We start from the raw sequence: 72,089 nt of genomic DNA, 5'->3' as shown, positions 1-72,089 counted from the left end.
GGGCCAACCAACTTTCTGGTATAGAATACAGTGATGAGTACTAAACCTGTCACCCGTAATAAAGCGCAGTGCGCTATGATAAACTGCATCTAACAGCTTTAATGAAGTGGCATCAGTGCTCATATAGATAATGTCGCTATAGTCTAGGACCGGTAAGAACATCGACTGAATATTCTGCTTTCTACTATGTAGCGAGAATAATTAACTATTTCTATAGAAAAAGCACATTATTATTCTCAGCTTCTTAACTAACTCATCAATATGCTTTTGAAAAGACAACTTTTCATCTATCCAGATGCCCAAATATTTGTAAGCAGGGACACGATCACTATGGACACCATCCAAAGTACATTATGCTTAAATCAGAGTTATTTTTATGTGCTCTAGAGAACAACATATACTTAGTTTTACCTGCATTCAATACTAATTTCAGGTCAATACAGTTTTTCTGTAAAACAATGAAGGCAGACTGTAGTTCAGATAGAGCCTGGTCAACCATGGGGGCAATAGCATACAAGTGCAGGTTACAATGTTTTAAAGACAAGTCAATTAATGTAAACAGTAAACAATACAGGACCCAGAATCGACCCCTGTGGGACACCTTTCGTTATCACCAGAAAACCTGATTTAACACCATTAGTACTGTAGATACACATTGAGTTCTATCTGTCAAGTAATTTTTAAACAAGTTAGATGCAGCCTGGTTTAGGCCAATTGAGGAAAGCCTCTGAATTAGCAGTGAGTGATCAACAGTATCAAAGGCCTTTGACAGGTCAATGAAGAGGTCAGCACAATGTTGCCTTTTATCCATACAGTTAACCACATCCTTCATAACTAGGGATGCAGCAGAGATAGTGCTATGATCTAGTCTAAAACCCGACTGATGTACATTTAGAATACGTTTCATAGATAAGAAAGATCTTAGCTGAGAATAAATCAAGGATTCTAATATTTTAGCTAGGCAAAAAAGTTTTAAAATAGGGCAAAAGTTATTTAGGTCACTAGGGTCACCATCTTTGTGAAGGGGGAGTACATGAGCCGCCTTCCAAACCTTGGGGGTAGTACCAGATATAATCGAGAAACCCTTAGACTGTTAAGATGTCAAAGGATGATAACAAAGGACTAAACCAGCAGAAATCTGGATCAGAATAAAAGCTCTGAAGGGCTAAGAATCTAAAAACCTTAATCTGAACATATTATTCATCCCCTCAAATCAATGAATCCTGTCCTTGATATAATTACAATCCATGTTGAAAATTAAATATGACATAGGTTGCTCAAGTGAGCATCGGCTTATACAACCTCACCCCATGCCACACACACGCACGCACGCACACACACACACACACACACACACACTTTAGTAGATTTTGGATGAGCACTAAACCTAAACACTGTTAAGCACAAATCATACAATCAAAACCGATGTTGACGCTTTGTATACGCTTTGCAAATCTACAAGTTTAGCAATCACAAAAAAAATCTGAACTCATCATGAGGGGCTGCAGTTGCTCGCGGGTCTGCGTACCCACATCCAAACTTCTTTTTTTTTTTTTAAGATTGATGAAAAATAAAACACAAATATTCCTTGATTAGATAAGTATTCACCCCCCTGAGTTAATGAATGTTAGAAACCTTTGGCAATGATTACAGCTGTGAGTCTTCTTGGGTAAATCTCTAAGAGCTTTCCACTCCTGGATTGTGCAATTTTTGCCCATTATTATTTTCTAAATTCTTCAAGCTCTGGCAAATTGGTTGTTGATCATTGCTAGACAACCATTTTCAGGTCTTGCCATAGATTTTCCCTGATCTTTGTTGTTTAATCTGTGCTTGAAATTCAATACTTGACTAAGCAACCTTGCAAATGTTGTACGTATGGGGGACAGAGGAAGGGGTAGTCATAAAATAATTATGTCAAGCCCTATTATTTCACAGAGTGAGTCCATTTACTTATGTGATTTGTTAAGCCAAATTTTAGTTCTGAATTAATTTAGGCTTGCCTAAACAAAGAGGGTGAATACGTATTCTACGACTATATTGTAGTTTTCTATATTGTAGTAGATTTCTATTCATTTGTAAAAATGTGTATAATTTTATTTTCATGTTAACATTATGGAGTATTTTGTGAATAACAATGACAAAAAATTACAACTAAATTTATTTCATTCCCACTTTGTAATACAACAAAATGTGCATTTTTTTCAAGGGTGTGTAGACTTTCTATAGGCACTGTAATTCCATTGGATGACTTGATATTAGATTGAAAAGGGGTCCGTGCGTGCATCTGTTAAAACCAGCTCCTTTCTGAAATCATCACCAATAAGGGGAGGTCATCCTCAAAAGGTCACAGTGTGTGATTAGGCCACATTACATTGTTTCTGTTGTCTTCTTGCTCTCACGGTGACATATAAAATCATGTATATCTACAGTAAAGGCTACAGTGAGGAAAAAAAAATATTTGATCCCCTGCTGATTTTGTACGTTTGCCCACTGACAAAGAAATGATCAGTCTATAATTTTAATGGTAGGTTTATTTGAACAGTGAGAGACAGAATAACAACAAAAAAATGCAGAAAAACACATGTCAACATTTTTATAAATGGATTTGCATTTTATTGAGGGAAATATGTATTTGACCCCTCTGCAAAACATGACTTAGTACTTGGTGGCAAAACCCTTGTTGGCAATCACAGAGGTCAGGCGTTTCTTGTAGTTGGTCACCAGGTTTGCACACATTTCACGAGGGATTTTGTCCCACTCCTCTTTGCAGATCTTCTCCAAGTCATTAAGGTTTCGAGGCTGACGTATGGCAACTCGAACCTTCAGCTCCCTCCACAGATTTTCTATGGGATTAAGGTCTGGAGACTGGCTAGGCCACTCCAGGACCTTAATGTGCCTCTTCTTGAGCCACTCCTTTGTTGCCTTGGCCGTGTGTTTTGGGTCATTGTCATGCTGGAATACCCATCCACGACCCATTTTCAATGCCCTGGCTGAGGGAAGGAGGTTCTCACCCAAGATTTGACGGTACATGGCCCCGGCCATCGTCCCTTTGATGCTGTGAAGTTGTCTTGTCCCCTTAGCAGAAAAACACCCCCAAAGCATAATGTTTCCACCTCCATGTTTGACGGTGGGGATGGTGTTCTTAGGGTCATAGGCAGCATTCCTCCTCCTCCAAACACGGCGAGTTGAGTTGATGCCAAAGAGCTCGATTTTGGTCTCATCTGACCACAACACTTTCACCCAGTTCTCCTCTGAATCATTCAGATGTTCATTGGCAAACTTCAGACAGGCCTGTATATGTGCTTTCTTGAGCAGGGGGACCTTGCGGGCGCTGCAGGATTTCAGTCCTTCACGGCGTAGTGTGTTACCAATTGTTTTCTTGGTGACTATGGTCCCAGCTGCCTTGAGATCATTGACAAGATCCTCCCGTGTAGTTCTGGGCTGATTCCTCACCGTTCTCATGATCATCGCAACTCCACGATGTGAGATCTTGCATGGAGACCCAGGCCGAGGGAGACTGACAGTTCTTTTGTGTTTCTTCCATTTGCGAATAATCGCACCAACTGTTGTCACCTTCTCACCAAGCTGCTTGGCGATGGTCTTGTAGCCCATTCCAGCCTTGTGTAGGTCTACAGTCTTGTCCCTGACATCCTTGGAGAGCTCTTTGGTCTTGGCCATGGTGGAGAGTTTGGAATCTGATTGATTGATTGCTTCTGTGGACAGGTGTCTTTTATACAGGTAACAAGCTGAGATTAGGAGCACTCACTTTAAGAGTGTGCTCCTAATCTCAGCTCGTTACCTGTATAAAAGACACCTGGGAGCCAGAAATCTTTCTGATTGAGAGGGGGTCAAATACTTATTTCCCTCATTAAAATGGAAATCAATTTATAACATTTGTTACATGCGTTTTTCTGGATTTTTTGTTGTTATTCTGTCTCTCATTGTTCAAATAAACCTACCAATAAGATTATAGACTGATCATTTCTTTGTCAGTGGGCAAACATACAAAATCAGCAGGGGATCAAATACTTTTTTCCCTCACTGTATATATTCTTATTAATGCTAAGAAAGTAGACAAATGACAACAACAGTACAGAAAAGTTTGTGGTCATACGCACATCCTTAAAAACATAGGTCCTGGGCTAATAAAGAATACTAGTAAAAAAACAGAAAGGCCTGCACACTCTTTAGGCTCCCAATTCAACGCTTTATTGACTACGTTTCAATCCGAAATGACGAAGATCTGTTTTGGATCTAAACGTAGTCAATAAAGAGGTGAATTGGGAGCTTAAAGAGTGTGCAGGGCCTTTCTGTTTTTTTTTTACTAACAATAACAGTACAACCAAAGTTTATAGTCTTTCAGCTGGGGGCTGCAAATCGTTACATAGGAAGGGGTGTCACGGAAAAGCGTTGGGAAATGAGAATGGAGACATTGTCCTTTAAGTACCCACCTGGGAACAAGAGAATGAGGCTGATTGATAACATAGTTTACACACTTCAGAACATCAATAGAGGAAAAAGCAATTAGTTCAGTGCATCTTTTAAAAAAAATAAAAAAATTGTTTGATGGTAAATTTGTATTAGAGCATAAGCAAGTGTGATTGGAAATATCATACCCTTGGTAGGCCTGCATTTTGCATTATGTTAATGAAATATGTTTTGTGCAGTATATATTCAGACTAGCTCCTGTCATCTTATTGTGTGGTGTGGTTCAAATAGTTGGAGATAGTGGCTGAGGTGGAAGAAGCCAGAAAATATCTACAGTATGACAAATGACATAAGATTATCTCCAACCTTGCTAATTGTATTCGTACAGTTAATAAATAAAACACCCATACTGTACAGTGCATACATGGTTAAGAGAATGATTGAAAAACAGTAATCCACAATGTTAATTGAAAACAATGACAAGCACTAACGGATTTGAAGAAATAACAACAAAGCAGTACAACAATGTTTACAGCACAATATTTCCACACATTATCATAAAACCCTTACAATTTAATTAAATCAATGAAACAATTAACATAGTTATTTCCTCACATTAATTATACTTTGCTACCCTGTGGCTGTATATGACTGAAATAATTGAATCCAAAGGGCATTGTAAGTGATAGCAGTAATTGCAGCCCTATAATTCTCCTCCCAGATGGTGATAATGCCTGAGGTCACCAACACAAAGGATGCTGAACAACAGGCCTTATTGGTTGTGTTGTTAATTGTTTTGCTGGTCCATTGTTTATGTGAGACAACGGCACAGGAGACAACAGTCTGGCCACGTGTCATCCACCCGCAAATCAACGCACCACAGTCCGACTTTGGCCCAGTAATTATAAAAAAATGCACATTTATGCAAATAGCCCAGGATAGATTAACCTAATTCTGGGATGTAAACAACTCCTCGACTGGGATTAAAGTTTTGTCGATCAGACAGGGGTATATAATGACCCCTAGTAGTCTGGAAGTCTGGGTGCAGTCTTCCAATGGGCGTTCCCCCTCATTATATATTCCTAATCTCACCCTTAAAGTGAGGCCAAGCCAGACATGACATACTCAGGAAATTTGCCACAAACACAATACAATACAATCACACTGTCTGCTGGCATTAGCAGTAACAGTTAATGATTAAAGGTTAACAGTGTACTGACACCATGTCTGGGCCATTTCTTAAACACCAGCCAGCAACCCCACGTGTCCAGTCAAGCTTTTGGGGAGCCATGTGGGCTCACAAATCATAATTGGTACACGTGCCAATCTGGCAAAAAAAAAAGGCTACACAGCACACACATACACTAATTTGCAATCTCTTAACCTCCACTTTCCTCAAAAAGTGTCTGAATAACATTTACAGTGCCTTGCAAAAGTATTCATCCCCCTTGGCGTTTTTCCTATTTTGTTGCATTACAACCTGTAATTTAAATAGATTTTTATCTGGCCAGCATTCGCCATAGTCAAGGCAGCTGTGAGGTTTTTTAGACATGGGGCTGGGTTTAGTGCTGGTTTCCTCAATGGTGGGTTGGGATCCAATGGTCGGTCAAGATCAAGTGGTGGGTTGATGTCAAGTCCTATTTGGTCGCTGTTTACGGCTGAGCTGTGACTGGAGGCATTGTTTTGATTATCAGGAAAGTCACAGGCAATATTCCCTCTAAACTGCGCGAGTGCGCGGGCGCGCAGAATAAATATCAACCCGCGCACAGAAGCACGAGATTGAACTTCAATCTACTTTCTAGAGTTTTACCCGTTCGTTAACACTATCAACGTTTCCCTTTACTATGGGGATTGTGATCGAATCAACCATATCGAAACAAAACAAACTATGCAAGACTTAGTTTGTAAAACGAACTATGCAAGAGATTTTGTTGTAGGCAGAACGCATCGGAGTAGGACTCTATTGCATTGACAGGAACGACTCACACAGACCAGTGCGCAATAACCAATCTGCGCTGCAGTAGGCCTATATGCAAATAGAGCATTGCCATATATGGATCTGTGCCATTCACTTTGAAGTGGACTGTAATTACAGCATGAGCATTTGTGAGATGTTTTGAGATCAAAGCGAGAGCTACATGTAGCGACGTGTGTATATTTGTTCATATCCTTTGCTAGTTAGTGAGTTATTAGCCCAGTTATAGATAATTTGTAGTCAGCAGAGGGGGAGTGATTGCTTCCTACAAGAGCACAAAACGTGTGCATTTCTAGACATATTTGAAAAGCGAGTCAGGTAAAGAGCTTTTTTTTGTCTTAACGGGGCAGTGTTGTAATTTGAGACAGGCTTGAATAAGCTAAGTAGCCAATAGGCAGAGGGTAGCATAATTTGTCTGATTTTCTGTAATAATGGCATGGGAATAATGATGCATTTTATTTTGTAAAGTGGTTTCTTGCATCAAACAACACAACAACATTTTCAGTCACCTCCTTGTCTGAAGAACAAGTGGATAAACAGGTTAATGTCAAGCCCTGCATGTTTTTTCAAAAGTCGGATGGAATTTAGGCCTACATTGAACACCACACATCGGCTGCTACTGTAGAATGAACAATAGAACAGCTATTTTCATGTTTAAATGTTATGGGATGCATTTTCTGCATTATTTTTGATGGTAGGCCACACTGGTAGGCCTAAATCATGATCAGCCACAGTAGCCTACTTGACCACTGTTAAAACTAACTTAAAGCGGGTACAACCTCAGTGTTCACAGTAAACGCGCACCGGAAGTTGCACAGAATTTTCACAACGTTCAAGTTTGCGCTCAGCAGACCTGAAATTTGCTCATTGACGAAAATAATTAGAGGGAACATTGGTCACAGGAAATGTCGAGACCCTTTAGGTGGGTCACAGTGCCAAAAGGTTTGAGAATGAAATGGTGTAGAGTCACTCGAAAACCCTCTCTGTTCTCCACAGTCTGGGTTTGGGAAAGTGTCAAGGACTGAAGTGGGTCCTCCTGATCACATTCACTTTTCACAAAGGGAGTAGTGAATATGGAGTCTTTGATGTTAAAGAGCCCTTTAAGCTGTTCTTCCTCCTGACTGATAATGAGTTCCTCCTGATCTTCCTTGACCTGTGTGGGTTCTGGGTCCTCCTGCACCAGATTGGGGCTCCAGACCTGATCACAGTGCTGCTGCTCAGAGGTAACCTCCTCCCCAGAGGCAGCGAGAGAGAACTAGAGGGAGTCTTTTCTACATAGCTTTATCTCCGATGTGATCCGCAGCAGTCTCCGTAGCCAGTTATTCTCCTCTTTGGATTGGGAAATCTCCTCCTGGTACTCCACCACCGCTTTCTCTACTACCTAAAAAATCTCCATGCCAGCCGCCATTAAATGCTCATTAAAAAACACACTCAAAGACTGGAGGTTAGCCATTTTTAGTGGATCTTTGAGTTGGGTATTCAGTTGAATGGTGAAGAGATCCAATGGTGGGCTACAGGGTCGCTGCTTACGACTGAGCTGTGACTGGAGGTATTATTTTGATTATCTGGATGGTCACAGGAAATGTCAAGACCTTTTAGGTAATCAAAATATCAGCCGCCATTTAAAGCTAATTAAAAAACCAACTCAATCATTGGAGTTCAGCCATTTTGAGTGGACCCTTGAGTTGGGTATTCAGTTGAATGGATCTTTAGTCCACAAAAGCAATGTTCAAAATCAAAACAGGATGTCTTGATTCTTCTGTGTTGTCCTCTCCTTTTATGCTTTTCAGCGGGTGGCAAGCTTAGAGACGCCAGCTGGATGGGGTTCCGTGCTGGAATAGATAAGAACAGAAATGTGCACCCCTTGGAAAGTATTGAGAAACGCTGCTCTAGACGAAGCTGGATGGGTGATATGGTGTGAGTGATCCGACAGCTCCCAGTCTCAATGTGAATGAACTATTCAAAATCCTCATTCTAAATGGACACTGTCCCTTTCAACTATTGTTTTTTTTAAGGAAATTACATTTATAATTTTATTTTCTTATTCATGATCTATGAACTTTATGAAATGAATCCCCTCTACCTTTTTCTTATACAGTAGCCATACATGTTCCTTAAAACAGTATCTATATAGAGCAGTGGCCCCACCAATGTTCCATCACAGAGAAGGGGCTAGGCAGGGGGACATGGTAGAGAACCCCTATTTTCTGGATAGTCGCGTCATTGGGCCTGTCTGTATGGGTCGCAATAGGCTGCCTGAAGCCAACGGACTGTAAGGAAGCCCCCCCACCCTTCACACCCCAAAAAGAAAGTCTGTTTCAGTTAGCCAGTCTCACAATGCTGCCATTCTCTTCTCAGCCAAAAGCCTGTCTGTTTGACTCAGTCCATCCCAGGGTGATCGCTCTCCATCTCTCCTTCGTCCCCTCTTCCCTCTCTCCCCACCTTCTCAAAGTGTGCTAATTAGACACAGAGATCATCAAGTCAATTATGGAGAGACTCATTAATGGGCCTCAGCTAGGGAATGTTGGGCCAGACTGACAGTCAACCGTTGCCAACAATGCTTTCTGGACACAAAAAAGGAACCAGTCATTGAGTGGCAGTCTAGAGTGTGCTGTGGTGTGCCGTGCTGGCGCATCCAAAAATATTTTACAGGCAGCAGATTGTGGAGTCCAAGGTTCTGCTCCTATGACCAACTTTCCTCACTGTTCCTGTCATTAGTTTAAATACAGCACAATACGTATGTAGCAATATCTCTGTATCTCTTAATTAGATTTAAAAAATAATGGCGTAACCTTTTTTGTAAATTGTCAGAATTTAGCGTAGTAAACAATGTAATTGTAAACAAACCAACACTGTAGGGCCTATAGCCTTAACACATGGTTAAAACTATCATTTTCATCTTATGGATGGATATTCCTTGCATCATTAGCCCTGTGAATGAATTTGAGAGTGGTTACATTTCTACAGCCCCATTCTTCACCAGTGGCGGGGTGGTCGCTTTGTTGTTGTTTAAACTGCAGATTGCACCTTTTTAAGAGTAATCTTTCAAACCAAGATTGATTATAGTAATTGTCTCTTTCTACAAACTATTGAAACGTCAGGTGGTCATAAGGTTAGAGATATGTCCGCCTGCTTTAAAAATCCTCTCTAAACTCAATGGACGAGAGTCCAGCTTTAACTGGGTGAAGACTGGTTGAAAGTGATAGGGAGGAACCTTAAGAGTAATACAAAGAAAATTAAAACAAAATCTGCCCTTGATTTAAACAATAACTGTGGTTTAAAAATCTACAGATTAATAAAAAAAATTGCTATTGCCCCTTTTCTGTCTGGTAGAAAATATCACATATGGTACAGTATCAGGCATATGGTCCATGTTGCGAGGGAAGAAGAATAGAAAAGTGCAATTTTTCTGATGGATTACCTAGTTATTAGTATCTAATATTCCATTCTCTGGCAATGACAAAAATCTGGGTTTTGTTCCGCATCTATCAGGTTGCATGCAAAGACTAAGCCATGTGTCTTTATTCTTAACGCCATGATACAAATATTTTATACCTCTCTTTTATCCAAAACTGAACAAATTCATTCTGTGAGGTTGGGGGATTTATTTTCTCAACAGATTGGACCAGTCATACATTTTTTGGATAATACCTGTATCTACAGCAGTATTTACACAATATTATTCAAGAGTGTGTATGGAGGGGGGAGGGGAGTTATGTATTGGGATTAAGGAATAGAGGAATAAAGCAATTCCTTGGTGCGAATTAGGGGAGCCTGGCATACTCATCGACGTGACGCCAGGCCAGTGCCGCTTTGGGCCTGGCAGCAGATGTCTTGTGTTATCATTTGATGATTAAAAACATTGACCCCACTCAGCCATTCCTCCTCCTCCTCCTCCTCCTCCTCAGTAAATGAAGACCTGTGCCCCTCATACCTCCTATCTGTCTTGTATCTGTTGCCACATTGGGAATGTCTATGTGGGGACAGTGGGGAGGCAGTAGTCCCCTATCTCCCCAAGGCCAGGGGACCTGGGTTAGTCTCCAGGGAACCGTGAAGCATTGTAACCTCCAGGGGAGTTCTGAAAAGTAGCAGGCCTGAATTTGTTTTACTCTTTTGCAATAATGAAGCGTCTACTAAATGGCATATATTATATTCTTATTATTGACTATTTAACTATAATGACTATAAAAACAACAAAATTAAGCTGTGTCTGATGTAGTAAAAGTATGCCAAATACATTAGGCTTGAATATAGCTCATTTTCACCTTTAAATACACTGAAGATAATCCTTGGTGGGTACTATCGGCAGTTCATGAGCCATTCATCATGCTCTGGCTTGGTACAGACCAGAGGGAGGGAAGGAATGGGGGATAAGGGAAGCAGGGGCAGGGGGGGTTACTGGGTGATGTGTGGAAAGTGTCCAGGGCAGTAATGCCTCCCATTAACGTTTGCCTCTTTCTTACAGACATGTGGCTGCTTCGTCCTTCCCCACCAACTGTGTGGCAGGATTAGAGCAAATGAGGCTAAGAACAGATTGGAAAAAAGGGGAAAAGTAAAATAAGAAGAAAATCGGTATAAAATGCAAACATTAATTCACAATTAATGACAACGAATTTAACCTCCGTGTGGTTTGTTCAGGTCAGTATTTCCTGAAAGTCAGTGAAATTTGTAACAAAACTATGTGATGATTGGTAGATGCCTGGTGGCCAATGAGTGGACATGGCATTTTTTTATATTTGTCTTTTTTGTAAACTACTGTATGTTAAAATAAATTGGTCCAAAAATGAATGCTGCACAGAATAGAGACAGCAGAGGACATGTTATGGACATTTAGGCCAAACACTACTGTCAATGCAGTTGACATTCTCATTTCATTTTCTCCAGACTACATTTGACTATACACTATCATCATGTTGATTTTACACATCTTTCTTTTGTATTACCCATAGAAATAGAAATAATGTATTATCCTTCTTATTGTTTTTTCTTAAATGTTTTCTCCATATACACATTACACGGTCTGTGGCTGAACTGGATTGTCTAACAGAGATGTCAGAGTGCATGGCCATCTTCAAGCATCCATGCTCAGAGTAGCATTGGCCTGTGTTCCAGATTGTCTCTGTTGTCAGGCTCCACAGAGGGTAGCCTATGTGGCTGTGCAGTGGGGCGTGCAGTCCTCTGACAGGGGGAACAGAAGTAGCCTGGTTGGATCTACGACCCCCAGTCCCTCCCCGAGGTGAAACAGTTGCTCCCTAATGTAACGCATATGCTCCTTGACATCCTCCCGGTGCCCCGCCAGATGCCTGGTCAGAATTGGTTGTATCCTTGATAGGATAATTTATTCTTTATTAGGGTCATTCCCTAGTGACTTTGTGGTGTTTTAGTAATGAATATATTATCAATGAAGCTACAACAGTGAAAAGACCACACAAACACCACATTGTGAACATCTGCACACAAAACAATTCATTGTGATTTTTTTCCACACCCTTTTACACTGTGAAAGCTGAATAGGTCATGTCCATGCATTTCCCCGTGGTTTATGGTAAATTCAGCATGCACGCATACACAAAAGACACAGCCTACACATTAGTACACTCTTAGAAAAAAAGGTGCTATCTAGAACCAAAAAGGGTTCTTCAGCTGTCCCCATAGGAGAACCCTTTGAAGAACCCCTTTTGGTTACAGGTAGAACCATTTTAGTTCCAGGATGGACATGGAACTCAAAAGAGTTCTACCTGGAACCAAAAAAGGTTCTACCTGGAATCATAAAGGGTTCTCCTATGGGGACAGCTGCAGAACCATTTTGGAACCCTTTTTTCTAAGAGTGTATGTCACATAAATGGGTACCTCAAAAATCATTGTTTATTCTAAATACAGTGTCACCTCAGAGCTCTGAGCTAAAATGACTGACAATAACACACATGACAAATTAAGCAAATTGAATGCCTCCAGTGGAATTACCATAAACTACTAAAACAATCATCCTCTGTGAGATCAGACAACAAAAGCCAGGACCCACACCACAGGTTGCATCAGGAGGCATCTTATTTAGTTGGCCATCACTTAATATTTGCTGCTTATCTCATTGTAGGCCCCAAATCCAAGTTAACTCGGATTATCCTTCATGAAAAAGGCATTAAGGGAAGGATAACCTCTGCTTCGAATTAGTTCATCTACTGGCACGTTAATGAGTCTTGTACTGGATTGGAATTGCTTAAATTAAAAGTAAATATCAACAGTAATTTGACTAAAGGAGGGTGAGTGCCTGGCCTGGCCTCAATAAATCATCCTGTATAATGCATTAAGTGATTTGATTCCCTGGGTCGTTGCTGTAATCATGTAATGTAAGTGAAAAACAATAAAATTAACAGGTTATCAGTCAAATTAAACAACTCCAATTTAAGTGGGGGGCAGTCCTGACTGGCATTTAAAGGGGCTAGACTTTAAGTTGAGTCAAGGCACTTGCTTATTGGGGTGTCCTATGCTGATCGGCACTTGGGGTGCCAATTTATTTATCTGTAATTTGACCCATGACCTTTAGGCAACAAATCATTTAGGACTTTTCCTGGGGAAAGTTATGTTTTACAGTTCCTTAAATCAGCTTTTCAACCACTTCTCACAAATCTGATTGAAACAGATTTACCAGTGAAATTTATTTTCTGGTATTGTTCTGATATTCAAGGTCACAAAGCTGTTACTGGCTTTATAAAAACTGTCATCTAAGTTGTTGCAATTGTTTGCATAGGATATATGCTATGTGGAAGTATGTATTTTTGCAATATCTACTTTATGATTAAACTGGGGGAGTTTTGATTGCTGCTTTATTGCTGCAGCTTATTTTACCAATTGTATTTGCTGAATTTCATATAAGCCTAAAAGAGCATGTGAAAAGGATTTGGGTCTACAGAGTCTCAGAGCCCCATGTTTTATTTTTATTTTTATGAATGCTCATAATGTCCCTGCTTAGACACTGATTATACAAAACATTAAGAACAACTGCTCTTTCCATGACAGACTGACCAGGTAAATCCAGGTGAAAGCTATGATCCCTTATTGATGTCACCTGTTAAATCCACTTCAAATCAGTGTAGATGAAGGGAAGGAGACAGGTTAAAGAATGATTTTTAAGTCTTGAGACAATTGAGACATGGATTGTGTTTGCCTGCCATTCAGAGGGTGAATGGGCAAGACAAAATATTTAAATGTCTTTGAACGGGGTATGGTAGTAGGTGCCAGGTGCAACGATTTGTGTCAAGAACTGCAACAGTGCTGGATTTTTCACGCTCAACATTTTCCTGTGTGTATCAAGAATGGCCACCGCCCAAAGGACATCCAGCCAACTTGAAACAATTATGGGAAGCATTGGAGTCAACGTTGGCCAGCATCCCCGTGGAACGCTTTTGACACCTTGTAGAGTCCATGCCCTGGTGTTCCTAATGTTTGGTATACTCAGTGTATACCATGTATGCAGGGTTGGGGAGTAACGGATTACATGTAACTTGATTACCAAAAAAATATTGTAATCAGATTACAGATATTTTTGCAAAAACTAGATGATTACTAAATTCAGGATTTTTCTGTTTGTTCAATGACATTAAAATCAGCAATGAAAAAAGGCACACATTTAAGTTTGTTCAGACTAAATGAGTCTGACCACAAGCCAGAGACAACTATGATGACACACCAAATGCGCCTGATGGATCGTGGGAAAAGAGCAGGAATAAGCTTTTGTAGGCTACACTGTAACGGAAAACTGTAATTTATACGGTAATTTGAGGACAGTAAACCACTCTGAAACATTTTCCTGCAGCACACTGTAAATGATGATGCATTGTGGGAAAATGTTGTGGACAGGGAAATAATTGCTGCATTTCGAATGGCACTGTAATTTATCCCCACAGAATACAGTACCGTACCGTATCTTTGGAACACTAAAAACCTTATGACCATTAGTGGGTGCATGGTATTGTAGTTTCTGGCTCATTAACCTATTTTGAGGCTTGCCTTGTAAGAGGCTACATTTGTTGCACCCGTGAGGGAGAATGCTGTGCCAAATTAACTCTTATGTGGTTAAAGTGCCCCATCAATTTAAAATGTATAGAGGACAGATTAGAGTGGCTGAAAATCTTCAACCTTAAATGGTTGAGCATTTTGCCTTGTCCTTTTGGTCTGTTTTGTCCTGTAGTTGCTGCCAGTTTGGAAGCCTTTGTTAAGGTCTCTAGAAGTGCCACCAAATATTCATTAATAATATGCTGTAATGTGTAAACACTTTATCTAGCAGCCAACCTGCTTGCACAAATCCCTTGTAATTACATTAGAATACTGTGAAATACAACCCCCTCCTCTCATTGAATTTCATTCATTCATTCATCCATCCATTAATTCATTATGATTATGGGAGCGTTTACTTAACTTTTTTTACAGTATAATACTGTCAATTTTAAAGGTAGCATAATGTACTGTGTGTCATTACACAGTACTTGCTTTGATACCGTATTTACAGTGCTAATTTTCTCTACTTTTGCATATTTGTGATACTGAATGTTATCAGATCTTCAACCAAAACCTAATATTAGATAAAGGGAACATAAGTGAACAAATAACACAACAATTACATATTTATTTCATAAACAAAGTTATGCAACACCCAATTCCCCTGTGTGAAAAAATAATTGCCCCCTTACACTCAATAACTGGTTATGCCACCTTTAGCTGCAGTATTTGGTTTTCGCCAGGCATAATGGGACCCATCTCGTCCAAAAAGTTGACTCAAGTTTGCTAAAAAGCACCTGGATGATCATCAAGAGTCTTGGAAGAACGTTCTATGGACAGATGATTCAAAAGTATAACTTTTTGGACGACATGGTTCCAGTAATGCCTGGCGAAAACCAAACTCTGCATTCCACAGTAAGAACATCATACCAAAGGTCAAGCATGGTGGTGGTGGTGTGATGGTTTGGGGATGCTTTGCTGCCTCAGGACCTGGATGACTTGCCTTAATAGAAGGAACCATGAATTCTGCTCTGTATCAGAGAATTCTACAGGAGAATGTCAGACCATCCATCTGTGAGCTGAAGCTGAAGTGCAGCTGGATCATGCAGCAAGACAATGATCCAAAACACACAATCAAGTCTACATGAAAATTGCTAAAAAGCAACAAATTGGAAGTTTTGGAATGGCCTAATCAAAGTCCAGACCTAATCCCAATTGAGATGTTGTGGCAGGACTTGAAACGAGCAGTTCATGCTTGAAAACCCACACGTCACTGAGTTAAAGCAGTTCTGCATGGAAGAGTGGGCCAAAATTCCTCCACAGCGACATGAGAGACTGATCAACAACTACAGGAAGCATTTGGTCGGAGTCATTGCAGCTAAAGGTGGCACAACCAGTTAATGAGTGTAAGGGGGCAATTACTTTTTCACACAGGGGAATTGGGTGTTGCATAACTTTGTTTATGAAATAAATATGTAATTGTTGTGTTATTTGTTCACTCACAGTGGGGGAAAACGTATTTAGTCAGCCACCAATTGTGCAAGTTCTCCCACTTAAAAAGATGAGAGAGGCCTGTAATTTTCATCATAGGTACATGTCAACTATGACAGACAAAATGAGGAAAACAAATCCAGAAAAATCACATTGTAGGATTTTTTATGAATTTATTTGCAAATTATGGTGGAAAATAAGTATTTGGTCAATAACAAAAGTTTCTCAATATTTGTTATATACCCTTTGTTGGCAATGACACAGGTCAAACGTTTTCTGTAAGTCTTCACAAGGTTTTCACACACTGTTGCTGGTATTTTGGCCCATTCCTCCATGCAGATCTCCTCTAGAGCAGTGATGTTTTGGGGCTGTCGCTAGGCAACACGGACTTTCAACTCCCTCCAAAGATTTTCTATGGGGTTGAGATCTGGAGACTGGCTAGGCCACTCCAGGACCTTGAAATGCTTCTTACGAAGCCACTCCTTCGTTGCCCGGGCGAAATGTTTGGGATCATTGTCATTTAAAAAAAAAAAAATTGTCACCTTTATTTAACCAGGTAAGCCAGTTGAGAACAAGTTCTCATTTACAACTGCGACCTGGCCAAGATAAAGCAAAGCAGTACGATAAAAACAACAACACAGAGTTACATATGGGGTAAAACAAAACAAAGTCAAAAATACAACAGAAAAAAATATATATACAGTGTGTGCAAATGTAGCAAGTTATGGAGGTAAGGCAATAAATAGGCTATAGTGCAAAATAATTACAATTAGTATTAACACTGGAATGATAGATGTGCAAGAGATGATGTGCAAATAGAGATACTGGGGTACAAATGAGCAAAATAAATAACAATATAGGGATGAGGTAGTTGGGCGGGCTAATTTCAGATGGGCTGTGTACAGGTGCAGTGATCGGTAAGGTGCTCTGACAACTGATGCTTAAAGTTAGTGAGGGAGATTCAGAGATATTTGCAATTTGTTCCAGTCATTGGCAGCAGAGAACTGCTGAAAGACCCAGCCACGTTTCATCTTCAATGCCCTTGCTGATGGAAGGAGGTTTTCACTCAAAATCTCACGATACATGGCCCCATTCATTCTTTCCTTTACATGGATCAGTCATCCTGGTCCCTTTGCAGAAAAACAGCCCCAAAGCATGATGTTTCCACCCCCATGCTTCACAGTAGGTATGGTGTTCTTTGGATGCAACTCAGCATTCTTTGTCCTCCAAACACGACGAGTTGAGTTTTTACCAAAAAGTTATATTTTGGTTTCATCTGACCATATGACATTCTCCCAATCCTCTTCTGGATCATCCAAATGCACTCTAGCAAACTTCAGACGGGCCTGGACATGTACTGGCTTAAGCAGGGGGACACGTCTGGCACTGCAGGATTTGAGTCCCTGGCGGCGTAGTGTGTTACTGATGGTAGGCTTTATTACTTTGGTCCCAGCTCTCTGCAGGTCATTCACTAGGTCCCCCCGTGTGGTTCTGGGATTTTTGCTCACCGTTCTTGTGATCATTTTGACCCCACGGGGTGAGATCTTGCGTGGAGCCCCAGATCGAGGGAGATTATCAGTGGTCTTGTATGTCTTCCATTTCCTAATAATTGCTCCCACAGTTGATTTCTTCAAACCAAGCTGCTTACCTATTGCAGATTCAGTCTTCCCAGCCTGGTGCAGGTCTACAATTTTGTTTCTGGTGTCCTTTGACAGCTCTTTGGTCTTGGCCATAGTGGAGTTTGGAGTGTGACTGTTTGAGGTTGTGGACAGGTGTCTTTTACACTGATAACAAGTTCAAACAGGTGCCATTAATACAGGTAATGAGTGGAGGACAGAGGAGCCTCTTAAAGAAGAAGTTACAGGTCTGTGAGAGCCAGAAATCTTGCTTGTTTGTAGGTGACCAAATACTTATTTTCCACCATAATTTGCAAATAAATTCATTAAAAATCCTACAATGTGATTTTCTGGAGAAAAAAATTCTCAATTTGTCTGTCATAGTTGACGTGTACCTGTGATGAAAATTACAGGCCTCTCTCATCTTTTTAAGTGGGAGAACTTGAACAATTGGTGGCTGACTAAATACTTTTCTCCCCCCACTGTATGTTCCCTTTATCTAATATTAGGTTTTGGTTGAAGATCTGATAACATTCAGTATCACAAATATGCAAAAGTAGAGAAAATTAGAAAGGGGGCAAATACTTTTTAATAGCACTGTATATATTACAGTAGGTGTACTGTAATATGAAATACAGAATTTTAAGCTACTGTCAAATTCATGCTAACCCCTTTACAGTGTACAGTCCAAGCTATGTCTTCCAATAGTGCGTCTACTGCCAAAGATTATCCAAAGATTATCCAGTTTGAATAAACGTTTGGAGTTAAAATACGACAGCAGTGGTGTAGTAGGCCTAGTCTACTGGCGATACAGATATCACTTATTGATATCTACATAGCGCATTGATGTGAATCACACTGCTGCTCTCTCATTTATATATTTGCGCCTTACGGATTGTGGTTGTTGTGGATGACTGTTCACAAATGTATATGTGTATTTTAACCCAATAATGGTTGAAGTTAAGAAGTTCAAGATGCCTATCAATCATTGTTTTTGCGACCAGTGGCCAGCCAGTGAAAAATACGCTCTAGCGTGGATCCCTGCCTATGGAACGTCTGCGTGGTATTGTGCTCCATACTGTCCAAAACTAGTTAAATTTAAGAAGACCACGAGTGGGGCTTTAATTGCTCAATCTAATTCGTGGTGCTAATATATATTTTTTTATATAGGTCTAATCACACCCGTCGCTATGGGCGGGCCATAGGGGGCCAGGCCCGCCCCCCAAAATGCTTGTGCCCCCCCCACTTGAGGGAATTTATTATTAAATATACGTACTGTAGGCTAATAATAATTGTGCCCTGCCCTCCCATGCATTTCATATGCCCCCCTTAAGACTGAGGTCTGGCGACGGGTCTGGGTCTAATGGACACATGCTCAAACTCGCACACTTTCGATAGACTTAAACAGCTGCACATTTTCTAGATATCAAAGTGTTTGTGACGAGTACTGAGGATACGAAGAGGCAGATGCAGGAATCAACAAGGCAAACGTTCACTTAACAATGAGAACGAGAATAACAACGCACGCGTAAACGACACAACGCTAACAATTCCACACAACAATGACTGAACAGTCCAGGGCTATATAGTGGTGGTGATGAGATGATGAGGTGCAGGTGCGCTGGAGGTGATTAGGGTGCGTTGGGTTTCCATTCCTGTGTTGCCGAGGTAGTGCGCTCAGACCAGTGGCTCAGTAGACTGCCGAATCAGAGCGCCGGAGGGGAGCAACGGGAGGAGACTTGACAGTGTTACCAACAAAAACGTAAACAATAGGTCTATAGCAAATTTTCATTTGCAAATAGCACGTTTTGGTAGTGATCAAAGCATGCCATTCCATGACATCAGCATTTATTTTTCAGCTCAAAGCTTCGTTTTTAGGTTATGCTCAGGTAAAATAATTTGGCTAATCTATATTTCCATATTTCCAAGTCCAATTCTTGAAGATCATGGGGTATTAAATTAATTGGAATCACTGGAAATCTGACAGACTTTGTTTTTTTAATGTAAAGAGATAGCCTAATCATATTATCTGTAGTAGAAAGCAATGGTTTAGAAGAAGTCTACATAACCAACCCATAAAGTAAAATGCAACATCCATTTATGGTCAGCTATATAAACTCTAACATTGATTTATCCTGCCATAGATGTCATTCAATTGGAAATATACATTTTTGTATAAATGCCTCTTAAGGGGAAAATAACTGAAAGTAATAAGATTACCTTACTGAGTTTGGGTAATCCAAAAATTAAGGTACTTGTCACGTTGTATAAGGATTTGAAGACAGGTCCCCCCCAGACTTGCTGCACCAGCAGGGGATGACACCGGCCTCGGGGACGACCACAGGGACGCGGTGCGGGTCGGTCAGGGCGCCGACGGTGAAAATCCCTGGTCAGCGAAGTGGCCAGGATGTCCACTGCAGGAACCCAGCACCGCTCCTCTGGGCCGTACCCCTCCCAGTCGATGAGGTACTGGAGACGCCCCGCCCGATGCCTCGAATACAGGACTTCACGGACCGAGTACACCAGACCTCCCTCGATGTCCAGAGGAGGAGGCGGGGCGTCACTGGGTCCAGCCTCAGCGAGGGGACCAGGCACCACTGGCCTGAGGAGAGACACATGGAAAGTTGGGTTAATGCCGTAATTAGCAGGGAGTTGCAAACGGTACGTTACCTCATTAACCCTCCTCAGGACTTTAAACGGCCCCACAAACCACGGGCTCAGCTTCCGGCAGGGCACGCAGAGGGGCAAGTTTCAGGTGGAGAGCCAGACCCGGTCGCCTGGAGAGAAAACAGGCGCCTCACTGCGGTGTCGGTTGGCCTGTTCCTTGTGTTGATGCACGGCCCGCTGGAGACGAGTGTGCTTAGCGTTCCAGATCTCCTCAGCACGCCGAAACCACTCGTCCACTGTAGGGGCCTCTGTCTGGCTCGCATAGCAAGGTGCCAGGGCCGGCTGATACCCCAACACGCACTGGAAAGGAGTGAGGTTAGTGGAGGAGTGGCGGAAGGAATTCTGCGCGTCCTCAGCCCAAGGTAGAAAATCCACCCACTCCCCCGGCCGGTCCTGACAGTGACACCTCAGGAACCTGCCCACCTCCTGATTGACCTTCTCCACCTGCCCATTAGCTTGAGGACGGTACTCCGAGGTGAGACTGACCGTGACCCCCAGGCGTTCCATGAACGCTTTCCATACGCGTGAGGTGAACTGAGGACTATGGTCTGACAATATGTCCTCCGGGATCCCGTAGTGCTGGAAGACATGCGTAAAAAGAGCCTCCGCGGTTTGCATTGCCGACGGGAGCCCAGGTAGAGGAAGGAGGCGATAAGCTTTGGAAAACCGGTCCACAACAACGATAACGGTGGTATTCCCCTGGGAGGGGGGAAGGGTCAGTGGCAAAGTCCACCGAGAGGTGAGACCAGGGTCGTTGTGGAACCGGCAGGGCAAGGAGCTTTCCATAAGGGAGGTGTCTGGGTGTCTTAGACTGGACACAGATGGAGCAGGAAGACACGTAAACCCGGACATCCCTAGGCAAGGTGGGCCACCAGTACTTCTCAGTCTGGCAGGCGATGGTACGGCCTATCTCAGGATGACCCGACACAGGCGCCGTGTGCTCCCAAGAAAGGAGGCGGTCCCGCACACCCGTGGGCACGTAGATGCGGTTCTCCGGGCACTGTGCAGGTGCGGGTTCTGTAAGCAGGGCCTGCCGTATGTCGGTGTCCATGTCCCACACCACTGGCGTGATGATACAGAACGGAGGGATGATGAGGGTCTCCTCTTCCTGCCTCTCCTCTGCCTGGGTTGGAGCAGGGGAATTCCCTGGCTTGTCACCTCCTCGCCTATTAGTGGATAGAGGGCAGGTTGGGATAAATCACCCCTTTCTCCACCATAGGAGCAGAGGCCCAGATTCCTCCTTCTCCTACACTCTGCCTCGGGCAAATGTGCAGAGCACACCTCCATCGGCTCTGGCCACAGAGCAGGGGTAGCCATGGGCTCCGGATTCCGCGCAGGTCTTCGTCTAGACCGCAGGAGGTTCTCCAACCGGATCGCCATGCAGATGAGCAGGTCGAGTGACAGGTTGTCATCACAGCAGGCTAACTCCATCTGTACCTCCTCCTGCAGTCCGCTGCGGAACACGGTGACCAGAGCCGACTCGTTTCATCCGGTGGAGGCCGCGATGGTCCGGAATTCTAGGGCGAACTCCGAGGCATTCCTAGATCCCTGGCGTAGTCGGAGTAGACGCTCACCTCCCTCTCGGCCCTCCACAAGATGATCAAACACCGAGCGGAAGAGGAGGGTGAAGCGCTCGTAGGACTCGACCTCGGGTCCGCCTGTTTCCCAAACCACAGCACCCCAGTCCAGGGCCCATCCGTTCAGTGCCCGAGATGACTGTGGCGTAGCGAGCAAGGGAATCCCTTGCATCTCGCTGGCGCGCCGTCAAAGCGCTCCGGGAGGGACAGGGGTATTCCGCGGACCGGCTCAGATGGAACGGAGGCAGGTAGTGGTGGTGTGGGGGCCGGAACCAGTGCTGGAGACTGGAGGGACTGCACTTTCCTCTCCAACCACAGGAGGGTTGCCAGCACGCTGTCCATGGCGCTGCCGAGTCTGGAGAGACAGTCCTCGCGATGCAGGACTGTCTCTACGATGGTCGCCAGCTCTGCCTTTCCCGCTGTCTCCATTTTTATGGGTCGATTATTCTGTCACGTTGTATAAGGATTTGAAGACAGGCGCAGGAATACGTAATAGGGGTTTTATTTTCTCCACCCAACACAAGGTACGTCATGGACAACGACGGGGACGAAGCCCAAAACAAACACATATATATATATATCACACAGGGATGTAACCCAAACAAAAGAGCACAATCTCTAAACAATACATGGGACGAGACCCGTAATACCAAGAGCACAATACACTGTACTCACGAGACCAACGGACATGGGACAATAATCGACAAGGACAATGGGGAACAGAGTTCACATATATACACATACTAATCAGGGGGAATGGGAACCAGGTGTGCGTAATGAGACAAGACAGTCCGGGGTTGGTGGTAATGATCCATGTCAGTGACGCTAGAAAGCGGTGAAGTAGACCTCCGGAACTGGTGAACGGAATGAGCAGCAGTACGGGGGGGATCCGGGACAGTACTGATTACAATTTTGGACAGGTAACTAGTAACTGTAAGGGTCAAAATTATTGGCACCCCTGTTTTCAATACTCTAGCACTGAGCCCTTTTCTAAAATGTGCGTGGCCAAAGAGCTGTATTTTAATGTCATCTGACCATAGCACCGATTCCAATCCAAGTGCCAATGCTGTTTATCAAACTCCAGGTGGTGCTATGGTCAGATGACATGGAAATAGAGTTATTTGGCCACGCACACCAGTGGTGGGTTTGGTGTTGAAAAACAGAAGCATAAGCAGAAAAGTACCTTATACCTACGGTAAAATATGGTGGTGGATCTTTGATGTTATGGGGCTATTTTGCTTCCACTGGTCCTGTTTAAGGTCAACGGCATCATGAACTTTACCAAGTACCAGGACATTTTGCCAAAAACCTGGTTGCCTCTGCCAGGGGGCTGACACTTGGCCACAAGCAGAGCTTCCAGCAAGACAGTAACCCACAAGCACTAATCAAAATCCACAAAGAAATGGTTAATTAACCACAAAATCAACATTTTGCAATGGCCATCTCAGTCTCCAGACTTGAACCCCATTGAAAACCTGGGATTTGAATTGAAGAGGGCAGTCCATAAGAGCAGATGAAGGATATCAAGGATCTGGAAATGTGCTGTATGGAGGAATGGTCTAAGATCCCTCCCAACGTGTTCTCCAATCTCATAAAACATTTTAGAAAAAGGCTCAGCGTCGTTACCCTTGCAAGGGGAGGGTGCTGGAGTATTGAAAACAGGGTGCCAACATCTTTTTTAGAATTATTTTATTACTTGTTAAACAGAATCTCTTTCTCTGAGCAATTGTATTAGTATAAAGTAATATAATTTCCCTCTTTTGTATAACATAAAATATAACTCATTATTTGTATTATTTATTATATACAGTCTTTTTTGCTCATCTTTAACAAGCGTGCCAATAATTACTGTACAATATCTCCAAGCAAAACAAACAGATTGGGACAAAATTCATGATCTCCACATACAGTGTATTCGGATAGTATTCAGACCCCTTGACTTTTTCCACATTTTGTTACGTTACAGCCTTAATCTAATATTGATTCAATTGTCTTCATTTTTATGTGCAAATATAATTTACAAATATCAAATTTACGTAAGTATTCAGACACTTTACTCAGTACTTTGTTGAAGCACCTTTGGCAGCGATTACAGCCTCGAGTCTTCTTGGGTATGATGCTACAAGCTTGGCACACCCGTAATTGGGGAGTTTCTGGCATTCTTCTTTGCAGATCCTCTCCAGAGAAGTTCGATCGGGTTCAAGTCCGGGCTCTGGCTCGGCCACTCAAGGACATTCAGAGACTTGTCCCGAAGCCACTCCTGTGTTGTCTTGGCTGTGTGCTTAGGTTCATTGTCCTGTTGGAAGGTGAACCTTTGCCCCAGTCTGAGGTCCTGAGCGCTCTGGAGCAGGTTTTTTTCAAGGACCTCTCTGTACTTTCCCTCGATCCTGACTAGTCTCCCAGTCCCTGCCGCTGAAAAACTTCCCCACAACATGATGCTGCCACCACCATGCTTCACTGTAGGGATGGTGCCAGGATTCCTCCAGATGTGACGCTTTGCATTCAGGCCAAAGAGTTCAATCTTGGTTTCATCAGACCAGAGAATCTTGTTTCTCATGGTCAGAGTCCTTTAGGTGCCTTTTGGCAAACTCCAAGCGGGCTGTCATGTGCCTTTTACTGAGGAGTGGCTTCAGTCTGGCCACTCTACCATAAAGGCCTGATTGGTGGAGTGCTGCAGAGATGGTTGTCCTTCTTGAAGGTTCTCCCATCTCCACAGAGGAACTCTGGAGCTCTGTCTGAGTGATCATCAGGTTCTTGGTCACCTCCCTGACCAAGGCCCTTATCCCCCGATTGCTCAGTTTGGCTCGGTGGCCAGCTCTAGGAAGAGTCTTGGTGGTTCCAAACTTCTTCCATTTAAGAATGATGGAGGCCACTGTGTTCTTGGGGACCTTCAATGCTGCAGAAATGTTTTAGTACCCTTCTCCTGATCTGTGCCTCGACACAATCCTGTCTAGGTGCTCTACGGACAATTCTTTCAACCTCATGTCTTGCTTTTTGGTCTGACATGCACTGTCAACTGTGGGACCTTATATAGACAGGTGTGTGCCTTTCCAAATCATGTCCATTCAATTGAATTTACCACAGGTGGACTCCAATCAAGTTGTAGAAACATCTGAAGGATGATTAATGGGGTATTGTGTGTACATAAAAATAATATGTTATCCATTTTAGAATAAGGCTGTAACGTAACAAAATGTGGAAAAAGTGCACTGTACATTAATAGGAATACCACAGATCATGTGTGCCATTGAAATGCAATCTTTTTATAGTTTTGAATAGATGTCAACCTTATATTGACTCAGTGCTACAGTGCCGTCTGAAAGCATTCACACCCCTTGACTTTTTCCACATTTTGTTGTGTTACAGCCTTCACAGTACCCCGTAATGTCAAAGTGGAATTATTTTTGAAATTATTAAAAGCTGAAATGTCTTGAGTCAATAAGTATCCAACCGCTTTGTTATGGCTAAATAAGTTCAGGAGTAAAAATGTGCTTAACAATTCACATAATAAGTTGCAAGGACTCACTCAATGTTCAAATAATAGTGTTTAACATGATTTTTGAATGACTACCTCATCTCTGTACCCCACACATACAATTATACAGTGGGGAAAAAAAGTATTTAGTCAGCCACCAATTGTGCAAGTTCTCCCACTTAAAAAGATGAGAGAGGCCTGTAATTTTCATCATAGGTACACGTCAACTATGACAGACAAATTGAGAAAAAAAAATCCAGAATATCACATTGTAGGATTTTTAATGATTTTATTTGCAAATTATGGTGGAAAATAAGTATTTGGTCACCTACAAACAAGCAAGATTTCTGGCTCTCACAGACCTGTAACTTCTTCTTTAAGAGGCTCCTCTGTCCTCCACTCGTTACCTGTATTAATGGCACCTGTTTGAACTTGTTATCAGTATAAAAGACACCTGTCCACAACCTCAAACAGTCACACTCCAAACTCCACTATGGCCAAGACCAAAGAGCTGTCAAAGGACACCAGAAACAAAATTGTAGACCTGCACCAGGCTGGGAAGACTGAATCTGCAATAGGTAAGCAGCTTGGTTTGAAGAAATCAACTGTGGGAGCAATTATTAGGAAATGGAAGACATACAAGACCACTGATAATCTCCCTCGATCTGGGGCTCCACGCAAGATCTCACCCCGTGGGGTCAAAATGATCACAAGAACGGTGAGCAAAAATCCCAGAACCACACGGGGGGACCTAGTGAATGACCTGCAGAGAGCTGGGACCAAAGTAACAAAGCCTACCATCAGTAACACACTACGCCGCCAGGGACTCAAATCCTGCAGTGCCAGACGTGTCCCCCTGCTTAAGCCAGTACATGTCCAGGCCCGTCTGAAGTTTGCTAGAGTGCATTTGGATGATCCAGAAGAGGATTGGGAGAATGTCATATGGTCAGATGAAACCAAAATATAACTTTTAGGTAAAAACTCAACTTGTCGTGTTTGGAGGACAAAGAATGCTGAGTTGCATCCAAAGAACACCATACCTACTGTGAAGCATGGGGGTGGAAACATCATGCTTTGGGGCTGTTTTTCTGCAAAGGGACCAGGACGACTGATCTGTGTAAAGGAAAGAATGAATGGGGCCATGTATCGTGAGATTTTGAGTGAAAACCTCCTTCCATCAGCAAGGGCATTGAAGATTAAACGTGGCTGGGTCTTTCAGCATGACAATGATCCCAAACACACCGCCCGGGCAACGAAGGAGTGGCTTCGTAAGAAGCATTTCAAGGTCCTGGAGTGGCCTAGCCAGTCTCCAGATCTCAACCCCATAGAAAATCTTTGGAGTGAGTTGAAAATCCGTGTTGCCCAGCGACAGCCCCAAAACATCACTGCTCTAGAGGAGATCTGCACGGAGGAATGGGCCAAAATACCAGCAACAGTGTGTGAAAACCTTGTGAAGACTTACAGAAAACGTTTGACCTGTGTCATTGCCAACAAAGGGTATATAACAAAGTATTGAGAAACTTTTGTTATTGACCAAATGCTTATTTTCCACCATAATTTGCTAATAAATTCATAAAAAATCCTACAATGTGATTTTCTGGAAAATAAATTCTCGTTTTGTCTGTCATAGTTGACGTGTACCTATGATGAAAATTACAGGCCTCTCTCATCTTTTTAAGTGGGAGAACTTGCACAATTGGTGGCTGACTAAATACTTTTTTTCCCCACTGTATGTAAGGTCCCTCAGCCAAGCAGTGAATTCTAAACACAGATTCAACCACAAAGACCAGGGAGGTTTTCCATTGCCTCGCAAAGAAGGGCACCTATTGGTAGATTGGGGAAAAAAGCAGACATTGAATATCCCTTTGAGCATGGTGAAGTTATTAATTACCCTTTGGATGGTGTATCAGTACACCCAGTCAAATCAAATCAATTTGTATTTGTCACATGTGCCGAACACAACTGGTGTAGACTTTACCGTGAAATGCTTGCTTATGAGCCCTTCCCAACAATGCAGAGTTTTAAAAAATAAAATAGTACACAAAATAAATTAAATTAAATACATAAGAATGGAGCTATCTATGTACAGGGAGTACCAGATGAATGTGCAGAGGTACAGTACCAGGTACGTATTTGAGGTAGATATGTACATGAAGGCAGGGTAAAGTGACTAGGCATCATGATAGATAATAATAATAAGAGCAAAATAAAGAACAGAGTAGGAGCAGCAAATGATGAGTGTAAAAGTGTGTGTGTGTGTGTGTGTAATGTGTGTTTGTGCGTATGTAGTGTACGTGAATGTGTGCGGGGTTTTGTGTGGGAGTGTCAACGTAGTTTGTGTGAAGTGGTTGTGTATATGGTGTGTATACACTGAGTGTACAAAACATTAAGGACACATACTTTTTCCATGACATAGACTGATTAGGTGAATCCAGGTGAAGGCTATGATCCCTTATTGACGTCACTTGTTAAATCCACTTCAATCGGTGTAGATGAAGGGGAGGAGACAGGTTAAAGAAGGATTTTTAAGCCTTGAGACAATTGAGACATGGATTGTGTATGTGTGCCAAGACAAAATATTTAAGTGCCTTTGAATTGGGTATGGTAGTAGGTGCCAGGTGAAGCGGTTTGTGTCAAGAACTGCAACGCTGCTGGGTTTTTCACGCTCAACAGATTCTGATGTGTATATCAAGAATGGTCCACCACCCATAGGACATCCAGCCAACTTGACAGAATTGTGGGAAGCATTGGAGTCAACATGGGCTAGCATCCCTGTGGAATGCTTTCGCCACCTTGTAGAGTCCATTCCCTGACGAATTGAGGCTGTGGGTGAACAGGGAGTACAGGAGGCGACTAAGCACACACCTCTGAGGGGCCCCCGTGTTGAGGGTCACCGTGGGAAAGGTGTTGTTACCTACCCTCACCACCTGGGGCCAGTCCGTCAGGAAGTCCAGGATCCAGTTGCAGAGGGAGGGGTTCAGTTCCAGGGTCCCTAGCTTGGTGATGAGCTTGGAGAGGACTATGGTGTTGAATGCTGAGCTGTAGTCTGTGAACAGCATTCTCACAGTTATTTCCACTCTTGTCCAGGTGGGAGAGGACAGTGTGAAGTGCAATTGAGATCGTGTCATCTGTTGGAGCAGTATGCGAATTGGAGTAGGTCTAGGGTGTCTGGGATGATGGTGTTGATGTGTGTCATGACCCGCCTTTCAAAGCACTTCATAATTACAGATGTGAGTGCTACAGGGCGGTAGTCATTTAGGCAGGTTACCTTGGAGCTCTTGGAAACAGGGACAATGGTGGTCAGCTTGAAACATGTTGGGATTACAGACTGGGACAAGGAGAGATTGAAAATGTCTGTGAAGACACTTGCCAGAGGTATCACTACAAAGATACAAGATACAAGCGTCCTTCCTAACTCGGTTGCTGGAGAGGAAGGAAACCGCTAAGGATTTCAGCATGAGGTTAATGGTGACTTTAAAACAGTTATTGTTATATATAGTTTATTGGCTGTGATAGGAGAAAACTGAGGATGAATCAACAACGTTGTAGTTGCTCCACAATACTAACCTAAACGACAGTGAAAAGAAGGAAGCCTGTACAGAATATGCATCCTGTTTGCAATAAGGCTAAAGTAAAACTGCAGAACATATGGCAAAGAAATTAACTTTATGTCCTGAATACAAAGTGTTATGTTTGGGGCAAATCCAACACAACTCATCACTGAGTACCACTCTTCATATTTTTTAATTTTAAGTTAAAACACAACACATCACTCTTCATATATATATTTTTTATTTTAACCTCCTTTTTTCTCCCAATTTCGTGATTACGATCTTGTCTCATCGCTGCAACTCCCCAACAGGCGAAGGTCGAGTCATGCGTCCTCCGAAACATGACCCACCAAACCACGCTTCTTAACACCTGCTCACTTAACCCGGAAGCCAGCTGCACCAATGTGTCCAACTGATGACCGAAGTCAGCCTGCAGGCGCCCGGCCCGCAACAAGGAGTCGCTATAGCACAATGAGCCAAGTAAAGCCCCCCCCCCCCCGGCCAGACCCTCATGACGCTGGGCCAATTGTGCGCTGCCCTATGGGACTCCCGGGCACAGCTGGGATCGAACCTCAGGCTGTAGTGAAGCCACAACACTGCAATGCAGTGCCTTAGACCGCTGCGACACTCGGGAATCCCACTCTCATATTTTCAAGCATGTTAGTGGTTGCAACATGTTATGGGTATGCTTGTCATCGGCAACGACTAGGGAGTTTTTTAGGATAAAAAGAAACGGAATGAGAGCTAAGCACAGGCAAAATCCTAGAGGATAACCTGGTTCAGTTTTCTTTCCAACAGACACTGGGAGACAAATTCACCTTTCAGCAGGACAATAATCTAAAACACAAGGCCAAATATACACTGGAGTAGTTTACCAAGATGACATTGAATGTTCCTGAGTGGCCTAGTTACAGTTTTGACTTAAATCGGCTTGAAAATCTATGGCAAAACTTGAAAATGGCTGTCTAGGAATGATCAACAATCAACTTGACAGAGCTTGATGAATTTTAAAAATAATAATGTGCAAATATTGTACAATCCAGGTGTGCAAAGCTCTTAGACTTACCCAGAAAGACTCACAGCTGTAATCGCTGTCAAAGGTGATTTTAACATGTATTGACTCAGGGGTGTGAATACTTATGTATATTAGATATTTCTGTATTTCATTTTCAATAAATGTACTAACATTTCTAAAAACATGTTTTCACTTTGTCATTATGGGGTATTGTGTGTAGATGGGTGAGAAAAATAAAATAATTTAATCCATTTTGAATTCAGGCTGTAACACACTATCTGAAGGCACTGTACCTGTCATGACTGCCCCCTTCTCCAGTTACATTTTAGTCATTTAGCAGACGCTCTTATCCAGGGCGACTTACAGTAGCAATTAGGGTTAAGTGCCTTGCTCAGGGATTCGAACCAGCGACCTTTCGGTTAGTGGCCCAACGCGCTTAACTCTAAGCTACCTGCCGCAGTAAAATAAGCCAGGTTAGGTTAATTTAATTTTTCCTAAGTGAAACTCTCTTAGTGAATTGTAAATCTATCATCCCCACCAATAGGACATTGGCTGAGGGATTAGCCATAGTTTGGATTCTTCCCTTTTTTCATTTATTAAACAATGTCTGCAGATTAGCCTGACGACTCAGAACACATCAAATAAAGCAAATTGCGTTAAATTATCCCAATATTATTATAGTTCCCCTGCCTGCACCCCCTTAAATCATTATATAATGAATTAAAGTGGTATTACCCACGTATCCCTTTTATTTTCCATCTATAAAGGACCTGCGCTAGTAAATGAAAATGGAATTGAAACTGCATAATGCAATCGGCTATAAATGAAATACTGGAGACAGGACTATAACAGCAATAGCCTCCATAAAGGCCAACCAAGGTCCTGTGCCTACATGGGTTGAAAAATAGTGGAGGTGTATGGTTACTTTTGTATACCATTTCAAGGTGTCACGACTTCCGCCGAGGCTGCCTCCCCTCCTTGTTCGGGCAGGTTTCAGCGTTCGTCGTCACCGGCTTACTAGCTACTGCCGATCCCATTCTACTAGCTACTGCCGATCCCATTCTCATCACTCCACTTGTCATGTCTTGTCTTGTCAATCACACACACCTGGTGCTCATTCCCCTAATTAGTATGTGTATAAGTGTTCCCTCTGTTCCCCTTGTCTTTGTGAGTGATTGTTTCATAGTGAGAGCGAGTAGCTCGGTTGAGCTACGCTTCCATTTGTTATTGCCAAGGTGGAATATTTCCCTTGTGATAGTTTCGTTTTGACGCTTGGTGCGTTTTATTTATGTAAACGGAATAAACTCTGGACTTCTGTGTTTTACCTCCTGCGCCTGACTCCTTCATTCACACCTCATCACACAAGGTTTGTTGACATGGGTGATGCTTTAGAACGCTTTTTGTTCAAGCTTTGAATGGGTTTTACTTACAACCTGAAAGTAACTGAAGTTTGCACCTGCACCCTTTAGCTCAGTTACCATATGAAATTGAGGGACACTAGTGTCAGCCAATCATTATGATTATGCAGTCAGTTTCCATTTACGAATATGAGCGCCTTTGGATATTTTGTATTTTCTCCGATTTTACAGTTTTGATTATAGTATCACACTTCAAACAATCACCCATTATTTATATTGGTAAAAGCAATAAAAAATATCAAGAGGGGGGTGTATACGTGAGGAAGAGGAGAGGATTCAGTTAACCATGTGACTCGTAGCTACTTGCTATATATCTAGGCCACATGATACTATAAGGAGGATTATTAGGAAATAATTTGAGGCATTGATAGGGATATAATTCAGTGTAAGTACAGTATATTAGAATAACAATGAATAGAAGATTTCACTTTCATATTTTAAATCAGGGTTCTCCATGGATTACGAGATGGACATCTGGCCTGAGCTACCTTTACATTTTGACTATGCAAGAATTATGTATTGTTATGTACTATTATCTTTCATCATCTTCAGTTATTGGGATCATAATATTCAGAAAAGCCGTTTTATTCAACAATCTCAAACCCAAGACTGAAAGACTGTACTCCAGCCTTTCTTGAACCATACCAAACTGTGCAAAAAGAAATAGCCTACTGATTAATCTCATTGGATTATTTACGTTGCCTTCAACATGATTGAGCTGAAGAAATGAAATTAAAATGTGTGTTCAACGGGATTTTCTAGGAAAGTCCTGTTATGTTAGTTGAAAAACCACTATGGTAATAAGGAATGACTAATTCTCCCAAAGTCGATTACATGTAATCTCATCCAATGGTGCTCTGTCCCCATGAAATACAGCAGGTTGTGGATTTTGCTGAGGTTATGTGTATTTAGAATAACCAATAAGAGCTGGATTAGACAACTGTTTTGTACTTTAAAAGGAGATTAATAAGGAGTTGTATTATTATTCAGGGTATACTGCTCGCAGGGCTTAACCTAACTATGTGCATGGAAAACAAGCCATTAGAGAAACAGAAATGGTCAAATAGGCTATATACTGGAGGTCCCTCTGATAAACGTAATATCTAGCATTGAGTCATCCTAGTTTTAACAGGAAACACACAAAGCAGTGTCAACCTGCTGTTTCGATGTACCCGTGGCTCAAGAGTTTGATAGAAGAGACTATGATGCTATAGTTATGTAAACATTTTAAATGTAAAATGAAAAGAGGGGATTTTTAAAAAGTGGCTAACCCATTTCTATCCACAATGGAGGGAAGCATAGTCTGTGCATTAAGATATTTATTTATTTGACAATATTTCACTCAAGCATTTCTCTCAAGCATTCTTAGAATTCAACCCTCTAGAGATTAAGTGGGCCATCCTTAAAATATAGCAATATACACATGCTTTGCACTGTGTATTCTCTACTACTACAACTACTACCACTGTCTATTCTAGTACTACTAGTACTACTACAACTACTAGTTATTTAGAACCTTGAGAAAATACTACCAATACTATTTACTTATATTCATACTGCTACTGGTGATCACAATAACTTGTAAGCAATTTAGTAGTAATGTAGTAGTAGTAGTAGTAGTAGGCCTAGTAGTGGTGGTAGTAGTAGTAGTAGTGGTTCCCAAGTGGTTAAAAGTTACCAAGTAGAACTAAGGGGGCAAAGACATTCCTTGAGAATCCATGATCATAGCCATGATGTGAGCAGACGCAGGTCAGAGTGGCTCTTTCCTCCCCACATAGACATTTCTGTCTCTCTTAACAATTTAGTTGGATTAGTCATCATTCCATTGGAAGTGCCCCTTAACGATCTGATGTAATTGTTCTAAATGTAATTTGTATGTAAATCTCTGGGCCGATTAGGATCCACTCAACGTACTTTTGTTGTTATCATTATTATTAAAATGTTTGCTCGTGGAGGAGAAAGATTACAGAACCATTAAGCATGTTGTCTGACCCATTAACTGATAAAATGCTATTAGGGGCTTAAAGATTAAATTACATATATGGACCACAAAGTGATGAAACTGTGCTATTTCTCTACCTCATGAGTATAAATGCTTTACACTGCAGAAAGCTCAGAAAAACAACCTATAGGAGAGACAGAGTGAAAAATAATAATTATTTCTTGTTTTTTTACAGTTTTCTTCTCATGTAAAAGTTGAGTATCAGTTGGCATAAATCCTGATATCATGCAGAACATTGAATTGTTGATTTTTCATCTTATGCGCCATTATATATCCTTTGAATAGCTATGAATAGCTATGACGCAGCCTGCAAACCGCCACTTAACAAATTAATTGTGTTAAACAATGCGCGCTGTAGGTCGCTGATTCAGGGGATCCAGGGGGTGTGGTCTTTTGTGCAGAAACTGTTGATGGGCATATGTAATGACTGGTAGAAATACAATGGATCTACTCATGTGTGTATCCATTTGGAGAGAGGGAGGGGGCCCGTCCCTCCTCCAATAGCAGCAAGTGTGCAACAGTTTGATGGTAGGGCTGCTCACACTAACCCCCATTCATTCCTTATTGATCTTTGATAACAGAGAAAGGTCTCTGGGTCAGTAGGTCCTTCAGAACCTTGTGGCCTAGATACACACACGCACACACACACACAACTGGGCATATGGCCTTTTCACAGCGTCCGCTGCATCTGCAGACAATTTGCATAAGGGCCTCTAATTGAATATCTACAAAACCATCACCAACCTCCTTTCATATTCCCAAGGCCCCTCAATGTCAGTCATTTATTTATGTGTATATGTATGAGTGTGTGTACGCTAGCGCACTCACACACCTTTGTGAGTGAGACGTGTGGGTGGGTGTGTGGGGGGGTACGTTAAGAGCGTTGCGTGTGTGTGTAGCGTGTGCATGGGAAAGCACACCAAAAGAAAACAGATTGGCCCATTTATCAAGTCTAATGATCGTTAATTGAGGTAATGAATAGAGAGTAGCAAGAGGGGCCTATTGCCACAGGCTGGTAAACGTTAACAAAACTATTGATTGTTGGAGAGGGAGGTGAAGTGCTTCTGACACGAGCTTGCCAGAGACAGACCAGCTGGTGCCATATTGTCAATAAGGACAATGAGAATGTAATTGGCTTCTGTATCTCTCTTTGAAAAAAGGGTGGGAAACGTTGGGTAAAGGAAAAATGTTAGGCTTTTGAACTGTCCGGTTGAGTTAAGATCCCTTATTACAGATTTTAGTAACACCCTGTGTCTTCATATAATTATTTTTTAGATGCTTAACTTTGGGATATCGGGTAAAAGTGAATGAGTATGATTTTGATTTCAATGTATTTTTTTACATAAATGTATTAAGAATATTGACAAATATAACCATGAATATTGAAAATAGACCATTTTTGATTTGGGCAATTTTGTCAATATATTGTTGAAGACTGAGTTTGGGAAACCCTGCTCTACAGGCATATCAAAGTTCCAGAGTGGGATCTCTGCTACTTTTAGAGTTATGATCCAATTTGTAAGCACAAGAAAACAGAGTGAATGTGAAAATGGATTCAAAATGGTCGCCCTCCGCTGGTGATTTGCAGGATGTGCAATGATACAAGTAAAAGGAGGGCTGTGATTGGTTACATTGCCTACTATGCCAATTTCTCTGTATCATATGGGCCATAACTTTTAAAACTAGCAGATATCTCACTCTGGAACTTTGATATGCCCGTAGTGTATATTATGTTCAACAATATATTTAAAAATGTGCCTTTTTTTATTGCATAAAACACAATGTTTGTATACTTCCGGAAACCCAGCGAAAAGTTCTGGTCCTTTGTAGCTCAATTGGTAGAGCATGGCGCTTGGACCACCCATACGTAGAAATGTATGCACACATGACTGTAAGTCGCTTTGGATAAAAGCGTCTGCTAAATGGCATATTATTATTATTGTTGACTAAATTCATGCTAATATAGTTTTTTGGAGCTGGCGCCCAACTGTCTCCCATTCACTCCTTGAAGGAGAGCTCTCCTTGTCCCAGAAAGCACCGCGCGGCCCTTGACGACGTATGAGCAACGTACACCAATGGGCGTTAATAAAATTCCAATGGAGTTTCCCAATCTCCTTAAGAGTATCTCTGGTTGAGTTTCCCGCACCAAGCTAATTATTTCACATGTCATGAGTATTCGCCAAGCCATCGTCCCAAATAGGAATATCGAAAATGGAATCAGAATAAGTGGCTACTTATGATGCACGCATAGGTATGTATCCAGCATTTGCTTTTGTAAGTTGTCTTCAATATCAGCAAGCGAGGGACAAAGCCAGTTAGCTTGCTAGCTAGCTGCTAGCTTCGAATACATTTTCCGACATCTCTCACAGCACTAAAATACAGTGACAGTTAGCCTGCCAGTATTTACACTATTCTAGGTACATACGATTTCATACTAGCAATGCAAAATTGAGAAACCCACCCCATTCATGGGGCCCATGTCTTGTCTTACAGAAGTCACAGGTCAGGAGAAAGTTAGCCCTTGATAAAGACTCTAGTCTCAGTTCCATTACACATAATTAAGAGTCACTGGACAAAGGCATCTTCAGTAGGGCCCGGGGGAAGTTTGGTAAAAATCCCTGATGCTTGGTATGAACATGAACATGAATCGCTTGCGGTACGGTTGTGGAAGCATAAGGAACTTATGTTTCATATCAGCGAGGAAAAAATATTTAAAAAACAAAAGGTTAAATTCATTCACACATTGATAGGGTTAGTGTTCCCACCCGGCCATATCTCTATGTTACAGCACTTGTTTACGGAAGACAAGACGCGACCACCTGTGCTAATTACATTTAATTTTTTAGTCATTTAGCAGACGCTCTTATCCAGAGCGACTTACATTATCTTTTTATTTTGCATACTGGCCCCCGTGGGAATCAAACCCACAACCCTAGCGTTGCAAACGCCATGCTCTACCAACTGAGCTACATCCCTGCCAGGATCTCTAGTGGCACAGCTAGCACTGCGATGCAGTGCCTTAGACCACTGCGCCACTCGCGAGTCAAAATACATATCTAGCATGCTCTGAACGCCTCTCTAACTAGGGAAATTTAGCGGAAAGTGTAATTTTGTAGGATTGACGCACCCATAGCTGTATTCATCTGTGCAACACTGCTACAGTAAGTGTTTTTTATTTATTTGAAGGATGAAAGATGAGGGTGCCCATATATTTCGAAAGCCGTATTGTAGGCGATGATTATTTACATTTCTAAACGAAAAAAAACACAGGCCTCGAGTTAGGAGAAATGTACAGTACCTAGATAAAGTTAGCTAGCTAATTGCTTATAGTGGCACTCCAGTTTTCACCTAATTTTCCTAGTTGCTAAAATTCTAATAGTTCGCCTAATTTCAGATTATGTGACAAAACAAGCAGTGTAGAGAATCATGGTACCATCTAAACCCCTGTGAAATATATTGTATTTTTAGCTGTTCGAAGCTGGTGTACAAAACCAAAAGTAAAAGATGCAAAAACTTAAGCAAGGGAGGCATATAAATAGCGCACATAGAACAGATCTACTGCTTCTTAGACTTGCTTTCCAAGAAAATGACAGATTATAACTCACATTTCTATGTGAATTTGGTCGGGTCACCCAAAAAGTTACATATTGCAGCTTTAAAGACACCCTCCAGCGATTTTTGAACTTTTACTGTTGAAAAGCAATATCCCAAGAATAAATAGAGTGAAGTACACACACTAAAGGGTAAAACAATTATGTTCTGAGCAAAGTTGTCTTTTAGACAACTGCAAACTTCAAGTAGTAGGACATTCAAGGAGGTGGTAATAATAATAATAATATGCCATTTAGCAGACGCTTTTATCCAAAGCGACTTACAATCATGTGTGCATACATTTTTACGTATGGGTGGTCCCGGGGATCGAACCCACTACCCTGGCGTTACAAGCGCCATGCTCTACCAATTGTCTGATGGGAATTTGTGATTTCATTGGTCTCCCCTTTTGGTTACTGGCCCAACGCTCTTAACCGCAAGGCTACCTGCCACTCTTTGAATGTTATACCCCTTGAAGTTTACTTTTTTACCCTTTAGTGTGTGTACTTTACTGTATTTATACTTGGGATCAGAGCATATGAGCGAGCGTGGAGCGGGAGCGGACGGATTTTGAACAGAGCGCAGAGCGGCATTTTTAAAAGGACGGAGCGTCGCCCTATGTCCCGCTCCAATTTCGCTCGCTCACACCACGAGTCTGAAGCATGCTCAAGCCTGACCCAGAATCCATCTGTTTAATTTAATTTGTGTCGTCCATTAATTTGTATTTTATAGAGCGAGAGGAGCAGCAGCAGCAACAAGAGAAAAGTTTTGAGGAATTCAAAAGTTTATAATAATATAATATGCCATTTAGCAGACACTTTTATCCAAAGCGACTTACAGTCATGCAAAGGCCCATCCATAACAAGGGAGAGAAAAAGAGAGCTGGATGTAGCATTTTTTTGAAATGATTTTCATGGACTATGAACCGCTGAGTAAAGGAGAACGCGAAGGGATGCAACACTTCGCCAGCGCAGCTCAACCGGGCTACCCCCCCATGCTATAACACCGTACGGGACACGCTCATGCCACATGCTCTGGAAGAGATGGAAGCCAAACTGCAAGACCTACTGCAAAATGGTGATGGGCTCGTTCTGTCAGCAGACATTTGGACCAGTAGAAGAGGGCACAGCTTCCTTGGCATCGTGGCCAGTTTCATTGATGGGACGTTCAGGGGGCACACGGTTTTGTTGGGCTGTGAGCACATACAGGGGCACCATACCGCAGATCGTATTTACCAAAAGTATGAAAGTGTACTTAAATATTGGAACGTGCAACGACATGTGATTCGGGTCGTCACTGACAGTGCCAGCAACATGATCAAGGCGTTTAACCTTCTCCCTGGCACTGAAGAGGAGGCGGAGGGTGAAGTGACTGCGGATGCCAGCAGCAGCGCAGAACATGAAGAGGAGGATGAGGGACCACCTGCGCCCTCGCAAGTCCATGTGGAAGTGATAACCTCTAATGTAGAAACTATGGTAAATCAGTACTTTACTTTGTCAAATTTACATCTGAGATGCCCCATTCACATGCTTCAGCTGGCGATCAAAGACGCCGTTAACAAGCACGACAACATTAATAGGCTGTTAGTGAAAGTCGGGCACCTGGTGAAAAGTGTACGCAAGAGCACAGAGGAAACCGACCAATTAGGTGTCCGCCCCACAAATGCCTGCGCCATTCGATGGAGCAGCCAGCTGCGGATGATTCAGTCGTTCATCCGGTTGTTCCAAAAAGACCCGTTATGGCAAAACAAACTCAAGTCTAATGTTGCTAACATCACCCTGAATCAAGTACGGCAGCTGACGCACCTTGTCAGTGTGCTGACACCACTAGCAGACCTCACAGACAAAATGCAGAAGGAGCTGGGGAACCTGGGGATGATCCTCCCTGCTGTCACAGAAATCAAATCCCTGCTCACCGATTACACTCACGCTGCACTTCCAATGGGCATCGCTGCTTTTACAGAAACATTGGCAAACAACGTGTCAATTCGCTATGGAATATACTATACTGATTAACATCTCATTTTAGCGTCAGTGTTAGATCCCCGTTTCAAGACAGAATGGATAATCCGAGATGAGTCTGTATGCAACAAATTCGGGGAGATAAAGTAAGGCTGTGGTTTAAGCTAAAAGTGAAATACATGCAGATTTTGTTCCTTTTTTGGAGTGAGCGGGGGGCGATTTGAGTGGAGCGCGATGCAAACTGCGTTGAGCGCTGAGCGATAATGAGCGGACTGGCCTGATGTGGCTTTGAGCGGGGGGAGCGGAGGGGTGAACAGCTCCGTGAGCGAGGAGCTGAGATTCTCACCGCTCCACTCCGCTCATATGCCCTGCTTGGGATATCACTTTTCAACAGAAAAAGTTCCTAAATCACTGGAGGATGTCTTTTTAAGTTTAGTTATGTAGCTAGCTAGCTACTACTAGTAGGAACAGTTTCTACATTCTAGTGATATAATTGAAAATAATAATAATATGCCATTTAGCAGACGCTTTTATCCAAAGCGACACAGTCATGTGTGCATTCATTTTTACGTATGGGTGGTCCCGGTGATCGAACCCACTACCCTGGCGTTACAAGCGCCATGCTCTACCAATTGAGCTACAGAGGACCACATTATGAATACAGGTGGCCTAGCTAGCTAAACCTTGATGACCTCCTTGATGTCAATTATTTAACAGCTTTCTATCAGATGGCTAACGGCTGTATGTCTGTTTCATTTATAGGAGGAACAGCAGAATGGACAGCCTTTAGTTCTGTAAGGAACTGCAGAATGTGCCTTAAACACACAAGTCACCATGAGGTTACCGAAGTTGGCCATTGTTTTTGTCTTCTTGGGCTGCCTGGCGGCTTACCTGATGTTTGTTAAGCACCACTATGATGGTGTAAGGCCAGCCATCTCTAAAATACCACCTCACTTCCACCCCAGATTGGGCTTGTTGGGCAGCCCCAATAGACCAACGTCCTCAGAAGTGGTCAGCCAACGTTTCCAGTATGGCGTTATGTTTGATGCTGGGAGCACAGGGACAAGGATCCATGTCTTCAAGTTTCAACTGGAGGACAATGGTACGGTACATGTGAAAACAAATATATTACACCCCTTGCCTGGGAGAGGTAGAAAATAATGTAGAAATGTTACTTCCATACCTCTCAACTGAAAATGTATATTGGCTCTATTCCATCCATTCATGGACTTGTTTGGGTGCATAGAATAAGATGCAAATGTAGTTTACCAAAATTCATCAATTAAATGTAGCTTTCTGCATTGCTTTTAGCATTTGTAAGCCATGTGAGGCAGCAAAAAGTATTAATTACAGATTTGAATCTGTGTGATAAGGCTTTCAGGCTTAATTTGTATTATGTGCTTTGATGTTGCCAGTACAAAATGCACATAAATTCATTACTCCATTTAGGGCCTCATATTAGGCTTACGCTACCTCATATCAGGAATCCTAAAAAAAAGTTTCAGTAAAGCTTCGCCAAATGGCTTAGTTATCGCATTTATTTCAACATTAAGCTAAATCACATAAGTGCTGTTTTGGCGTTATTGTTAAATCTATGATTGTTATTCTAATGGTTACCAAGCACCTGCTATTTATGTTGATATGGCCTTAATCGTTTTGTGCAGACACGCCACATGACAGTAGAGGTCATAAGCATCACAGAAGAAATGTAGAAATTCTGACAACAAGATAGAACAAGTCACTTGTTATGGCAGTGTTATGTAGGCTACTGTATAATATCAGGCAGCTTGCCATGGATCTCTGCCTTTGCGGTAACTAACTATTAGCGTTAGTTAAATCTACATTATCACCCTACAATTCACTTTATTAAATGTTAATTAAATGACAACAGTATTTCACTTTATTCAACTTTTTTGTTGTTTTTGTCATTTTTTTCCCACAGAGGCTCCTAAATTGGCTCATGAAACATTCAGAGCAATAAAACCAGGTCTATCTGCATATGCTGATGATCCAGAGAAGGTAATCAACTTAATGCATTCTGAAAGTATTCAGACCCCTCCACTTTTTCCACATTTTGTTACGTTACGGCCCTATTCTAAAATTGATTAAATAAATACAAATCCTCATCAGTCTACACACAATACCCCATAAGGACAAAGCGAAAACAGGTTTTTAGAAATTTTTGCAAAAAAAAAAAAACCCAGATACCTTTGTTTACATAAGTATTCAGACCCTTTGCTAAGAGACTCAAAATTGAGCTCAGGTGCATCCTGTTTCCATTGATCATCCTTGATGTTTCTACAACTTGATTGGAGTCCACCTGTGGTAAATTCAATTGATTGGACATGATTTGGAAAGGCACACACCTGTCTATATAAGGCCCCACAGTTGACAGTGCATGTTAGAGCAAAAACCAAGCCATGAGGTCGAAGGAATTGTCTGTAGAGCTCCAAGACAGGATTGTGTCGAGGCACAGATCTGGGGAAGGGTACCAACACATTTCTGCAGCATTGAAGGTCCCCAAGAACACAGTGGCCTCCATCATTCTTAAATGGAAGAAGTTTGGAACTACCAAGACTCTTCCTAGAGCTGGCCGCCTGGCCAAACTGGGCAATCGGGGGAGAAGGGCCTTGGTCAGGGAGGTGACCCAAGAACCCGATGGTCACTCTGACAGAGCTCCAGAGTTCCTCTGTGGAGATGGGAGAACCTTCCAGAAGGACAACCATCTCTGCAGCACTCCACTAATCAGGCCTTTATGGTAGAGTGGCCAGACGGAAGCCACTCCTCAGTAAAAGGCACATGACAGCCCGCTTGGAGTTTGCCAAAAGGCACCTAAAGGACTCTCAGACCACGAGAAACAAGATTCTCTGGTCTGATGAAACCAATATTGAACTCTTTGGCCTCAATGCCAAGCGTTACTTCTGGAGGAAACCTGGCACCATCCCTACGGTGAAGCATTGTGGGGGCAGCATCATGCTGTGGGCATGTTCTTCAGCCGCAGGGACTGGGAGACTAGTCAGGATCGAGGAAAAGATGAACGGAGCAAAGTACAGAGATCCTTAATGAAAACCTACTCCACAGCGCTCAGGACCTCAGACTGTGGCGAAGGTTCACCTTCCAACAGGACAACGACCCTAAGCACACAGCCAGGACAACGTAGGAGTGGCTTCGGGACAAGTCTCTGAATGTCCTTGAGTGGCCCAGCCAGAGCCTGAACTTGAACCCAATCGAACATCTCTGGAGAGATCTGAAAATAGCTGTGCAGCGATGCTCCCCATCCAACCTGACAGAGCTTGAGAGGATCTGCAAAGAAGAATTGGAGAAACTCCCCGAATACAGGTGTGTCAAGCTTGTAGCGTCATACCCAAGAAGACTCCATGCTGTAATCACTGCCAAAGGTGCTTCAACAAAGTACTGAGTAAAGGGTCTGAGTACTTATGTAAATGTGATATTTCAGTTTTTGCTTTGTCATTATGGGGTATTGTGTGTAGATTGATGAGGGGGAAAAAAACAATTTAATCAATTTTAGAATAAGGCTGTAACGTAAAAAAAAATGTGGACAAAGTCAAGGGGTCTGAATACTTTCTGAATGCACTATATTTTGACAAAAAGATTTGTGCCACATCTACAGTTGACATAGTCCTGAAAGTAGGCAATTTCTTATTGCCCTGACAATATCTTTTGAAATCTAATCTCTTGCCTTCTCTGTGGGTTGTTTCTCAGTGTAAAGAAGGGATCTTGGAGCTGTTGGAGGTGGCCCAGGGCAGCATTCCCTCCTCTGTGTGGAGCAGCACTCCTCTGGTCCTCAAGGCCACCGCAGGCCTCCGCCTTCTGCCTGGGGAGAAGGCCACACACCTACTGGACAGGGTGAGCTTTCGCCACTGTCTGTGGAGTCACTGCATAGATAGATGACCAGACCACAAACACTCTGCACCAACCACACTCTCACCCTGTGGAGTTATAATTCGTGTTAGCTGTCTTGTTACATTTCACTCTGATTTCTAACTTTACACTGTAAAAATGGGAGTTGTGGTGGAAAGAGAATGTAGGTTGGCAGCGGTCAAGGCATGAGTTGCCCACTTAGAAATGAGCTAAGCTATGTAATTGCATAGCATGTCTACATTTACCCCTAACTGTAATACTATCAGCTGAAAGCAATTTAATGTCATGAGTTTATTGCATAAGTGACCTGTTATGCGCTTGTTTGATCGCCTGTCAGTGTTTCGGATCCTCCACTACTTTCACACATCCTCCTCTCCACCTCTTTTTATTTCGCCATTTAATAGCCTGTAACAGATTCACATAAGGACAACACATCCTAAACCTATAATACTGCTATTTAGTTGTTAGTTGACATGTTGCATTGATCCCTTCTACCTGTTACTTGGCAGTGTTACCTCACCCAACCCATTTTTACAACAAAGGGAGGTGTGGCTTGAATTCAATCTATATAGTAAATTACGTAAATAGTCGACATGCATGTATTGAAAACAGTTATCTTTTAGAAAGAATTGTGTCATGTACCTGAAGTATGCATGTGGAAAACAGCTTCCAAACATGATTGTGAACTGACCTAAAGCTTTCTGTCAAGGTGAGAGAGGTGTTTGTGGAGTCTCCATTCCTGTCCAGAGGGGACAGTGTATCCATAATGGATGGCACTGATGAAGGTATGTCTGGCCCTCACCCACCTGTAGTTTCACAAAACACGGCCTTCCTGTGCAGGTATTTCTAGCGCCATGTAGGGCTGTGACGGTCATGGAATTTTGGATGACTGTTATTGGTCAGCCAAATGATTGCGGTCACCGTTATAACCGTTCGAATAGCACAAAAAAAGACAGACATTTTCTCCGCGACTGACTGCATGTGCTGCTGCTGCAGGGAGGGGGGCCTTGTTTAGGCAACCCAAGACTTGTTTGCTACAACACCATGTTGTTTTGCTTCTTTCAGCAAGGAGCAACAAAGTTTCATCCAAGATTCTGGTAACTAACCCAAGATATCTCACCAGCGTCGTTTCCAATGGGAGCAAATGAAGCATAAGCACGGAGGTGGGCAGAGCCAAGCACAAGCTAGCGAGATCCTATTTTTAACTGCACTGCCCCTTAAGCATTTTTAGACTGTGCCAGACTGATTGCGCTACCATAATACCCATAGCCTGTCCAGAAACAACCCGTAGCCCCTACTGCCCAGAGTCTAGACACTTATGGAGATCTGAGAGGGATTGATGGGTGGTAACATGGTGAGAGCTCCACCTTACCCTCTGAAAGGCTTGCTGGAATTTTGGCAGTATTGCTTACACCTGTCCAATCTTCTTGGATCTCCAAAAGTGTCTAGGGCTAGGGGTTGCTTCTGGACAGGACCTCACAACCCTCCGGGTGTGTGGTGGACCTACAGCACTACTCAAGGCATTGGTTGAATGCTTTATTCCATTGCTATACACATGGATTTGCACACGTGTAAGCTGGACACACCCACGGCACCCTATCAGGCTGATCAGACAGTGCTGGGTAGCTGAAGACTTACTGCAAACAGTGAAATAATATATTTACATGTCTACTATTCACACCCTTGCTTCATTCCAGCTAGCTAGATGTGCAACCATAACTAACTATAGCTAGGGGCATATCTCTAGTCTAGCAATAGATACTGTTGTTTTGGCTGTATGGCATCAGTGAATAAGATTACCAATGGTTAGTTAGGTAGCTAGGATATATCAGTCAATTAACCATTTACAATAACAGCAGTTTATTAAGTCAATACACACTAAATCTTATGCAGAAATTGAGAAATCATACATTATCTTGGCACTATGGCACGGTATGGCAGCTATTAATCGATTAGTTAATAGATCAGATTCATACAATGGATATATTTCCCTTCATAGACTGATCAATCGCTGCATCAAAATAGTGACAGCACAGCGTGCTCCGACTTTGAAAGGACAGGAAGTGTTGGCTGTGCACTTAAATAATGACAGGCATTCCACGTTTAACCCCACCCACGTGTGAAAATCGAAATATTTTTTATGTGCAAAAAACGAAAAACAAACAAGCCATTTATTTTTTCTATTGAAAAACGAATAAACAAGCCGTTTTCAAGTTCCCGATTGCTCCATTTTAACTCGGAAAACAAAAGATCAAAACCTACAGGACCGTAATCTTGACACAATGTTGTCCACAACACAGGCTAATTATCTTGACTGACGTAACAACATAGACATAAATGTCAATTCTCCAGATCAACATTAATTGGAGGACATTGGCTGTTGTTCAATCGTGTGCAGTATCACGCCAGCTCTTTATCACTTGACTGTCATTCAGAAAATCCTTTCCAGAATCAACGATAATTTCCCTACATAACTAAACAGCCAGACATCAAATGTGCATCAAACAACTATTATGCATAATTATTGAAGAACCCCGTTAATGACAGTATCGATTTTCTTATTTTATTTGATTCATCTTGTTAAAGTTACACTTTGTTAGAAGCATTCGATTTTCAAATCCATACATTATTTGGAATATGTGTGCCCATGAAAACTGTTTGCACACCATAACATAGGGAGATACGAAATGTTACGAGGTTAAAGTGTACTTCCGAAATCTCAATAAATAAAGAAATAAATATCTGGTTCATTGTGTAATTCAATTGTTAAATGCTTAGTATATGATATAACCACAAACGGCAATATCATAAATGTAAGGAAAGAAATTTAGTTTTGTCACAAGATTTTTGCCAAATCTGTGAAGACTCCAAGCATGAGAAAGGGTTTAAACAGGTTTTGATTCAACTCATGAATTATATTGAATGTACAGTTGAAGTCGGAAGTTTACATACACTTAGGTTGGAGTCATTAAAACTCGTTTTTCAACCACTCCACAAATTTCTTGTTAACAAACTATAGTTTTGGCAAGTCGGTTAGGACATCTACTTTGTGCATGACACAAGTAATTTTCCCAACAATTGTTTACAGACAGAATATTGAATTTATAATTCACTATCACAATTCCAGTGGGTCAGAAGTTTACGTACATGAAGTTGACTGTGCCTTTTTAAACAGCTTGGAAAATTCCAGAAAATGATGACATGGCTTTAGAAGCTTCTGATAGGCTAATTGACATCATTTGAGTCAATTGGAGGTGTACCTGTGGATGTATTTCAAGGCCTACCTTCAACCTCAGTGCCTCTTTGCTTGACATCATGGGAAAATCAAAAGAAATCAGCCAAGACCTCAGAAAAAAATTTGTAGACCTCCACAAGTCTGGTTCATCCTTGGGAGCAATTTCCAAACGCCTGAAGGTACCACGTTCATCTGTACAAACAAAAGTACGCAAGTATAAACACCATGGGACCACACAGCTGTCATACCGCTCAGGAAGTAGATGCGTTCTGTCTCCTAGAGACTAACGTACTTTGGTGCGAAAAGTGAAAATCAATCCCAGAACAACAGGAAAGGACCTTGTGAAGAGGCTGGAGGAAACCGGTACACAAGTATCTATATCCACAGTAAAACGAGTCCTATATCGACATAACCTGAAAGGCCGCGCAGCAAGGAAGAAGCCACTGCTCCAAAACCGCCATTAAAAAAAGCCAGACTACGGTTTGCAACTGCACATGGGGACAAAGATCGTACTTTTTGGAGAAATGTTCTGGTCTGATGAAACAAAAATAGAATGTTTGGCCATAATGACCATTGCTATGTTTGGAGGAGAAAGGGGGACGCTTGCAAGCCGAAGAACACCATCCCAACCGTGAAGCACAGGGGTGGCAGCGTCATGCTGTAGGGGTGCTTTGCTGCAGGAGGGATTGGTGCACTTCACAAAATAGATGGCATCATGAGGAAGGAACATTATGTGGATATATTGAAGCAACATCTCAAGACATCAGTCAGGAAGTTAAAGCTTGGTCGCAAATGGATCTTCCAAATGGACAATGACCCCAAGCATCCTTCCAAAGTTGTGGAAAAATGGCTTAAGGACAACATTGGAGTGGCCATCACAAAGCCCTGACCTCAATCCTATAGAAAATGTGTGGGCAGAACTGAAAAAGCGTGTGCGAGCAAGGAGGCCTACAAACCTGACTCAGTTACACCAGCTCTGTCAGGAGGAATGGGCCAAAATTCACCCAACTTATTGTGGGAAGCTTGTGGAAAGCTACCCAAAACGTTTGACCCAAGTTAAACAATTTAAAGGCAATGCTACCAAATACTAATTGAGTGTATGTAAACTTCTGACCCACTGGAAATATGATGAAAGAAATAAAAGCTGAACTAAATCATTCTCTGTACTATTATTCTGACATTTCACATTCTTAAAATAAAGTGGTGATCCTAACGTACCTAAGCCAGGGAATTTTTACTAGGATTAAATGTCAGGAATTGTGAAAAACTGAGTTTAAATGTATTTGGCTAAGGTGTATGTAAACTTCCGACTTTAACTGTATCTATGTTCCCCCTTTCTATACTGAACAAAAATATAAATGCAACATACAACAATTTTAAAGATTTTACTGAGTTACAGTTCATATAAGGAAATCAGTCAATTTAAATATTAATTAGGCCCTAATCTATGGATTTCACATGACTGGGAATACAGATATGCATCTGTTGGTCACAGATGCCTTAAACATTTTTTAAATAACCAGTCCGTATCTTGTGTGACCACCATTTGCCTCATGCAGCGTGACACATCTCCTTCGCATAGAGTTAATCAGGCTGTTGATTGTGGCCTGTGGAATGTTGTACGACTCCTCTTCAATGGCTGTGCAAAGTTGCTGGATATTTGCTGTAACTGTAACACGCTGTCGTACACGTAGATGCAGAGCATCCCAAACATGCTCAATGGGTGACATGTCTGAGTATGCAGGCCATGGAAGAACTGGGACATTTTCAGTTTCCAGGAATTGTGTACAGATCCTTGCTGCATGGGGCCGTGCATTATCATGCTGAAACATGAGGTGATGGCAGCGGATGAATGGCACAACAATGGGCCTTAGGATCTCATCACGGTATTTCTGTGCATTCAAATTGTCATCGATAAAATGCAATTGTGTCCGTAGCTTATACCTTCCCATACCATAACCCAACCGCCACCATGGGGCACTCTGTTCACAACGTTGACATCAGCAAACCGCTCGCCCAAATGTCTGCCATCTGCCCGGTACAGTTGAAACCGGGATTCATCTGTGAAGAGCACACTTCTCCAGTGTGCAAATGGCCATCGAAGGTGAGCATTTGCCCACTGATGTCGGTTACGACGCCAAACTGCAGTCAGGTCAAGACCCTGGTGAGGAGGATGACGAGCATGCAGATGAGCTTCCCTGAGACTGTTTCTGACAGTTTGTGCAGACATTATTTGGTTGTGCAAACCCACAGTTTCATCAGCTGGTCTCAGACGATCCCGCAGGTGAAAAAGCCTGATGTGGAGGTCCTGGGCTGGTGTAGTTACACGTGGTCTGCGGTTGTGAGGCCGGTTGGACATACTGCCAATTTCTCTAAAACGACATTGGAGGCAGCTTATGGTAGAGAAATGAACATTAAATGCTCTGGCAACAGCTCTGGTTGACATTCCTGCAGTCAGCATGCCAATTGCACACTCCCTCAAAACTTGACAAAACTGCACATTTTAGAGTGGCCTTTTCTTGTCCCCAGCACAAGGTGCACCTTTGAAATGATCATGTTGTTTAATCAGCTTCTTGATATGCCACACCTGTCAGGTGGATGGATTACCTTGGCAAAGGAGAAATGCTCACTAACAGGGATGTAAACAAATTTGTTCACAAAATCTTAGAGAACATTTCTGGGATGTTTTATTTCAGCTCATGAAACATGAGTATGCAGGCCATGGAAGAACTGGGACATTTTCAACTTCCAGAAATTATGTACAGATTGTTGCGACATCGGGCCGTGCATTATGTGCACCTGTGTAATTATCATGCTGTTTAATCAGCTTCTTGAGGCCACACCTGTCAGGTGGATGGATTATCTTGGCAAAGGAGAAATGCTCACTAACAGGGATGTAATTTGTGCACAACATTTAAGGGAATGTTTTTTGGATCTTTTATTTCAGCTCCTGAATCATGGGACCAAAACTTTACATGTTGTGTTTATATTTTTGTTCAGTGTATATGTTAATGTATCATGTGATGGGGAAAGAAAAGTCAAATTATTATGAATTACTTTGTAATCACTCCAAATAGTTACTACAAGAAATGCTCACTGGTACCCTTATTTATAGAAATACCCAAATATGAAATGCATGAGCATGGTAGCAATTTAAAGGAAACAGTTTAAAGATTCTGGGTAAATTATTAGGACAACAATTCACCTGACCCAAGACTGAATCCAAACATTACACTGTTGATTTTATGTGCATTTTACATTTACTGTACTTTTTACCGCATTTGTTGATAATGAAATCTGAAAATACTCTGGATACATTCAGTAACATAAGAATATTTCTGGAAAATGTGGGGTAGGTGCAACATCAGACAACAAAATAACAAGGGTTTGAGTGAGGACACACACCTCTCCGAAGTGTGCACAGCTCTTAAGTAATTTCACACCTCCTTTGGCCGCCATTCCTTCCAGTTCTCTGCTGCTAATGACTGGAACGAACTGCAAAAATCTCTGAAGCTGGAGACACTTATCTCCCTCACTAACTTTAAGCATCAGTTGTCAGAGCAGCTTACCGATCACTGCACCTGTACACAGCCCATCTGTAATTAGCCCACCCAACTACCTCATCCCCATATTGTTATTTATTTTGCTCATTTGCACCCCAGTATCTCTATTTGCACATCATCTTCTGCACATCTATCATTCCAGTGTTAATACTAAATTGTAATTATTTTACACTATGGCCTATTTATTGCCTTACCTCCATAACTTACTACATTTGCACACACTGTATATATATTTTCTATTGTGTTATTGACTGTGTGTTTTGTTTATCCCATGTGTAACTCTGTTTTTATCGCACTGCTTTGCTTTATCTTGGCCAGGTCGCAGTTGTAAATGAGAACTTGTTCTCAACTGGCTTACCTGGTTAAATAAAGGTGAAATAAAAAGGGTCTTCAACGATAGGGTGCATTTTTTTTTTAGCTCTCCTAGTTGTGCTTTTGAGAAACTAAAGCAAGCACACTTGTAGTTTTGTTTGGAACACAACCCTGAATCCCCGCCATCACACAATTACTATTGTTTACACAATCCAAAAACATCCCATTATAAATCGAAATCTTGGTCAGGTGGGCATCATTTGAAAGCTTGTTCATTTGCGAACATGACTAGCTAAGTCATAAAATACGATCTTACAGTGTTAGGCTTTTACAGGGCAATTCAGATAAATAGATCGTAATTTTGGTATGCATAGAAAGGAGTTCCGCAGCGATTTTTCGTCACAGTAGACAAACAGGCTCATTCTGTTCAGAACAACCCAGGGTATGACGCCATGTCATCTTGTAACTATACATGATTGTTCTTTAATCTTGCATGATGGATTGGCATCAAGAGGAAATAAAGCCTTTTAAGGGAGCATAAATTGGTGAACAGCAGTTATCACAGGACTGGATCCTTGAGAAGGGTTTTCCGCACCACTAACTAGGTTTCCATCCAATTGGCGACAGATTTTCATTTTTTAAAAATACAGTGGGGAAAAAAAGTATTTAGTCAGCCACCAATTGTGCAAGTTCTCCCACTTAAAAAGATGAGAGGCCTGTAATTTTCATCATAGGTACACGTCAACTATGACAGACAAATTGAGAAGAAAAAAATCCAGAAAATCACATTGTAGGATTTTTAATGAATTGATTTGCAAATTATGGTGGAAAATAACTATTTGGTCACCTACAAACAAGCAAGATTTCTGGCTCTCACAGACCTGTAACTTCTTCTTTAAGAGGCTCCTCTGTCCTCCACTCGTTACCTGTATTAATGGCACCTGTTTGAACTTGTTATCAGTATAAAAGACACCTGTCCACAACCTCAAACAGTCACACTCCAAACTCCACTATGGCCAAGACCAAAGAGCTGTCAAAGGACACCAGAAACAAAATTGTAGACCTGCACCAGGCTGGGAAGACTGAATCTGCAATAGGTAAGCAGCTTGGTTTGAAGAAATCAACTGTGGGAGCAATTATTAGGAAATGGAAGACATACAAGACCACTGATAATCTCCCTCGATCTGGGGCTCCACGCAAGATCTCACCCCTTGGGGTCAAAATGATCACAAGAACGGTGAGCAAAAATCCCAGAACCACACGGGGGGACCTAGTGAATGACCTGCAGAGAGCTGGGACCAAAGTAACAAAGCCTACCGTCAGTAACACACTGCGCTGCCAGGGACTCAAATCCTGCAGTGACAGATGTGTCCCCCTGCTTAAGCCAGTACATGTCCAGGCCCGTCTGAAGTTTGCTAGAGTGCATTTGGATGATCCAGAAGAGGATTGGGAAAATGTCATATGGTCAGATGAAACCAAAATAGAACTTTTTGGTAAAAACTCAACTCGTCGTGTTTGGAGGACAAAGAATGCTGAGTTGCATCCAAAGAACACCATACCTACTGTGAAGCATGGGGGTGGAAACATCATGCTTTGGGGCTGTTTTTCTGCAAAGGGATCAGGATGACTGATCCGTGTAAAGGAAAGAATGAATGGGGCCATGTATCGTGAGATTTTGAGTGAAAACCTCCTTCCATCAGCAAGGGCATTGAAGATGAAACGTGGCTGGGTCTTTCAGCATGACAATGATCCCAAACACACCGCCCGGGCAACGAAGGAGTGGCTTTGTAAGAAGCATTTCAAGGTCCTGGAGTGGCCTAGCCAGTCTCCAGATCTCAACCCCATAGAAAATCTTTGGAGGGAGTTGAAAGTCCGTGTTGCCCAGCGACAGCCCCAAAACATCACTGCTCTAGAGGAGATCTGCATGGAGGAATGGGCCAAAATACCAGCAACAGTGTGTGAAAACCTTGTGAAGACTTACAGAAAACATTTGACCTGTGTCATTGCCAACAAAGGGTATATAACAAAGTATTGAGAAACTTTTGTTATTGACCAAATACTTATTTTCCACCATAATTTGCAAATAAATTCATTAAATATCCTACAATGTGATTTTCTGGAAAAATAATTCTCATTTTGTCTGTCATAGTTGACGTGTACCTATGATGAAAATTACAGGCCTCTCTCATCTTTTTAAGTGGGAGAACTTGCACAATTGGTGGCTGACTAAATACTTTTTTTCCCCACTGTATATATATATATATATATATATATATCTATATCTGCATAAAGAAAATATGCACATTTTCCTATCAGTGGTGTGTTGCCACCAAACGGACTTGTAGCGAATAAAAATGAGTGCGTGATGTAGTGCACACAATGTACTTTCTTGTACAGATAAAAAATTTCCATCGCATTTTCAATTCTACCGATTTTAATTTAGTCACAAACTGTAGAGTTAAATAGCAAATGTGCCTACTCTGGTCTTGACACGTGCGCTTTAACCTACAGCTTGCAGATACAGTGCGGGTTAATGCTTTTTGAGGTCGGTTCGATTATTAAAATAATCACAGATTTCAGTTTCTCAAAAAAATTTAAACATTAAATGCACTATTCATTATGTGGGTTGAATGATGTAACAATACAGAATAAAACAATTCATAAAAGGCCCATGATGGTAGTGACTGCACATTACTACTTATCACTATTAACCATAATTTATTCACATTACTTTAATAAAATATTTCAGTTGTGTATATTACATTTATTTTATTTGATGACTTTATTATTTCATTTCAAGTCATCTCTATAGAGCTGCTGCCTATGCTGTCTGACAAAATCACTATTTTAGTAGTTCTTCAAAGTAAATATGGCATAGTTTTATGACTGCTGAATACCAACTATCAATCACTTAAATCATGTATTTTCAGTTAGAGATGCCTTGCGAAGCAACTGCTATCTGTCTCTCTCGATCACGCATTCTTCTGTCTCTTATGTAGCAAACGTAAAAGAAACACAGACCGGACAAGTAGGTGTGCAGTGGATTATGGTCATTGTAGTTTATTACCACGTTTTCTGCACTAAACTACGTAGAACCTTGGCCTGTTGGAAACTCCTTACTTCATCGCACAGTTTGGGCTTGATCTGATTTATCTCTAGAGAAACTGCACAATGTGTGCATTGAGCTCACAGAAAAAAGCAGAACGAAATAGAATTCAAATAATTGAACTGACCTCAGTCAATTAGTTGTTTTAAAAAATAACAACGTTTTCAGTTAGTCGCTCGGCACTAGTGTGGGTAGGCTAGTCTACACGTTGAGGTTATTATGGATAAGAGCGAGAATATTTTTATTTGTCAAACGGCAGTCAAGCATTGACCATCATGTCACCAGAATAAGACCTTAAATATTTATTGGAAAGGAGCATTAAGCTCATCGGGCACTTTCACCACCCTGGGAAGTTCATAATAACTTTCATCTGTAGCCTAATAAACTTCATGGTATCCCGAGTCGAGGACCACACACCATATCATCACGTGACTCCAAGTTTACTTCGATATGATGGTTGTTATATCAGTATTTGCGCATAAAGGTGTCTCCACTGCCATTTCTTGGATTATTAATTTTACAGACACAAAAAGATCCCACCATGTCGAACAAACAAATTATCTTTCGGCACTTATTAAATTGTACCAAGACTTCCTGTTTCCATCACAACTGTTGTGATTTGTATTTTATTTTTATACGGAATGACTTTACTCGCATGGAGACGTGGTTAGTGTCGCATTGGGTCTGAGAGAGCTAAAGAAGTCACTCAGTTTGACCCGACCCTGATATCCCCAATACATTAAGAGGGACTTAGCGAATTACGGAAAAGCAAGTTAAACATGTCAATCTACGCTTTAACCTCCATGACTAATAATAGCGAAACTTTGACTTGAGTGCAGAATTAATACAATTGTAAGTAATGGCGTTGGGCCTGGACTGGAGCCCTCTTTGGCCTTTTAGAACCACACAACCACTATATCCCCTCTGTCCAGTGGGAATGCCAGATGATAGAGACCCTCTTTGGTCCATTACTGGCTTGTTTGATCAACATCCAGCTGTTTGGTGGCAGGCAGGGCCTCTGTGGCTATTAGGTTCTGATCCTTTTGGCCCGGGCATTGATGCTTTAATAAGGTTGTTATATAGAAATAATATATACTTTGGTGTTTTATGCTGAAAGGCATGTTTGATATAGGCACAAGCAATACAATCAAATATTTGTATCCAATCCTTTTAAAGTAGTTGATACAAGCAATTAGGGGACTGTAGGATAATGTTCAGTAGGATAATGTTCCATTTAATCTCTGCAAACCGATTTATTCGCCATTCATTTCTGAAGCTGAAAATGTTTGCTTCTTTCCCCAAGTCTATCAGCTTGTTACAGTGGAGGTGACCTGACCCTTGGAAAATGCCTTTTATGATTACTGAATTAACTTTGAAGTTCACGTTTTCGTGCCTAATGGACATATTCCCCTGGCGTCATTGCTGAGCTGTAATGCTAAACTCCCACTCGATCCATAAACGGATTTCACCGCCTTATCAGTTTGATTTTTGCCACTCTTGCACCGGACGCTTATCCTAACGGAGATTACTCGGCTTCTCTGATTTGAACAGACTTATTGTTAATGCAAAAACTAAGTGGTATTTGAGGGAGGCAGGATGGATGAAGTGGACAAAGTGTATGGTAGCTAAGTGACAGTGTATGGTGATCATGACTTATAGCACAGCACTCTGTTTTGAAGTTTGTTTGTAAATGTAAATCGCTTTTTAACATCCTACTGTAAAAGTCCTTAAACTAGGAAAGGGTCATTAGTGTTGTTAAAGGCACTAATGCACACAATAGAGTCATACTCACAAAGTGCAAACATTATGCTATATACATACATTGTGGCATAAAACAGTGTAATCTCATTTGACCTAAATAGTTAACCTTAAGCACTGTTCCATGATGAACTTTAAAATGTGATTTCAATGATTTCGATACAAACTATGTATATGTGTTATACAGGATTGATTTAAGGGGAATGAGGTAAATCACCATCTCTTTTTCTCCTCAAAGGGATCTCTGCTTGGATCACTGTCAACTTCCTCATAGGTGAGATGGTTTCAAACTGTTTACTGTCAGTTACTACATTTACATTACATTTACATTTACGTCATTTAGCAGACGCTCTTATCCAGAGCGACTTACAATGGCATAGGTAGCATTGGTAAGGATTGATATAGATTCAGCGCCAAGATTAGGAAATATATATATTCCAGTGGGGATGAGACCATCTCTACCAAAAGATGGTCAATATCTGAGTCAAAGGGTCTGGCCTTAGTGTGGTGTGGTGAGGGAGATGGGTCAGTGTTTGTTTGGCGTGACGGTGGATTGAACTAAAGACATCCTGTACTGACCCTACCACCCTCACCCTCAGAGGCCCTGGCCCCAAACTCAATGTTCAGAACAGGCTTAATTCTGGTACATAAACGGAACACCAGCGATATAGATTAATATTCTGGACAAGACATTTTGATTACCTGTAATTGGATTAGCCTAGCGCTGCATCCCCAGTTCCTCTTTGGTGACCCCACCCTCTCTTTTTCCCTCTCTCTCTCTCTCTCTCTCTCTCTCTCTCTCTGCAGGGGGTCTCCACGGCTCTGACACACCCACTGTGGGGATGCTGGATTTGGGAGGGGGGTCCACCCAGATCACCTTCTCCCCTCAGGATGAGGTACAATAAGGCATCTCTGTTTGATAGCGGACGCTCAAGCCCACAGTCTGTCTCTCTCACACACACACATAATGAAGCCAGATCTCTTCTCTAAAGCAACACAAACTACCGGGATGGCCTCTCATTTTAGGGTTTAATCCGCAAATGCCACGCTAATCCTAAAGGGCTGGTAAATAAACGTTGTTGGACATTCGGTTGGATGGGAGGGGGGTTTCTTGTTCCTTAACTAGGTCAGGTCTTGTACACAAGGGATTGAGGACCAATTTACCATGTCATTACACTGCTTTTCAAAGAGTTTAAACTCTCCCGGCAAGCCGTTCACGCTTTAGGGATGAAATTGGTTTGCAGATTGCGGCAGTTTTTTTCTCTTCTTATTGAGTATATCCTTTTTGTTGGTTTGATGTCAAACAGCACAGTGTGATATCTGTTGTATAAGCTCTAACTGGTCAACCAGGAATTGCAACGGTTAATATAAGAAAACATGTTTGATTCTGACATTTAAATCTATAAATAATGTTTTGCTTGCAAATCTATACAGCCACACAATGATCATTTATGTTTTGCATCTTTTGTTCTCTCCAGAAGACCATCCAGACCTCACCCATCGATTACATGACATCATTTCAGATGTTCAACAGCACCCACACACTCTACTCACACAGGTACTACCATGCACTATGTTTAGACAGATAGTTGTGCTCTGTGGAAAGCCCTCTTCCCACTGGGCACACACTGGTCATGAAATTACGTTGAACCAATGTGGAATAGATGTTGAATTGACGTCTGTGCCCAGTGGGTTCCGTCTTCATGTCAAACCTACCGTGTGGGGCATCCAACTGCAAACGGGTCACTCCAGCTGCAAAATTGTCTATTTTGTCCTCTACCATGATTTAATTGGGGGAACTTATTGCGATTTAAAACGAAAAAATATGTTTTAAGTGAGAAGTAGGCATTGGTCTGAAGCAGAAGAATTAAGGAAATTCACATGAGCACCACAATGCTTACTTCACCCATGCTCTACCAAGGTTTTCCAGCACACAGCTTTGATCTACTACAGTAGCTATGTTGATCTATTGTACTTCAAACAATGTGTAGGCAGGGTGCGTAGGATTCAAACCTTTCTTAAACAGCCGAAGTCAAATCAAAATCAAAGTTTATTGGTCGCATACACAGTTTTGCAGATATAGCGGGTGCAGCGAAATGCTTATGCTTCTAGCTTCTAAAGACGCAGTAAAATGTCAGTCAAGTACACAAATAATTTAAAATAAATACAAAAAATCAAATGTGGGAACCAATCTAATTAACAACCAAAATAGCACTGTAACACTAATTAAAATGCGATCTATACGTATGTACACCGGAAGAATTTACAGAAGATATACTAAGAATGGTATGTACAGCAGTACATATATTAGTGAGCTATGTCAAGAATCCAGCATTATAAATATGCGGGGTGTATAAACAGTGGACTTAAAATGCAATGTACAGTAGTAGAAGTATTAGAATGAGCTTTGTCGAGAATACAGTATTTAAATACACAGTGTGAAATGAGAAGTGTTTAGTGGTTTAATGTCTCTAACATGGGACAGCAGTGTTGTGTGTGTGTACAGTATATGTGATAACTTGTGTGTATGCATATTCAGACTCTTAGAGGAGGTGCTCCCACAATAATGTGATTTGTACGGCATACAATGTAAAGTAATGGATTCTTCACACAACACACTAAGACATTATTCCATTATCTTTTCATGCTTTTTTTGTATTATATGAAGGCAAGCTTTGCTTTTATACTTACTTACAAGACCATCGGGCTTGATTGAGTGAGCTGTCCTGCCTGTATTTCCTTAAACCTTTATTTTAGCAATACATGCCATTGAGAAAAATATATTTCATAACATATTTTTTGGATCAGTAGGTGCCCAACATAACACCAGGTGGTGGTGTGTTGGACACAGTCACTCATATAGGTATAGAGTTCTATAGAGCCTGTCTGCATTCCTGATTTCTGTATCCGTTAGCTGTGTAATATTGACATAAGCTCAGAACCACTTGTTTTGCAAACATGGTCCTGTTTTATCTATTACTGTGCTGATCAATGGCCAGTTTATTACCTCTGTCAAATGAATATGTAGCTTACAGTTGTTTATTTGTATTTCTTATTGCAATAAAGATGGTGACGCTACAATAATACACATTTACAATAGGTTTATATCTAAAAATACATACAGCCTAATGAGATATATAATATTTATTAATTACTACATGACCAAAAGTATGTGGACACCTACTCATTGAACATCTCATTCCAAAATCATGGGCAATAATATGGAGTTGGTCCCCCCTTTGCTGTTATAACAGCCTCCACTCTTCTGGGAAGGCTTTCCACTAGATGTTGGAACATTGCTGTGGGGACTTGCTTCCATTCAGCCACGAGCATTAGTGAGGTCGGGCATTGATGTTGGGCAATTAGGCCTGGCTCGCAGTTGGATTTCCAATTCATTCCAAAGGTGTTCGATGGGGTTGAGGTCAGGGCTCTGTGCAGGCCAGTCAAGTTCTTCCACACCGATCTCGACAAACCATTTCTGTATGGACCTCGCTTTGTGCATGGGGGCATTGTCGTGCTGAAACAGGAAAGGGCCTTCCCCAAACTGTTGCCACAAAGTTGGAAGAACAGAATAGTCTAGAATGTCATTGTATGCTGTAGGGTTACGATTTCCCTTCACTGGAACTAAGGGGTCTAGCCCGAACCATGAAAAAAAGCCCCAGACCATTATTCCTCCTCAACCAAACTTTACAGTTTGCACTATGCATTCGGGCAGGTAGCGTTCTCCTGGCATCTGCCAAACCCAGATTCGTCCGTCGGACTGCCAGATGGTGAAGCGTGATTAATCACTCCCAGAGAATGCGTTTCCATTGCTCCAGAGTCCAATGGCGGCGAACTTTACACCACTCCAGCCGACGCTTGGCATTGCGCATGGTGATCTTAGGCTTGTGTGTGGCTGCTCGGCCATGGAAACCCATTTCATGAAGCTCCCGACGAACAGTTATTGTGCTGGAACTCGGTAGTGAGTGTTTCAACCGAGGACAGATTATTTTTACGCGCTTCAGCACTCGCCGGTCCCGTTCTGTGAGCTTGTGTGGCCTACCTCTTCGCGGCTGAGCCGTTGTTGCTCCTAGACATTTCCACTTCATAATAACAGCACTTACAGTTGACCGGGGCAGCTCTAGCAGGGCAGACATTTTTCGAACTGACTTGCATTTTAGTAATTTAGCAGACGCTCTTATCCAGAGCGACTTACAGGAGCAATTAGGGTTAAGTGCCTTGCTCAAGGGCACATTGACAGATTTTTCACCTAGTCGACTCAGGGATTAGAACCAGCGACCTTTCGGTTACTGGCACAACGCTCTTAACCACTAAGCTACCTGCCGCCCGACTTGTTGGAAAGGTGCCACGTTGAAAGTCACTGAGCTCTTCAGTAAGGCCATTCTACTGCCAACGTTTGTCTATGGAGATTGCATGGCTGTGAGCTCGATTTCATACACCTGTCAGCAACGGGTGTGGCTGAAATAGCCAAATCCACTAATTTGAAGGGGTGTCCACATACTTTTGTGTGTGTGTGTATATACAGTGGGGGAAAAAAGTATTTAGTCAGCCACCAATTGTGCAAGTTCTCCCACTTAAAAAGATGAGAGAGGCCTGTAATTTTCATCATAGGTACACGTCAACTATGACAGACAAAATGAGAAAAAAAATCCAGAAAATCACATTGTAGGATTTTTAATGAATTTATTTGCAAATTATGGTGGAAAATAAGTATTTGGTCAATAACAAAAGTTTCTCAATAGTTTGTTATATACCCTTTGTTGGCAATGACACAGGTCAAACGTTTTCTGTAAGTCTTCACAAGGTTTTCACACACTGTTGCTGGTATTTTGGCCCATTCCTCCATGCAGATCTCCTCTAGAGCAGTGATGTTTTGGGGCTGTCGCTGGGCAACACGGACTTTCAACTCCCTCCAAAGATTTTCTATGGGGTTGAGATCTGGAGACTGGCTAGGCCACTCCAGGACCTTGAAATGCTTCTTACGAAGCCACTCCTTCGTTGCCCGGGCGGTGTGTTTGGGATCATTGTCATGCTGAAGGACCCAGCCACGTTTCATCTTCAATGCCCTTGCTGATGGAAGGAGGTTTTCACTCAAAATCTCACGATACATGGGCCCATTCATTCTTTCCTTTACACGGATCAGTCGTCCTGGTCCCTTTGCAGAAAAACAGCCCCAAAGCATGATGTTTCCACCCCCATGCTTCACAGTAGGTATGGTGTTCTTTGGATGCAACTCAGCATTCTTTGTCCTCCAAACACGACGAGTTGAGTTTTTACCAAAAAGTTCTATTTTGGTTTCATCTGACCATATGACATTCTCCCAATCCTCTTCTGGATCATCCAAATGCACTCTAGCAAACTTCAGATGGGCCTGGACATGTACTGGCTTAAGCAGGGGGACACGTCTGGCACTGCAGGATTTGAGTCCCTGGCGGCGTAGTGTGTTACTGATGGTAGGCTTTGTTACTTTGGTCCCAGCTCTCTGCAGGTCATTCACTAGGTCCCCCCGTGTGGTTCTGGGATTTTTGCTCACCGTTCTTGTGATCATTTTGACCCCAAGGGGTGAGATCTTGCGTGGAGCCCCAGATCGAGGGAGATTATCAGTGGTCTTATATGTCTTCCATTTCCTAATAATTGCTCCCACAGTTGATTTCTCCAAACCAAGCTGCTTACCTATTGCAGATTCAGTCTTCCCAGCCTGGTGCAGGTCTACAATTTTGTTTCTGGTGTCCTTTGACAGCTCTTTGGTCTTGGCCATAGTGGAGTTTGGAGTGTGACTGTTTGAGGTTGTGGACAGGTGTCTTTTATACTGATAACAAGTTCAAACAGGTGCCATTAATACAGGTAACGAGTGGAGGACAGAGGAGCCTCTTAAAGAAGAAGTTACAGTTCTGTGAGAGCCAGAAATCTTGCTTGTTTGTAGGTGACCAAATACTTATTTTCCACCATAATTTGCAAATAAATTCATAAAAACTCCTACAATGTGATTTTCTGGATTTTTTTCCCTCAATTTGTCTGTCATAGTTGACGTGTACCTATGATGAAAATTACAGGCCTCTCTCATCTTTTTAAGTGGGAGAACTTGCACAATTGGTGGCTGACTAAATACTTTTTCCCCCCACTGTATATATAGTGTAGATAGATCGATAAGCAGGTGCTTCCACACAGGTGTGGTTCTTGAGTTATCGACTTACCTAGAGTCAGATGAACTCGTGGAAACCATTTTTATGTCTCTGCGTTCAGTTTGAAGGAAGTTGCTAACTAGCGTTAGCGTAATTGCTAACTAGCGTTAGCGCAATGACTGGTTGTCTATGGTAACTGCTAGCTTGCCAAACTACCTCCTTCATACTGGATGCAGAGACATAAAAATAGTATTGATGAGTTCATCTGACTCTGGGGAAATGGGTAAAGGGCTTCATTGCCTAAATCCTGAAATATCCCTTTAATTAACTCATGAACCACACCTGTGTGGTATCCTTTTAAGCAATTAACATCCCATCATGCTTAGGGTCATGTATAAAAATGCTGGGCAGGCCATTATTTTGGCTACCATGGCTATGGCCCCATAGGACGACAATGCCCCCATCCACATGGCATGAGTGGTCACTGGATGGTTTGATGAGCATGAAAACGATGTAAACCATATACCATGGCCGTCTCAGTCACCAGATCTCAACCCAATTGAACACTTTTGGGAGATTCTGGAGTGGCGACTGAGACAGCGTTTTCCACCACCATTAACAAAACACCAAATGCTGGAATTTCTCGTGGAAGAATGGTGTCGTATCCCTCCTATAGAGTTCCAGACACTTGTAGAATCTAAGCCAAGGTTTATTGACGCTGTTCTGGCTCGTGGTGGCACAACAGCCTATTAAGACACTTTGTTGGTGTTTCCTTTATTTTGGCAGTTACCTGTATATACATTATTTTAATAGCATGACAATCTAAAGTCCATTATCCCTCTGAAGAGTATGAATTAGGGATGGGCACGGTAGGGCTGGACGATATGGCCAATATCTAATTTTTGACGGTATTTTATGTTTTTGAATAATACAAGTTCTAAATTTGCTTTATGAGTAGGGTGGCAACACATAAATACATTCTAAGTGATTTTAATGGGTCTTTCTCCATTCTTATTTTTTTGTTTTATGCTGTTCAATTCAACTTCAACCAAAAATAATTTCCTGCATTTTCATCAATTTCAGCATTTCCTGCACTCATTTGAGATCACTTCCACACTGCCACGATTTGACTTGCGATTTAGATCAAAACACTTGGGTGAACTGTTGGAATCATGGAAATATAATGTTTATTCTAATTATATAGTTAACATATAAATAATAGTGGGCACTTTTAATACAGTGTTTGACATGACAACGAATGAAAATGCCAGGGAGGAGTTATTGTGACAGGGTAGGAACCAAAGTGTTGGTCAGTGTTTCCTAGGGGACCCTATAATCTTTGGCTACGTTTCTGCATGTATCAAATCAAATCAAGCTTTATTTATACAGCACATGTCAGACATGGAATACAACACCAATGTGCTTCACAGGAAAATACAAATAAAATACAAAAATCTGAGCTTAAATATTTACTACACAACAAACATAAAAATCAATAAATAAGAGTGACAAAAACGGAACTACTAAAAAACACCCTAAAGAAAAGCAAAGCTAAAAACATGCGTTTTTAAGATCTCTTTTAAATATGTCCACAGTTTCAGCCCCCCTTAGGTTCTCTGGCAGGCTATTTCAGAGGCAGGGGGCATAATAACTAAAGGATGCCTATCCATGCCTCTTGGTCCTAGACTTTGGGATAGTTAAAAGGCCAGTGCCAGACGACCTGAGGGACCTACTGGGTAAATAACTTAAAAGCATGTCTGACATGTATTGGGGTGCACAATCGTGGATTGATTTAAAAACCAATAGAATAACCTTAAAATTAATTATAAAACTCACAGGCAGCCAGTGCAGAGACCTTTAAAACGGGTGTATTGTGTGCTCTCCGTCTGGTCTTGGTCAGTACCCATGCTGCAGCGTTCTGTATGTTTTGCAGTTGACCAATGGCTTTCTTGGGTAGACCAGACAGGAGAGCATTATAGTAATAAAGCCTGCTTGTAATAAAAGCATGAGTCTCTCTGTATCAGCCTGAGAGAGAAACGGCCGCACCTTGGCAATGTTCCTCAGGTGGTAAAAAGCTATTTTGGTAACATTCCTAATGTGTGATTCGAAATTTAGTTTAGAATCAAAAATGACACCAAGGTTTTTTTTTACCTGGTATTTTACCTTTTAATACCCGTGAATTAAAATGTGCGGCCAGATTCTTTCTGTGCTTTGGCTTCAACAATAAGTACCTCGGACTTGTCTTGATTTAGCTGGAGGAAGTTGTGAGCCATCCAAGTATTTAAATCACTAATACAGTCTAATCATTTATGCGTCGAGTTGTGTATCAGTGAAAATCAATGCTGTGCTTTCTGATAACGCTGCCAAGGGGTAACATAAACTGAACAGTACTGGACCCAAAATTGAACCTTGTGGAACGCCACATGTGATATGTATTTTCTATGAGTTATGTTCACCAAGGGTGACAAAAAACTCTTTGACTGGGTAAATAGGTCCTAAACCAATTTAAAACTGGACCGGAGAGGCCAACCCACCTCTCCAGTCTGTCCAGAAGGACATCATGGTCAACGGTGTCGAATGCAGCACTTAAATCCATGAGTACATTTACATTTAAGTAATTTAGCAGACGCTCTTATCCAGAGCGACTTATAAATTGGTGCATTGTACAAGGTCAGAGAGCTGTTTGGCATCTGTGTTGGCTCTAAGATCATTTACCACTTTAACTAAGGCTGTCTCTGTGCTGTGGTGGGCACGAAAATCAGATTGGAATTTTTTTAAAATACAGTTGCCAGTTAAATCATTTAGCTGTTTGAAAACAAATTTTCTCCAGAATTTTGCTTAAGAATGGAAGTTTGGAGATTGGCTGAAAATTGCTGAGCATGTCTGTGTCAACCAGGGAAAATAAATCCTCTTTGATTTAGAAGATACTGTTGCACAAACAACATGCTGATTTAGGCTTACACCATCACTGGTATAAGACTGTATAGCTATGTTTGCTCTGACTCAGTACATTTATTAACTAGCGATTAGCATTAGCAGCTAACACGATTTAGCTAAAACTTGCTAAGAAACACAAACTAATAGTGTCATTATAGAATGCTTGTGGATGTATATTAAGAAGCAAAGTGGGAATAACATTGTTGTCATCAACATTGTTGCATGTGCTGCATTGACCATGCAGACTGAACGCAAGTGTCTCGTGATCAAGCAACAACAAATGCGCTCCTTGAGTGACGGGGCAGGGCTAGGTCTCTGTGGAAAGCAGCATGGAGAGAGCGGAGAGGGATGACTCAAGTAGCGGTGTAAACTATAAAAATGGACGTTACACACTGCATATCACTAAACATTCAAATACCGTTATAAAAGGTAAAGTAAAACCCAAACCATTCCGTGCATCAATGCCGGTATATAGTAAAATACGGTATACCGCCCAGCCTAGGGCACGGTTATTAGAATATCCGAAGTGACGTTAGTATTCGATTACTTGCAAGAGTATTCATTTTTTTTTCATACAAAACATTTAATTATCTATGTGACATTGCTACAGAAAAGGATAGACCATGACATTCGAATTTGTGATAAACTGTCATAAAACTATTGTTTTATGTGTAGCTTTTTATTGTCTGTCAATCAATCAAAGCAGCACTAACGTTACAGGCGGAGTCTCCATGTGTAGCAAGTGAAGTGGGAGATTTCTAATCAATGCAAAATGGAATTACAATTATGGAATAAATGGCTAAAAGAGAAGAAGTAGGCTACAATGATCAACCAACAGGTAGTCTGTTGTTTAATATGAATGGAGTTGATGTAGACAAGGACGGGGAGTGAGGCAAATAGCCTCAATTAGCCTGGCTAGTTAGCTTCTTTACATCGATTTGATGCAGTCAAGACCGACTACCAGATGAGATGATAGATAACTTATCACAGCAACAAGTTTGTCTAGCCTGTGTGAGTCTGTTTGGCTACTTTCTCTCTCCATGTCGGACACACCGGCTTCTGCTTCTCTCCCGCCCCTCCCTTCTGTGCAGAAACAACAAGCAGAGTGCTCTTCTGAGTCAAGCGAACAAGTCCCCATTTGAAGTAAAAAATATTAATACAAATATTTGTTTTTAAAGGGGCAGTTGCTACATCCATTTTTGGAACAGAAAATGTAAACAAACACTATATAGCCTTAAAACATGTTTAAAAAATGTTGATATCCTGGATGGCCAGTCCTTGCATCCATAGCTATGTCTATGAATTTGAGTGGTTACATTTCTCTAGCCCCATCCCTCAGCTTTTTAACGAACGTGGGGCGGGGATCCTGCTTTGTTAATGTTTCTACTGCTGATTGCCGCTTTAAAACATGTATTTTGACTATCCGGATATCCCCCCCGAAAATGTTGATTTTATTCTAATAGGCTGTTTGAGAAAGTTTTAATCCTACGCAACCTGCATACTCATTGTTTGAAGTACAGTAGACCAACATAGCTACTGTAGTAGATCAAAGCTGTGTGCTGGAAAACATTGGTGAAGAAGGCCTTGTGGTGCTCGTGAATTTCCTTTCATTTTTCGGTTTAAAGGTGCATTATATAACATTTCCACGTGCAAAGCCTGTCATTGGCAGTGCTATTGTAACCTGTAATGCGGACTCTGTCAAAAGGTCTGAACCTTAATGGCACAGGTGGTGTGCTTGCATAACTGCAAGAGTTACTGTTTTGCCCTCTAAAATCAGTTTTGAACTAACTAGATTGCGACATTCTTAGATTGTAAACCATGACTTCCCATTCAAAGCAAAGTTTTAACTCGAAGCAAAACTGTTTTATAACTGAATGACTTTTGAAGGTCTTAGCTCAGCCTCTGAATTTCATAGAGACTTTTACAGCCAGCGGCGCACCACTGGATCTGGCCCTGCACAACAAACATATATTGCAGTATATGCGCTCAAATACACTCTTACATGTTTGGCTTAATGATATCTTATACTAAGGCTAAGTGCTAAAACAGCTTTGGTGGGACATTTTATTAGTATTTGGCTTTCCTGAAATTCAACCTTCTGCGCTGTTGTTCAGAGAGGTGCATTGAAACGGCAGTATTCTTTCTGTCCTCAGGTTAGAGTGTATGACCCTGCTAAGTTTAGTTGCATGTTGCAAAGTGCACACTCATTGTTCAAACTGACTATACACCCTTGACACACACCTCTCACTCTTATTTCTGTTTGTCACACACTGATTCTGCTTTCTGTCTTGCACAGCTACCTTGGTCTAGGCTTGATGTCGGCAAGACTAGCTGTCTTGGGAGGAATCGAGGGACAGCCTTGTATGTGGTTTTTCAATTTGCTTTCATCGTTGCCTTTAAAGACCCTCCCCGTCCTGATAAATAAGCCATTATCTAATCTTTTAATAACATGGACCAAGATTAATTCCTTGCATGCCAGCTGTTGCTGTGATTTAGTTGATGCCTGGCTTTAAGAACTGCCATCAGTCGAATGCCCCGGATGCAGTTCTCCATGGGGATTTGCATTTTTTACATTTGAATTTTAATCAGATTTCTTTGTTGATACATTTGTTTGTTGTATAATCTATTTATTCTCAATGTTCCCTCAATGCATTTTTAGTGTGCCACCAGATGTTGGCCAATAGCCATAAAACCTACGTTGGAGCACAGCAATTTCAGATGCTGTTCCACCTTACAGCATATGACTTATATTGGACATTTGTGGCCAAACGGCAACACCACATTAGTTAATTGTTGAATTTTTATAAGAGCTCTAAAAATAAAAATAAAAGTAGCCTTCTCCAGCCATAGCTTTCATATATCTATATAGATATCTATATCCCACCTGTGTACCAAAACATGAGCTACAGTTTGTTGGTCAGGTCCAAATTCTAAGTGCGTTCTCTGTTCTATTTTCAACAGTAGAGGGCAGCAGCACAGAGCTAGTAAGCCCCTGCTTGGCCCCGGACTACTCTGGCCAATGGGAACATGCAGAAGTTCTGTATACTGTGAAGGGCCAGAAGGCAGGTACAGTAAAAAGGGATTTATAACTAATTTAACAAGAATATTACTAATGCTAAGTACCAATTGTCAAATTCACATAGAAATGTGAGTTATAGATCTGTCATTCTCATTTAAAGCAAGTCTAAGAAGGGCTGATCTGTTCTATGTGCGATATTTCTATGCTTCCCGTTCTTACGTTTAGTTTTTGCGTCTTTGACTTTCTGTATTTTTCCACCAGCTGTAAATACAATATTTTTGGTTCATATTGAAAATATGTCAGGGCGGTTTAGTTGGTACAATGATTTTCTATACACTACACAATTGCTTGTTTTGTCACATAAACTGAAATTAGGCGAACTATTAGAATTTTAGCAACCAGGAAAAGGCGGATTGATTTCTGCATATCGCACCTTTTTAATGAACAATTAATTGCCTTCTATAGACAGTGCCTGACCTGATATTTTTTTTTTTGTGTATAAACAGTTTTGTTTCTGTTTCAGGAGAGCCCATTTATGACTCCTGCCTTAGGAAAGTGGAGAAGATGCTGTATGGGAAGGTGAAGAAGGCAGAGGAAGCCAAAGATATGGAATTCTATGCCTTTTCATACTACTATGACAGAGCTGTGGATATGGGAGCTATTGGTAGGAACCCTACCTGCCTTTTGCCACCAGTTGGTGTAAATGAATATGCTGCTTAGTTTAATGATATCTTAATATAGTAATTCAATGTAGTTCTAATCTCCCCTTTCACTCAGATGAGAAAATGGGAGGGACTATAAAAGTCAGCGATTACATTGATGCTGCCAAGAGTGGTAAGACAGCGCCCTCATGCTGCAGTTGTGTACTGTATGTGGTTCGCTGCTACTGAACACAAACATGACTCATGCATTTTAATCAACACTTGACTCATTGCTTTCACACATTTAATCAACATTTTATTGGAATTTAGTGAATACTTGCAAGAAATCACCAGAAGCATTTATTTCTTCCAGTGTGCAACGGAATGATGGTTACTCCAGGAGAGAATCCGTTCCTTTGTCTGGATCTAATCTACATCTCTAAGCTGGTGCAAGAGCTTGGTTTTCCCAAAGAAAAAGTATTTAAGGTGAGAACCAAATGTAATTAATCAATCAATCGAGTGTTTCACTGAGACTGTGCATTTCCATGGGTCTGCATCAGATGGCCAAAGAAGTGATTGTGTGCTTTCAGCTGGCGAGGAAGATTGATGAAGTGGAGACTAGCTGGGCTCTGGGGGCTACTTTCCACTACATGAAGTCCCTCCACAGTCAGTGAGCTGCCAGTCTCTCCTCACTTACTGCTGCCATGACATGCCAGTGATTCTGTGCTGTAAAGGACGCTCTGGGAAAATGTCCTCAGTGATTGTACTTGTTTTTCCTCAATGCCAAGTTTTCGGAATTTGAGTTTACCAGTCGCCTTTTGGATGTTTGACTTTCTTTTAGCTGGTGTGATTGTTTTATACTTAAGGAATGTTTTGTGTAACAAAAGCACATTCTACTGGTGTAGTTTGAAGGAGCATGACCAGTTACATAGTTGGTATTTGAATATAACATTGTGCTAAAATGTCATTTTCTGTGTACAATTTTATACAATTCAGAATCAACTGGGGTACTGAAGGAATGTATTTTGAATAAAACATATTGAAACAATTTAGATTCAGCACCTTTATTAGCATATTCTGCTCTGACAAACCAAGCCATTGCCTACACCACTGACATTTCCACTATAAAACAGATTAACATTTGCATATCTTTAAACATGAAATTAGGGAGACTCATATCCCCAGTCTCATAGGAATGAATCACACCACTCTCTCAGGCACTGGGAGCAGGATGCGGCATTCCTGCTGTTGGCGCCGCTGGTGTCCTTCAGCCACTCAGTGAACAGCTCCCCATCCTTCCGCAGCAGCAGGTACTGACCCAGAACCGCAAAGGCCTAAGAAGGAGATGCAGCAGTTATCCTAAATATTACTTTGTTGCAGTGGGCCTGCTCTAAGTGCAGGTCAGTACTGTGGGGTTACTGTCCATGGTGAAAATCAAAACAAGCCTGGTCTTGGGGACCCACTGTGGTGCACTTTTGTTCTTGCCCAGCACAAACACATGATTCAGCAAATCAGGGGTTTGATTAGTTGAATTAGGCATGTTGGTGCTGCAGGGTTAGAACAAAAATGTGCATGTAGGATTGCCCCCCTAAAAAACTTTCACAATAGTGCCCATTTGCCCCAACACCTTGACAACTTAAGGTGCAGGAGCTCCACAATACTTTTGATCTAATATTCTAAGAGGTGCAGAAAAAAAAAAAAGTATAGAATCCATAGCATGTGAAGCGCTGTGTCATCAAAAAACTAATCAAAGAGAGCTTAGTCATCCACAGTATGTTGGTTTAAAAAAAACGAATTTACTCACTTTGTCAAAACCTTGCTCCTCCAGTTTCTTTCCCAAGACTTCGCCAATTCCCGACAGTGCAGTCACCGGTTTATCGCCCATGGGTTCAGCAACGAAGTCCCTGTGCTTCTGAGAAGTGGTCGACATTTCTGCAAGAGACAGCTGTGCAATGATAGCCTCGTTGTTTAACTACTAGACTATCTATGCTAACTCACCCTAATAACATTAGCTCTAGGTGTGTGTGAGCCATAGGCTCTACCTACAGCTTGCAGTTAATATTTCAATAGATCTATGTCTAAACATGTTGAAATAACTTACACTATTGCATTTAACGTCCTTACCTGAGACAATGGTCACACTGGCCTTTACTAATTGTTACCACGTGCTATAAAAGTGCGCGAATTTGCGTAGTAAAACAGCACCTGTAGATAGTTAAATGAGTGTGATGATAGGTTACTGATTGGTATGTGGGGACTGATGGTCTGTTTACACAGTAGGTTAGGTGAAATAACGTAGCAGGTTAGGAGAATGAGGTTAAGGTTAGGAAATGGCATGAGTTTCAAGTTTGGGGAAGCTCATTTTGACCATAAAAATGCGCCTTTATAATAAAGCATTCCATGCATCATCACATTTGCAGACTTATGTAAGAAAACCTACTATTGGTAATGTTTTAAGTAGATTGGATAGTCATAATTTAGGCTAATAATATAACTCAATCACTATTCGCAAACAGACCGTTCAATGCATGGCTGAGTGCATCAACTAGATTCAGCCAAGCACCGATTTTTTTCTTGAGCTGATGGTCAGGGGGCCGGAACATAATTACAAATAATTTGTGAACTGCAAATTGACAGCAAAAAGCCCAAACAGATATAATATTGAACTAAAACAGAATCATTTCAAACCTTGCCTACATTTGTATAAGATCACATACTGTATATCTCTCTATTATGAGTGGGAATACTTTGTAACAAATTTCCAAAATTAAAATCACTTGGAGCTGGTGTTTTTACAGTCTTTTTACAGTCTAATGTCCAACTATTAAAATATATAAATACAAGTCATGACTTTCAATATAAACGAAGCAAAAAAAGTAACATCCCTTTTTCAGGACCCTGTCTTTCAAAGATAATTCATATAAATCCAAATAATTTCACAGATCTTCATTGTAAAGGGTTTAAACACTGTTTCCCATGCTTGTTCAATGAACCATAAACTATTTATGAACATGCACCTGTGGAACGGTGGTTAAGACACTAACAGCTTACAGACGGTAGGCAATTAAGGTCACAGTTATGAAAACTTAGGACACTAAAGAGGCCTTTCTACTGACTCTGAAAAACACCAAAAGAAAGATGCCCAGGGTCCCTGCTCATCTGCGGGAACGTGCCTTAGGCATGCTGCAAGGAGGCATGAGGACTGCAGATGTGGCCAGGGAAATAAATTGCAATGTCCGTACTGTGAGACGCCTAAGACAGCGCTACAGGGAGACAGGACAGACAGCTGATCGTCCTCGAAGTGGCAGACCACGTGTAACAACACCTGCACAGTAACGGTACATCCGAACACACACAATCCCTCCATCAGTGCTCAGACTGTCCGCAATAGGCTGAGGCTGTACTGAGGGCTTGTAGGCCTGTTGTAAGGCAGGTCCTCACCAGACATCCCCGGCAACAACGTCACCTACGGGCACAAACCCACTGTCGCTGGACCAGACAGGACTGGCAAAAAGTGCTTTTCACTGACGAGTTGCGGTTTTGTCTCACCAGGGGTGATGGTCGGATTCGCGTTTATCGTCGAAGGAATGAGCGTTATACCGAGGCCTGTACTCTGAAGCGGGATCGATTTGGAGGTGGAGGGTCTGTCATTGTCTGGGGCGGTGTGTCACAGCATCATCGGACTGAGCTTGTTGTCTCAACGCTGTGCGTTACAGGGAAGACATCCTCCTCCCTCATGTGGTACCCTTCCTGCAGGCTCATCCTGACATGACCCTCCAGCATGACAATGCCACCAGCCATACTGCTCGTTCTGTGCGTGATTTCCTGCAAGACAGGAATGTCAGTGTTCTGCCATGGCCAGCGAAGAGCCTGGATCTCAATCCCATTGAGCACGTCTGGCACCTGTTGGATCGGAGGGTGAGGGCTAGGGCCATTCCCCCCAGAAATGTCTGGGAACTTGCAGGTGCCTTGGTGGAAGAGTGGGGTAACATCTCACAGCAAGAACGGGCAAATCTGGTGCAGTCCATGAGGAGGAGATGCACTACAGTACTTAATGCAGCTGGTGGCCACACCAGATACTGACTGTTACTTTTGATTTGATTTTGACCCCCCCTTTGTTCAAGGATACATTATTCAATTTCTGTTAGTCACATGTCTGTGGAACTTGTTCAGTTTATGTCTCAGTTATTGAATATTGTTATGTTCATACAAATATTTACACATGTTAAGTTTGCTGAAAATAAACGCAGTTGACAGTGAGAGGACGTTTCTTTTTTTACAGAGTTTATATATATTTTTTTTTTGCTCTGAAAACTTGGGGTGCTAAATAAAATCACCCGCGAGCCAAATTCGGAACGCGGCCGCCAGTTGGAGAACCCTGGTGTATAGTGTAGAATAGGCCTAGGCTATCCCAGATATGTTTCTTCTTTGGGAAAATGTTTGCCTTTTATTAACATATTTCATGCAATTCTACTACACTTTATATGACTGGAGACATTAACAGAATATTTTTGAATACGACTAATTACTGGGTAGACTACTCTGCTGACACTGACAAACAGATCAATAAAAACGACATTGTCCATAGGCCTATGACAAGGAGAGAAACAAATAGATTATGACATCCATTTAAATGGGAGGAGGAAATTATTGTTCAAAAACATTTACATTACATTTTAGTCATTTAGCAGACGCTCTTATCCAGAGCGACTTATAGTTAGTGAGTGCATACATTTTTCATGGGAGGAGGAA

The 72,089-nt window shown here is 41.7% G+C and overlaps 2 protein-coding genes across 2 annotated transcripts; one reads left to right on the top strand and one right to left on the bottom strand.

The window, feature by feature from the left end:
* The first annotated feature begins 35,260 nt into the window (after positions 1 to 35,260).
* LOC311110974 (ectonucleoside triphosphate diphosphohydrolase 6-like) lies at positions 35,261 to 68,379 on the top strand. Its single transcript, XM_084153632.1, has 14 exons — positions 35,261 to 35,461; positions 39,525 to 39,864; positions 40,705 to 40,781; positions 42,486 to 42,629; positions 43,354 to 43,429; positions 54,857 to 54,892; positions 55,426 to 55,514; positions 56,097 to 56,176; positions 65,974 to 66,038; positions 66,639 to 66,743; positions 67,220 to 67,360; positions 67,474 to 67,530; positions 67,711 to 67,823; positions 67,928 to 68,379. The coding sequence occupies exons 2-14, from the start codon at positions 39,597 to 39,599 to the stop codon at positions 68,009 to 68,011; spliced, it is 1,335 nt and encodes a 444-aa protein (XP_084009758.1). The 5' UTR covers positions 35,261 to 35,461; positions 39,525 to 39,596; the 3' UTR covers positions 68,012 to 68,379.
* A 145-nt stretch (positions 68,380 to 68,524) lies between these two features.
* On the bottom strand, positions 68,525 to 69,267 carry LOC311110973 (barrier-to-autointegration factor-like; the record flags this gene model as incomplete). The annotated part of the gene is made up of 2 exons (XM_084153631.1): positions 68,525 to 68,671; positions 69,142 to 69,267. The coding sequence occupies 2 exons, from the start codon at positions 69,265 to 69,267 to the stop codon at positions 68,525 to 68,527; spliced, it is 273 nt and encodes a 90-aa protein (XP_084009757.1).
* Between the last annotated feature and the right edge of the window lie 2,822 nt (positions 69,268 to 72,089).

Source organism: Coregonus lavaretus (assembly GCF_964263955.1).
Source record: "Coregonus lavaretus genome assembly, chromosome: 36".
Lineage (NCBI taxonomy): Eukaryota > Metazoa > Chordata > Actinopteri > Salmoniformes > Salmonidae > Coregonus > Coregonus lavaretus.
The sequence above is the reverse complement of the archived record's forward strand: the minus strand, read 5'-3'. Positions and strand labels throughout refer to the sequence as shown.

What these genes read in the sequence shown, in the direction of transcription:
- LOC311110974 (XM_084153632.1), top strand. Translation starts at nt 39,597, where the DNA reads ATGAGGTTACCGAAGTTGGCCATTGTTTTTGTCTTCTTGGGCTGCCTG. An exon ending in ATGCTGATGATCCAGAGAAG is followed by an intron (nt 40,782 to 42,485) that starts GTAATCAACTTA and finishes GTTGTTTCTCAG; the next exon opens with TGTAAAGAAGGGATCTTGGA. An exon ending in CATTGATGCTGCCAAGAGTG is followed by an intron (nt 67,531 to 67,710) that starts GTAAGACAGCGC and finishes TATTTCTTCCAG; the next exon opens with TGTGCAACGGAATGATGGTT.